General features: G+C 33.1%; 6 protein-coding genes across 7 annotated transcripts; 3 read left to right on the top strand and 3 right to left on the bottom strand.

Annotated features, from left to right (window-relative positions):
* The first annotated feature begins 695 nt into the window (after positions 1-695).
* On the top strand, positions 696-5198 carry LOC115721285 (probable LRR receptor-like serine/threonine-protein kinase At5g45780). The gene is made up of 10 exons (XM_030650553.2): positions 696-1207; positions 1277-1409; positions 1579-1650; positions 2697-2840; positions 2966-3037; positions 3119-3178; positions 3521-3594; positions 3670-3816; positions 3902-4632; positions 4725-5198. Exons 1-10 carry the CDS (start codon positions 1099-1101, stop codon positions 5046-5048), a joined length of 1866 nt encoding a protein of 621 aa, XP_030506413.1. The 5' UTR covers positions 696-1098; the 3' UTR covers positions 5049-5198.
* Positions 5199-9968: 4770 nt separating this feature from the next.
* On the bottom strand, positions 9969-13488 carry LOC115695444 (uncharacterized). The gene is made up of 3 exons (XM_030622509.2): positions 10970-13488; positions 10790-10880; positions 9969-10709 (listed from the first exon to the last, which is right to left on the bottom strand). Exons 1-3 carry the CDS (start codon positions 13486-13488, stop codon positions 9969-9971), a joined length of 3351 nt encoding a protein of 1116 aa, XP_030478369.2.
* A 3978-nt stretch (positions 13489-17466) lies between these two features.
* On the top strand, positions 17467-21020 carry LOC115718504 (uncharacterized). Its single transcript, XM_030647303.2, has 5 exons — positions 17467-17893; positions 17979-18043; positions 18140-18200; positions 19019-19165; positions 20772-21020. Exons 1-5 carry the CDS (start codon positions 17650-17652, stop codon positions 20903-20905), a joined length of 651 nt encoding a protein of 216 aa, XP_030503163.2. The 5' UTR covers positions 17467-17649; the 3' UTR covers positions 20906-21020.
* Positions 21021-44012: 22992 nt separating this feature from the next.
* Positions 44013-45079, top strand: LOC115720611 (NDR1/HIN1-like protein 13). The gene has a single exon (XM_030649772.2). The coding sequence runs from the start codon at positions 44126-44128 to the stop codon at positions 44927-44929; it is 804 nt and encodes a 267-aa protein (XP_030505632.2). The 5' UTR covers positions 44013-44125; the 3' UTR covers positions 44930-45079.
* A 4179-nt stretch (positions 45080-49258) lies between these two features.
* On the bottom strand, positions 49259-53225 carry LOC115721106 (inositol 1,3,4-trisphosphate 5/6-kinase 4). The gene is made up of 12 exons (XM_030650354.2): positions 52990-53225; positions 52845-52880; positions 52500-52704; positions 52171-52256; positions 51972-52040; positions 51360-51562; positions 50689-50842; positions 50450-50563; positions 50268-50330; positions 50035-50180; positions 49752-49905; positions 49259-49571 (listed from the first exon to the last, which is right to left on the bottom strand). Exons 1-12 carry the CDS (start codon positions 53116-53118, stop codon positions 49425-49427), a joined length of 1506 nt encoding a protein of 501 aa, XP_030506214.2. The 5' UTR covers positions 53119-53225; the 3' UTR covers positions 49259-49424.
* Positions 53226-64019: 10794 nt separating this feature from the next.
* On the bottom strand, positions 64020-71574 carry LOC115718591 (protein ROLLING AND ERECT LEAF 2). Of its 2 annotated transcripts, none has more exons than XM_030647403.2 (6): positions 71389-71574; positions 68737-69991; positions 68222-68296; positions 66393-66610; positions 65693-65916; positions 64020-65176 (listed from the first exon to the last, which is right to left on the bottom strand). In XM_030647403.2, the coding sequence occupies exons 2-6, from the start codon at positions 69914-69916 to the stop codon at positions 64492-64494; spliced, it is 2382 nt and encodes a 793-aa protein (XP_030503263.2). In that variant the 5' UTR covers positions 69917-69991; positions 71389-71574; the 3' UTR covers positions 64020-64491. The 2 variants fall into 2 exon arrangements, with proteins under 2 accessions (XP_030503263.2, XP_030503262.2); XM_030647402.2 differs by having other exon boundaries at positions 71393-71574.
* Positions 71575-72089: the final 515 nt, after the last annotated feature.

Below are 72089 nucleotides of genomic sequence, written 5' to 3'. Positions count from 1 at the left end.
AAAATTACTTATGATAATAAAAAATAAATAAAGAACTATCTAATTGTAAACGGCTCCCCACTTTTTTTTTTTGTTATATTTGTTTTAATAGTATCATTATTAATTTATATTTGAAAATTATAAAATATTATTAAAATAATTAAAGCATCTCTAATGGTAGAATTTTGGAAGATGTTGGGTGAGGTGGACATACTATGTGGCAAAATATTAAGATGCTATATCATTAGAAAGAAGAGAAAGTCATTCTAGAAATTCGCATGGATGTTATGTTGTAGCATTGATGCTATTCATTATTTTTTGATAAAAAATTGAAACTAAAAAGTTATTGTAGCTAAAATTTAGAATATATATTAAATAATAATGTGTCAAATCATAATTATAGGGTTTCTAAAGAATGTTATATATTAAAGTATTTTTAGAATTAAGAGTACTAAAAAAAATAATGTAAAAGAAAGATAATATAAAATATTATATTTTTAAATGATGTGTAAATTTTTAACATTCTTACAAAATACTAACATTTGAGATGCTATTAGATACTAAAAATAACTTTATATTTTAGTTAAAAAAGAAAATAGGGAGTAGCATGAAGACGCTCCAAATGTGTATTAGTTTGGATTTTGGATTTTGGATTTTGGATTTTGATTTTGGACTTTTGAGTTTGTTTTAATTTTTGTGCTGTGAGTGTGAGGACTTTATTCTAATGTTGATTGGTTGTGAAAATGACAGCCGCTAGTCCTTACCACATGTGATCTGTAGTGACTAAACTCCAAGCCGACAATCTCTGTCACTTCCCAAATCTCGATATGTTTTCCTAAGTTTTACGGCTTTTAAACTGGTTTTCTTATCTTTATTCATTTTTTTTTTCATGTTTTGTTTTTGGTTTTCCAATACAAACTGAGAAAAAGGGCAACCATGATATCTCAGTTTTCTCTCAAAAAACAAGAGACTATAACCTCAGCTTCAATCAAATCCTCACATGGCTAAGTGCTAAAGCTAATGTAAAAAGTTTCCCTTTTTCCTTTTACCTTTTTTCTTTTCTTTTCTGGGCTATTTGTTTTCCCTCACTTCACTTAGCTCAGCTGGTCCTTTTCCATAATGAAAGCACTAAAGATTTGCTTTTGGCTTTTCTACACTTTCCACTACACTCTGGTTTTGGTTAAAGCCTCTGATAGTCTTCTTTCTCCAAAGGGTGTCAACTATGAAGGTTTGTCTCTTTTGGGAAATTTTCTTTTTCGGTTTTTATGGAAGTTTGACTTTAGTTTGTTTGATGCAGTGGCTGCATTGATGTCCATGAAGAAAGATATGAAGGATGAGCTTAAAGTAATGGCTGGTTGGGATATAAACTCTGTTGACCCTTGTACATGGAACATGGTGGGTTGCTCTGTTGAGGGCTTTGTTATTTCACTGTAAGTAGTCTCATTTTCTAAGATTCATGATACTAATTTTATGGGGTTTAATTATGGAATGCAATTAATGCTTTCCTGTTTTATTTCTTTAAGAGCTATATAGGCTATGTGTAAATTGTAATAGGGGATGATTCATCTTTTTGGTTTTGGAAACATTTGAATCTGATAGTGAAATGACGACTATGGGTTTAGCTGGAACGCTTTCTCCAAGCATTGGAAATTTAACTCACCTTCGGACAATGTACGTTTTTGCCTCTTTGGACTTCTTTTTCTCATTACTATATATTGTTTATCGTGTGTAGCAGCAGTGTTCAATTCTGACTTTTCTTTACATAGTTAATTAACTATCAATTCTGAATTTGAAGACTTTGCATTTTAGGGTGCATTTGGAAATAGTTTTGTAGTTACTAGGTATTGTAATTATTAGTGTAGTAATTATACATCATAGTAATTACACTTTATTTATAAATGTTAATTAGTATTTTTACCTCCCGAATTTCGACATGTACTAAATTATGTCCCTGAACTTTTAAGGTCGTTAAAAATCTATCCTGAACTATTTAGATTATTTGATTTAAGGATTTTTTCCAATTTTAGTAAAAAGTCTAACATGGATGAAAGTTCAGGAAACATGATTTGGTACATGTTAAAGTTCGAGAGACATGATTTGGTCGATATCAAAGTCTGGAGAAGATGATGTAGTACGTAAACAATCACTGAATTAGTAAAATTGAATGAAATTAGACAAAATTTCTTAAATCCAACAATCTCAATAGTTTAGGAGGGATTTTTTGTTTGACAAAATAGTTAATATTTAAATTGGAAAGTTTTTAACAGTGTAATCCCATTTGTATGTGGTATGAGACCTCTCAATATAATTATGTGGTAAAACAAACTCACAAAATTGTGCAATTACCTTAAATTACACCCAATTTCAATTCTATACAAACACACCCTTAATGTTAAGGGTGGGTTCTTTCAATATTCAAAGTTGTGATTTGATCTAACAAAATGCTGAAAGAATCAAGTTGTTGGAGCAAGGGAAATGAAAATCATGTGTTGATGAAATGTTTTATATTCACCACATTTTAATAACATACATATCAAGTTATTCTCTTGACTAGAAAATTACAGGCATAAACTAAATGTGCTCTGGAGTGTGTTAGTATAGTATGGCTTCTTTAGTTGGTTATTCCAAGTTATGAAAGTGAAAGTTTTGTGTCCATTTCTGGATTAAGTGTGTACTTAAATGCATTCACCCTGGTGCAATATTCTCAACTATTACAGGCTGTTGCAGAACAATCACTTGACTGGTTCTATCCCAGCAGAAATTGGGAAACTTTCACAGCTTCACACTCTTGACCTTTCGGGTAATGAGCTCGAAGGAAAAATCCCTAGCTCTTTGGGGTCCCTGTTTCACCTAAGTTACTTGTGAGTATGGTATTGAATAAATTTAGTTACTGAAATTTCAATGTTTTCTGTAGAAGTTGGTTTTAATATCATGTTTTGGTCTAACCATTTACATTTTCAAATCATTTTCATGCCAAGTTTTTCAGGCGGCTTAGCAGAAACAAGTTAGTTGGACCAATTCCTAAACCCGTCGCAAGTTTGTCTGGTCTTTCTTTCTTGTATGTGTTTCATCACATTTTCGCTTTCTTCTCACGAGTATAGTTTATGAGGCTCTAATTTCAAATATAATTACCACACAGGGATTTATCATTCAATAATCTTAGTGGCCCAACTCCAAACATACTTGCTCAAGCCTACAGGTAAGATTTTTATGGAAATTAGAATCCATTTCATAATTTCACATTTTCTGTTGATATATGTCTTAGCCATTTTCTGTAATTTGACAACAATCCTTACTTGATGTGTTCCTTCACACTTTTTTCCTAGTTAGCTAGTTATCCAAGGTACAGAAAATTGTGTGAAGAATTATAAGGAGATAAAAAAATTGTGGAAAGAGGAAGTGATTCATAGAAAATTGATAAGAGAGAAGAAAAAAATGAGAACTATGAAGTATGAACTCAAAATTGACATTTTAATAATTTCTTTAGATGGTAGTTGTGTTTAGTTACTGATGTTTGATTTTTTGAAATATTGGGTTGTAGTATTACAGGAAACAACTTTTTGTGTAGTCCTTCATCGGCGCAAATTTGCATGGGCAATTCGAAACCTATAAATGGTAAAATGGATTAAACTTCTGACATCCAGTTGCTTTGTAGTTCATCAGATTTTTAAAATTCTTTTACAATTGCAGACACCAGTTCACCAGCAAAAGTCACTGGTCACCACCGATGGGTGCTTTCTGTCGCCATTGGCATTAGTTGCACATTCGTCATTTCTGTGATGCTGATTGTTTGCTGGGTGCATTGGTATCGATCTCGTCTTTTCTCCACATCTTATGGTACTTCCTAAACTATGTTTAAACATATACTTAATTCAGTACATGATAAGTTTCCTGAGAGATTGTGGTAATTCAAACTTTTCAGTGCAGCAAGATTATGAATTTGACATTAGTCAATTGAAAAGATTTGCATTTCGTGATCTGCAAATTGCTACAAGTAATTTCAGTCGCAAAAACATTCTAGGCCAAGGTGGGTTTGGTGTTGTTTATAGAGGATGTCTTCCAAATGGGACAATGGTGGCTGTTAAGAGACTAAAAGATCCAAACTACACTGGCGAAATGCAGTTTCAGACTGAAGTTGAAATGATTGGCTTGGCTTTGCATCGAAACCTCCTACGTCTGTACGGTTTCTGTATGACATCCAATGAGAGGTTGCTTGTTTATCCATACATGGTTAATGGTAGTGTTGCCGATCGCTTGAGAGAAACTTGTCGTGAAAAACCGTCACTTGACTGGAATAGAAGGCTGCACATTGGCCTTGGAACTGCTCGCGGGCTTCTTTACTTGCACGAGCAATGCAATCCCAAAATTATTCACAGGGATGTGAAAGCTGCTAACATTTTGCTTGATGAGAGTTTTGAAGCCGTGGTTGGGGATTTCGGTCTTGCTAAACTGTTAGATAGGAGGGATTCTCATGTTACAACTGCAGTGCGGGGCACAGTGGGACACATTGCACCCGAGTATCTGTCAACGGGACAGTCTTCTGAAAAGACCGACGTTTTTGGATTTGGCATTCTACTTTTGGAACTCATAACTGGGCAAAAGGCTTTAGATGCAGGGAATGGTCAAGTTCAAAAGGGAATGATTCTAGAATGGGTAAGTTTTGGTTAAGTTGTTTGAAATCAAATTTAAAGATCTTTCTTCAATTGAATGTCACTAAAAGATGGTTCAATTAATCAATTATGCAGGTAAAGACTTTGCATCAAGAGAAAAAGCTAGAAGTAATAGTGGACAAAGATCTTAAAGGGTGTTTTGACCCGGATGATCTTGAAATATCAGTGGAGTTGGCTCTACAATGCACTCAGTCTAATCCCAACCTTCGTCCAAAGATGTCGGAAATCTTGAAAATTTTAGAAGGTCTTGTTGAACCCTTGGCACCAGCTGAGGAATCACAAGGCGGAACCAACCTCGGCGAGGCAAGGGCTTGTAGTAGTTTCTCTAGAAACTATAGTGAAGTTCATGAGGAATCTTCTTTCAACATTGAGGCCATGGAACTTTCAGGGCCTCGGTAACGGCTAATAGTTCTCTGTATGAATTTTGAAGATTAAATTTTTGCATTTTTAGGATTAGTTTGGTACAGTTTTTTGAAAAACTAAAAGTTACTTTCTCAAACAGTGAAAATCAGTTTATTGAAGAATTTATAGAGAAATTATAGCTAAAAATGAAAGTTAGTGCAACTTAACTTTTATAATAATAAGAGTAATTTGCGGTATAAATATCTAAGTTTAACTCTCAATTGAAAATTAATACTTAAGTTTAATTTTTAGCGCTAATAATGCCTAAGTTATAATTTTAAAACTTATGTAAGTACTTGGCTGTTAAGTGTTAAGTAAATTGTTACGTGTTAATCCCTGATTGGTCCACATTATTAAACTTTTATTTTTTTTTAAAAAAAAATAGTTTAAATATACCAATAAGAAAATAACACGTGGACAATGACTTGACATTTAATGGCCAATTACCTACGGAGTTTTAGAAATATAACTTCGGTATGATTACCGCAAAAAATTAAACTTGAGTATTTATTTGCAATCAATAATTAAACTTATGTATTTATGTCGTAAATTATTCTAATAATAAATTATTTTTTTTATTAAAAACTCTAATAATTTTTTAAAAATATTTACTTATTTCTTATATATTACTAAAATATAAATATTTAAAATAAATTAATATGTTAATAAAATAAAGAGATAATTACATAAAACACAATTTTTTTTGTAAATTTTTTATATTCTTACGTTCGAATATTTTTTTTAATATATTTTTATGGCGTACAATGCACAAGACCATCTCCTGCACCGGGACTTGTAGGATTAGAACGTCATCTTATCCTTTGTGGACCACTAATGTATTTCAAGCCATTAGAGCTTGGTTAAAAGTTCTTTGTAACATAAGCTAATAAGTTGATAATACAAGACACATTTTTTACCATTGTTGCTCTATGAGTTCTTAAGTTACACACTAATGTCATCTATTTTTTGACATTCATACATTGAGTTTTTGACCATCATTAACGAGTTCACGTCAACATTGTTCATAAAAATATTGTTAATGTTCTTATTTCATTATTATGATTTTAACTCCTTTGTTTTTATTTTTATTATTGTTGATCTTTACATGAGTTCATACTCTATTAATATATTGTTAGAATTATAAAAATTCTCCGAAATTCCTAACAAAAAATATTCCATTTAAATTCTTTAACAAAAAAATAAATAAAAAGTTGTGTGTAAAAAGAAAGATAAGTTATAGTTTTAGATTATGTTTTTTTGTATATAAATATATATGTTTGATATATTAAGCTTTGAAAAAGATTAATAATATACCTATAATTTAAAATAAATATAAATAAGTACAGATTAGATTAGATCGTAACTTTTACATATCAAACAATATTCAATCCGCAAAAGTTCAAATTTTATATTTTTTATTTCAATTCAATACACACTTTGCAAATTAAATTAGATTGGATCATGCAAATTGAGACCAGTGGCTCATATCCTAGTCTCCCCCATAAGGGTGTACTATGGTATTTATAGTAGAATATTCAGATAATATTTTCCCTTGTTGGTTATTTCATGTGTAGATAACCTCATGGGTGGAGAACATTGGTTGCAAGTCTAATTCCTTCTATTTATCGTACTAAGATTTATAAGTATCACTAAGAGTAGTATTCGAGTCTTTTGTTTTAATTAAGTCTGAGTGTGAGCCTTGTGCACAAACATAAATAATTAATCTAAGTGTGCAACGAGTAATGTATCTTTATGTCAGCGATGATATAATTTGGTGCATGATGATGATTCACTTGTCGTGGGATGAGGGAGCAGTGGCTCTCAATCGTGAGGAGGTGGCATCGTCGTTGTTGACCGAGATTTTCGGCAACCAATAAAATATTAAAAGATTAGAGAACTGTAAGAAGTTAAGAGAAGAATTTTTACGTGGTTGTATTAAATACAGAGAATGTTCTTGGTGAGTATTTACTCTTCTTGCACTTATGCAATCCAAAATTCTCGACCCCATTTAATGAGCTTTGAGGGGGTATTTATAGTATTTTTGGTGGGGTGATTCCCAGGATTATAGTACATGTATTTCTGTAAGAATCCATAAAGTTGGGTATTCCCAATGAATATACCATGGGTAATGCATGGTCAAATCCCTAGGTGCTGTAGGGCTTTTATGTGGAATGTCCTTATTGCCTTTTGACTGACGTGACTCTTCGCAGTGTAGCCATCAATAGACTTAAGTGATCATAGCTTCGTAGGTGCAGATTGGGGGTTGTGTCGTCAGACTTTATTGCGTGTGGCAGTCCCAACACACTACAAGAAACACCATTAATAGGGGCGGAACAGTCCGCTGGTAATAATGCTGAAATCCGCCGGTAAAGCCCATTAGCGGCGGGCATCCACCGGTATTAATCCGCCGGTAATAGCCCGTCGCTATTAATCATTAATAGCGGCGGACTGACACATCCGCCGCTATTAATCATTAATACCGGCGGACAAATAGCGGCGGGGTCCGCCGGTGAATATGCGTGTAATTAATTGATCTGAGGCATTATTACCGGCGGGTGTCCGCCGGTAATAATGCTGTTTTTAAAAAAAATATAAAAATTAAATAATTTTATTAATAAATATTATAAATAATTATTTAATTAAAAAATAGTTATATTTAATTAAATATTATAAATAATATTAGAAATATTTATTTAATTAACTTTTTTCAAATTTATATTATTAATAAATATCAAAATTAAAATTAATAAACCCACAAATTATCATCCATACATTATTTAAAATTTAAAAATTAAAAGATTATTATCCATACATTAATTTAAACTTAAAGAAATCCAAACATAATAAAAATTAAGATACACTAATTAATATTGTCTTGATTAAACAAATCATCTTCAAAGTTTGAGCCAGTAGCATTTAAGTTAATATCAGGATTTGGTGCATTGTCCTGAGCTTGCGATACTGGCGGTGATGGGTAATATGGTTGCTGAGCAGATAAAATCTCCGGAAATTGTCGAGTTTGTCGTTGTTGTGCTAAATTCGGAGATTGTTGTTGTTGCGAAACATTTGGAGATTGTTGTGGCGAGAAGTTCGGGGGTTGTTGCTGAAACTGACCAGGAAAAAAATATGGATTTTGTGGACCGAAAAATTGACCCGGAGAAGTTTGCTGCATTGGACCCCCAAAAAACATTGGCTGTTGAGATGAACTCCCAAATTGGCCCAACATCGGTTGTTGGGACTGTGATCCTCCAAAAAAATCAGAGTAGAAAAATGGAGGAGACTGGGAGGAGCGTCCAAACATGTTCGGAATAAGAGGAGATTGGGAGGCGCTTCCTTGCACATTAGGAGATTGCTGAGTCTGCTATAATGGTTGTTGTTGCGGCCTTGGACATGTTGCACTACCCTGAGGTTGGGTAGGTAAATATTGCTGGAGGAATCTATCAAATCGCGGGTCATACAGATCAGAAGTGTCCTGTCCCGGAGGAAAGCGTTCACGCAATCTCTGAAACATCTCAGCCATAATACCAACATTTTGAGAAAGAGTAGACCCTGCCTGAGATTGAGTCTGGCTTTGGCTGGAAGAACTAGATGTTGTTGTTGATCTTTTCCCCTTCTTTGCTATGTTGTAACCGACTCCTCGAATATAGTCACTCCTGTCACCCATGACCTTGCCCATGACCTTGAATTCGATGTCAGACGGCACCTGCGAAGATCCAGAATCACTGCCAAATTGGCTTTGAAGCCTACTTCTCGCCATCTCTTCCTCCATTTCACGAGTGAGTTCCTCCTAAACATGCATAAATAAATATTGTTAAATAATTAATTATGTGATAGTTTTAAGAAAAAAATTGAACTATTAGTGTAACTCACAAATTTCTCTTTAGCAGCATCATTGACCCAAGTTTTGTCCTTCTTCAGATGGCTGTCTCTCCAAGTTGGTATAACATTTTTTCAGGCTCTTTCTGTAATAATATCAGTGTTAGATTCTGAAAAAAAAAATAATTTCAATAAATGAATTATTTGAAGTCTACTTACAAATTCATGACGCTGAGCTGCCATTGATTTTGTGCCTTGAGTTGAGGGGTACTTCATTAGTTTTCTGTTTTGCTTGTTTTGATTGGAACGCGCTATAAATTTTGGGCTAAAAAACAAATCAATAATCTCTTTCCAATGCTCTCTTGTTACATAGTGCTCAGGAGTAGCATTGAGTGTCGCCTCAAGATTATCTGGGTTTCCCTCATAATATTTTTGGAAGAAAGTATGCCTAATGTTTTTTCGTTCTGAGTATCTTTTGGCCATCTCATGGTAAAGAGTCCTCATCACTTTTTCGGGTTCAGCATGACCATCGATATCATAAAAATACTACATTTGAAGAATTAAATTATTACTTAATTTAATTATACATGAATAAAATTTATTATGTCCATCAATTTATTACCTTCATTCTCTGTACAACTTGTTCCTTGTGATGTTGAGGTACATCACAAAAGTCCAAGTAGTTCCCCGGCAATAATGTGCTCACTTCGAAACCCAACTGCCGGATGAAAGCTTGGTGCTCCAAGCCAACTACTTTTCCTGTTGCAGGATCAAGCGTAAGCGGCAATGGACCCTCGTTCTTACGTCTGCGATCCTCTAGCGGTATATTAGTAGCAGCACCATGACCTTTCCTTTTGGGCGGTGGTGCTGCCTCGCAGGATGAGGGCACCCTACTAGGATCAGGTGGATCAAAACCACCACCATCTCCCCCGTGAGAAGAAGCTACATCAGCTGCCATTATGACTCTTTAAAAGCAAAGTTGTATGACTAAATTAGTATAAATAAAGGTTGGAAGAAAAATATTTATAGTGTAAATACAATTAACGTCATCATATTCATCACTTATAATATTATTACAAACAAATTAATAAGTAGAGTAAACTAATAGTCACTATCACACTCATCATTTTCAGAATCAATATCGTCTTCACATCGATCAATTAGCAACTCGCCTACTTCGTCATCTATTACATCATCAACGTCACCATCCACAACATTTTCATCAGGTTGATTTACATTCAAATTTTGTGTAGGATCAATTATTGTTGCTACATCAGCAGGTTGCAAAATTAACTCTCCTATATCCACAGTCAACCGAAAATTTGAGGAGCTTAAATCATGTACAACATCTTCATCATCTTCATCCTCCTCAATGTCCCAAATTTGTCGGTGGTTTACATTCTCGACTATTTTCCAATGTCTACCTCTAAGCAAATCATCGAGGTAAAATACTTGCTTAGCTTGAGTAGCAAGTATAAATGGGTCATCTTTGTACCATTCACCACTAACATTGATACTAATGATGTTATTCTCAATGATTGTTTTCTTCCTCTGTGGATTGGTATTGAACCATTTACACCGAAATAATGTCACTGAATACACACCACAAAAAGTGAACATCATCACATCTTCTAGGGTTCCATAATAATTGAATCCTTCTGTTCCCGCCACAGAGACACCGCTATTTTGAGTAGTACGCTTCTTGTCACGTTCAGCTACCATGTAACGAACGCCATTCACTACAACACCTTCATAATATGTTACTAAGTGATCTGAACCACATGCTAAAGCTAGCAACTCTTCACCATTCTCCAATGATCCAAGCTTGTTTAAATCATAGATCTAAATGAACAAGATTATATTAGAATGACTCATAATTAATCATGATCATGGTGAAATCATAATTCACAGTCTCATATCACCTTCTTATGAAACCATCGTTGGAAAAACTTTTTGTGTAAGATGTTATGATCTCCATCTGGGTACTGAAGTTTTATCTCTTCTAAGTGTTCACTGTAAGTTATATAACATCATTACGTTAAATGTTAAATAAGACTATGTAGAATAAGACTAAATATAGATTAATAAAGGAAAAAACTTACTCTAAATATGGTCTTATTTCAGGTGAATTGTCAAAGATGAACCACTCAGCATTTTCACGAGTCTTTCTATCTAGAGGCATTATATTTGCTCTTGTTAAGGGATGACATTGTGATTGGAAGACGGTAAGAATTCTAGGAATCACTTCATCTTCATTGCGATCAAGTCGGTTAAATTTGGTTTCTACCCCCTTAAAATACATAGAGCAAAACGTCAATGCCTCATCTGCAACATAGCTTTCAGCTATTGACCCTTCGGGACGAGCTTTATTTCCAACATAATTCTTCAATTTTTTCATGTACCTCTCAAAAGGGTACATCCATCTCATAAACACAGGTCCACCCAAAATTGCTTCTTCAGGCAAATGTAAGACCAAATGAATCATGATATCAAAAAAAGCTGGAGGGAAAATCAACTCCAACTTACACAATATCAAAATTAGGTCTTTTTGTGCTTCCTCCATATCTTTAAAGTTTATGGTTCTAGCACATACTTGCCTAAAAAAGTTGCATAATTCAGCAATAGTTGTCGATACATTTTTAGGGAGAAACTTACGAACACCAATTGCCAATAATCTTTGTATAATTACATGACAATCGTGAGACTTCAATCCAAGAACATTTGATAAATCATTGCTCACTTTCTTCTTCAAATTTGAGCAAAATCCATCAGGAAACTTCACGTCCTTGATAAATTGACAGAATTTCAATTTTTCGTCAGCTTTGAGGACATACGGGGCGTGTGGCTTCATTAACTTGCCATTATCATCTTCATAAATCCACAACCATTCCCTTATTCCTAATTTCTTCAAATCATGTCTCGCGTTAGTTGTGTCTTTCGATTTATCGTTGTCCAAGATTGTGCCCAACAGACTGTCACACACATTCTTCTCAACGTGCATCACATCAATATTGTGTTTCAAAGTATTTGTACACCAATACTCAAGCTCATAGAAGATACTTTTTTTCCTCCAATTTTGATCTTCTGCAACACGTCTGCGTTTCACACCTCCAAATTGCTCATGTTTGCCTGGAATTTGTGGCACAAGTTTGTTTACTTGTTCCAGAATTTCCTCATAAGTAAAACGTCTCGGTGGATGTCTTCTTTCAATTTCTCCATCAAAGTTGGTGTCCCTTCTAAATCGATGATTACTGGGCAAGAATCTTCTGTGACCTACATAAGATGTCTTGCCAATTACTCGTATTGAAGTAGTGTCTTCGTTACATGTTGGACAAGCTTTGTATCCTTGACCACTCCAACCAGACAAACTACTTCGAGCAGGAAAATCATTAACAGTCCATAAAAGGGCTGCACGCAATTTGAACATAGTGTTTGTCGTACAATCTCTCGTATCAACTCCATCAACCCACAACTCTTTCAGCTCATCCACCAACGGTCTCAAAAATACATCCATGTCTTTACCTGGAGATTTTGGTCCAGGAATAAGTAGAGCCAACATGAAATTATTGTCTTTCATGCACATCCAAGGTGGAAGATTATAGTTCGCTAACACAACAGGCCACATACTGTAAGCTAGGCTCATGTTGCCAAATGGATTAAACCCATCAGCAGCTAAACCTAAGCGAACATTTCTAGGTTCACTGGCAAAATTAGGATGTTTAGCATCAAAGTCCTTCCAAGCTAATCCATCAACCGGATGACGCATCAGTCGTTCATCCTTAGATTTTCCAGTATGATGCCATACCATATATTTTGCTGTATGTCTTGAACCATATAATCTTTTCAACCTTGGTGTCAACGGAAAATAGCGCAACACTTTACGAGGCACTTTTTTTCCATTAGTTTTTGTTGAAGTAATCCATCGACTACTTCCACAAATTGGACAAGCATCTTTGGTTGCATGCTCTTTATAGAATAAGCAGCAATCATGCTCACACACATGAATTGACTCATACCCCAACCCTAGTTTTTTCAGTCTCTTTTTAGCCTCGTAGTATGTTGATGGAACTTTATTTCCTTTTGGAAAAGCAAGGTTCAACAATTTCAATAATTCATCAAATACGCTAATAGGTATTTTTCCACGAACTTTCAGATGCAATAACTTTGCCAGAAAGTTAAGTGAAGAAATCCAATGGCATCCAGGGTACAATTCAGCTTCAATCTCTTCAAATAAGTCATCATAATACTGAAAAGAGTCGGGGTTGGTTTGCACTTCTTCAGTTGTTGGTCGAATAAAATCTTCAATGATGGGAATCATCTCGTCATCTTCATCATCTAAAATTGACTCAAGAACTTCATTTCGTGAAACTTCATTTCGTGGCACTTCTACTTCTGGCTCCCCGTGATAAATCCACTTTTGATAACCATTATCAAAACCCCAATCAAATATATGAGCTTCTACAATATTTAAAGGCTCAAATCGAGTATTTAAGCATCTAACACACGGACACCTAATTTTTCCATCGGAATTTTTATATGCTGAAGCCATTGCCAAAAATGCTTGTAGACACTCCCAATATTCTTTACCACGTTTTCTCCAAGAAGTCCAAGATTTATCCATAGTTATCTAAAAGTGTTTTAAAACTTTATGAGTTAAAGCAATGGCAATAAAATAATTATGAAAATTTTATGCTATTTTATGAAAATTTTATGCCATTTTATGAATATTTTATGCTATTTTATGAATATTTTATGCTATTTCAATTTACTTTGTCTTTTATGATTTTATATTTAATTTGTATTTTTATGATTTCAAGTTTCATACATTACCATATTATTTATTATGTTTTCATATATAATTTTTATTGTATTTTTTTTAATTAAATAAATAGTTGAAGTTATATATAAGTATATTAAAATTACTTTACTAAGTACACTAAAAAAATATTTTAGTTGAAAAGTTTTTTTCTTTTAACCATTTAGTATATTTTAGTAAACTTAGTAAGTTATTTTAAATACATTAAATTAACTTTAAAAGATTAAATTATTTTTTTTAGAAAATTAAATAAAAAAATCTTCCTAATTTAACAAATATATAAAAATTGATTTATGAATTAATTAAAAAAAATTAATTACTAAAATTATTTTTATTATTTTTTATGATAATATAAAAATATATTAATTCATTATTAAACTTCATTATTAATATTTAAAATTCTAAAATATTTATATGAATCTAAATTAAATTTCATACTAAAAATTTATATTAAATTCTTTTTTTTTTGTCACATTTTTATTCTTCTAAACTTCTAAAATTTTAATTTTAAATAAATTTCATAACATAATATCATATTGTAACTTACAATCAAAAGTAAACAACAAACCAATTATATAATTATACATTTCACACATACACATAAATAAAATACCAATTTAAGAAAATTAAATAAAATTCCTAATAATACTAAATAAAATAAATTTAAATACACCATATTTAAATAAATATTTATATATATAATATTAAATATATAAATATTATATATAAAATATTTTATATAATAAAAGTTTTATTTATTTCATTTATAAAATATAAAAATATATATAACATAAAAATAATTTTTGAACATTTTAATTATATACAATAAATATATATTTATATATTTATATATAAATATAATATATACAAATTTATATATAAAAAAATAATATATACAATAAATTTATATTTATATATATAAAAAATGATATATATACTTATATATTAAAAAATATATAATATATAAAACATATATTTATATATAAAAACTATAATATATACAATATAAAATTATTCACAAATTAAAAAATACAATATATATAATACATATACTTTTACACAAACAAAATATAATGTATATAATACACCTATTTATTTTATATATTAACAAAAAAAATATATACATATACTAAGAAAAAATATATTAAAGTGTAATATATACATTTTATATATCACAGCAAATAAAAAAACCCTAAAACTAATATATAACACAAATTTATATTACATACCAAAATAAAAAACCCTAAAAAATCACAAATCACACATTTATATATAAAACTAATATATAACAGAAATTTATATAACATAACACAAAATTTCACAGAAAATTAATTTTATTTACAAATTTCAAACTAATTACAAACCTATACATATATTACACAGAAAATCTATCAAAAATAAATACAAAACACATACTTGAAAATAAGATCCGACGGTGACGGTGATGCGACGGTGATGGTTCGAGGAGGTCCACTGCCACAGTACAACCGAGAGAGGAACCAAAAAAAAAAATATGCAACCAGAAAAAAAAAATAAGTTTGTAGAAATGTAGAAAGTGGAAATGTAAAGGGAAAATTAATTACCTGAAGCAGTGGTGGAGCAGAGTCGGTGGTGGAACAGCCGGTGGTGGAGCAAAAATGCTGCTGCAAACCGAGAGAGAAAGGGGGAAAATGGCTGATGTAAATTGAGAGAAGTGGGAAAATGGGGTATCTGGGTTGGGGTTTTTTTTTATAGACATATTATTACCGGCGGGGCCCGCCGGTATTAATTAACCCGCCGGTAATAATACAACTAGCGGCGGACCCCCGCCGGTATTGGTCCGCCGCAAATAATAATAGCGGCGGACCCCGCCGGTATTAATCCGCCGCTAATAAATTTTGAATTGCCCCATTATGTTTTCCCGCACTTATCAGATAACTTCAAATTAGCGGCGGGCTGTCCGCCGGTATTACCAAATGCCCGCCGCTAATTCTTATTTTATTTATTTTAAAAAAAAAATCTGAAAAATTGGATTAATACCGGCGGGCCCCCACATCCGCCGGTAATAACCTTATTATTAGGGGCGGACCTTCCCCGCCGGTAATAGGTCCGCCCCTAATAACCAAAATTGTTGTAGTGACACGTTTCTTCCCATGCGGCATTAAATGCGAGGTGATTGCTCAGGGGAAGCCTGGCATCTCGCGGAGATGCTTTGATGTTACTTAGGCCTCCGGGAGCGTAGAGGACTCCGGACGCCTTCTCCGGGAGGCAGGTCCCGGAAGACGCCTTTCTTCATTAAGACTTAGCAATTAATTTAAATGTTAAGATCTTCTGGTCCACGTGTCCCTATCCGGTTGGTCCACGTATATTGGGCAAAATCAGGGGCAACAATCGTTATTTAAGTGTGGCCTCCTTTCTTGGAGAAGGTATAAGGACTCGTAACTTTAAGACATAAAATAATGTAAAAATACAAAACTTTTCATAAATAAAGTCTCCAAAAATTCATTTTAAAAAAACTTTTAAAAAGAAGTGTGCGCCTACACTAAAAATAACTAGTTACAACAATTTATTGTTTAAAGATTTATCGAATTGCTTAAAAGTTATTAATCAAAATATGAAGTTGGCATCAATTTCTTTCTCCTTTTTCAAGTTTTTCTGGTCAAAAGTTGCATGGTTTTTTCCAAGTTGGTGACCTTCTTCATAATTTTTTTTATTTTTCTCCTAATCGGTAAATATCTTTAAGATCTTAAGCTCGAACGACAAAAAGCACTTGAGACTGCCAAAACGTTAGTTGCTTCGATCTAATCTTAGTAGAGGAAGAAACATGGTATAGAACCATAATTGAGCTTGTAGAAAAAATACTAGAAGCTGTTATGGACACATTACTCTGATACCAACTTGACTAGAAGACAAAGTGAGTAACAAAAAAATAAAAAATATGAAGAGAAATAATTATGATAATTCTCATTACTTTTAACAATGAATACAATGAAAGTATTTATAAACATAACTAATCTAATAGAACTAAGAAATAGTAACAACTTTGATAATTAAAAAAAGATTAACAATCATAACAAAAATAACCACTCAACTAACTAGTAGTTAGTCACAACTCTCACTAAATATCCTTAGCAACCTTTTGAGCTCATTCTTTTGGTAAGTGAGTAGTACTTTGTAATCAACCGAATGATGTTGAGCATAGCAAACTATTGCAAATTCTTGAAAATTTTAAAGCTTTAATAAAGTGGTAAATTAAGGTAAAAATCTTTTAAGTTGTGATATGTGTCTTGTGGTTGGCTCTGTTCTTATAAGGATATGTCTTGATTCTAATTTAAACTCTTAAATGTTTTTTGTGTTTATTGTTTTGTGATTTAATAACTTAATTGTGGATTTCAATGGAACTGTGATTCTAATGTGTAGTTGCAATATTGAATATTTTTTTAATATTACTATTAGGCACCACTACGATGTAATGTCTAATAATATTTTATAAAAGTTAATATATTATGAATAAAAAAAATTATTGTATTAAATTATGTTAAATTTGATACTTAATTATACTTATTTATTATTTATATATATTTACTGAATAAATAAAAATTGTTATATATTAAATTTAATAAATAATTGTACATACCAATTTAGGTAGTGTTAGCATTTTTCATATATTTTTGCCACCTCTTTAAGAAGTACAGATACTTAGAGAGATAGAGAGTGATCAGCATCAAGATTTTTGTTATCCAAATATTAATAAGAATAAAAAGAAAACTTTATTTTTAGCTTTTTTTTTTTATTATTATTATTATTTTATAACTTTGTTTTCAGCATTAAATGGTTGCCATATACTCAAAAAAAAAAGGCCCTATTATCCACTGACATCCAATACTCTCATCATTCTTACCCTTACTCCCAAGTCCCAATATATCATTTTACATATTTATTTTTCAACAAAAAGGAAAGGAAAGATTACATCCATAGAAAACATTAATGGAAATAGCAGCCAAGCTTCCAAAGGCTTCTTCTTCTCCTCTTAATAAATTATTCCATCCCAGAGCCTCTGTTTTAGTTTCTAATTTTGTTCCCATTTCTTCTAATACCACTATTTTAAAGCAGATTCATGGCTTTAAAATCAAACAACAACAGTTGAAGAATTTAGGGGTAGTTTTTGCAAGTTCTGAGCCTCAAACTTCTCCTACCATTGTTTCTGAAAGATGGCTTCTTCAACCTATTGGTTAGTCTATTTTACATTTCACATAATTTGTTTTTTAATTATTAGAATATAAGTTAATAAAGAGAAGTGTTATCTGTGTTGATAGGTGATGGAGACTCAAGACATATAGGATTTAAGGTTGATTTGCCAAATGCATATGAAATTGCTTCGGTGAGTATTATTAATTTGAAGTTATAATTTGGAGCATTAAAGTGAAATGAAGTAAACATTAAAAAGTAATCTGTTCTAATTTATATTTTTGTTAAGGATGAGGTGACTGTTGGTCGTGTTCCGGATAAAGCTGACTTGGTGATTCCAGTTGCCACAGGTACTAGTGAAAAATTCTAATATAAAATTGGTAAATTTTCACCTGAGGAAGGACTGGTTATGTGCGACATTTGAGATCCAATATAAAATGTGATACTTTTCTAGTTATTATATATAAGATGATAATAGGTGAAATTTGATTTTCCTTAACAAAAAGATAATAGGTGAAATTTCTAACTTTTATAATGTGGGCGAATTTTTTTTCTAAAATACTATATTTTTTTACAAAAATAAAATACTGTGTATATTTTATACTGCGTACTGTGTGAAGTTTTTACAATTATTCCATTTTTAATTATTTTACTATTGTTTTAATTGTTCTGTTTTGTTGTTTTACGGTTATTTTATAAAAAATTTCACATGACAGTAAAATTGTAAATTTTTATCTAAAATTCAGTATCTTTGTAAAACCTCTTTTCTCAGTGCTCCTTTCGGTTGGGGCTTTAGGCATAGGCCCACTTATATTTATGGCCCTTTTTGTTCGTTTTTTTTTTTTTTTGAAATTAAACTCTTATTAACAAGAATCAGAATTTAATACAAATCATTATAAAAAGATAAAAATTCCTCAATTTAAGCTAATAAAACAATGATCAATGATCATAAAACAATGTTTGTTTTTCTCATAAAAAATAAATAAAATAAAACAATTTTTTTTTTCATTCTTCCTTGATGGTTATTGTGTTTTTTTCCTTTTTCCTCTTTACAAGATAAAGGAATATGGCAATGAAATGAATGTGTATTTTATATGTATACAATTTTTTTATTAAGGGAAGTAAAAAGTAATTGTGTGTTAAATAATTGTGATATAACAATATGCAGTGTCAGCTCGTCACGCTCGGATTGAAAAGAAGAAAGAGAATCTATTGGTGACGGACTTGGAGAGCACCAATGGCACTTTTATTGGGGATAAACGCCTTACTCCTGGTGTTGTCGCCACTCTTTACCCTGGAAATTCCATTACATTTGGTAACTCATCCATTTAATAACTCTTTCATTCTCATCAAACATGCATTTATATAAGTTTAGAGTTTGCAATTTGTATTCTCATGTTATATTTGTGTTACTGTTATATGTTATATTCATTTATAAAAGATTAGGGAAATTCTATAATGCACCCCCTTAAAAGGGATACACTGATACATCTCTATCTATTTTAGTATCCGAAATAATTTTTTAGTCAAATTTTTTCTCATGGTCATGTAAATTATACTTATTTAAGACATCCTGCAAAATTTTAAGAAATTCGGAAAAGTTTAACACGCCAAAAATTGCGTTCAAGTAGTGTGTTGCACGCGTGACTATTTTATTTTATGCGCGTGTAAAATAGACTGTTTGAACATTGTTTTCTATATTGTAAATTATTCTGAATTTCTTAAAATTTTGTAGGTTATCTCAAATAGCTATAACGTACATGAATATGAAAAAAATAAGACTAAAAAATTTTTCTGGATGCCGAAACAAGTAGAGGGTGCATCAATGTATCCATTTTAAAGGGGTGCTTTGTAGAATCACCCAAAAGATTATTTCACAAATACATAAAAACAACAAAAAAATTACAAAAGTACAGTTTTATTGGATTTTAAATATTTTCACAATTTTCTTTTTTATTTTATTTACAAAAAATACAGTCTTTTTATGTTTATTCTTGTTAATTTGTTGTTGATTTTTTTTATGTTATTTAAATGTTATTTTTACATTACTTTTATGTAATTTTTTTATTGTTTTCGTATTGTTTTTATAAAAAACCGTAAAAATATAAAAAAAAAATTGTAAATATAAAAATGTAATTTTTTTTTACAAAAAATGATGTCTTATATAATTATTCTTTTATTTTATTTGCGGGTAGATATATTTTATTTATGTCTCAACTATATTTATCTTACACTATATGTCGATCATCACATTTTAATTTGCATATATATTTAGTTCTAATTAATTTGTTTCTTGCATTTAAATAATTACATTAAATGAAAATATATAGTTTTAAATAAATAAAATTAATTAATCAAATACATATCGTGTTACAAGGATTGACCCTTGATCCTAACCCAATCCAAATAATTTTTTTTGTTATTCGGATTCGAACTAATTTTAACCAGCATTTTTTTTTTGTTATTATTTTTCATGATCCTGAATTGTAATAATTTGGAACGAGTTTGTGTCCTAATAATTTCATCACCATATATATTATATATATTAATTAGAATATAACTTTGAATCATTCTAATGTCTCCTTATCGATCCCCATTTTACAATTATCTATAATCCATAAATGCCAATGACTTAAACCATAACAAAGTTTTATTTATTAATTTTGAGTGGTTGAAATCAGTTTCTAGATGTTGCAGTTGTTGACAGTTGACTTGATTAATGGCATAATTGTTTGTTTGTATGTGATTCATATATTTATAATCCATAGTTAAGCTCTTTGTTTTAGTGGGTGGACTGCATGTAGCCTATAATATATAATTTAATTAATTCTATTAATTAAACTTATATATTTATATAATCATTTGAAGTTGTATATATGTGCATTAAAATTAAAAGGAGTAATGCATATTTTAATTTACAGGAGATACCAACCTGGCCATATTTCGTGTGACAAAACTAGAAGCAACAACAGTGGTATCAGCCAGCAATGTGGAAGAATCTGATCAAGTAGAAGAGACTCCTTCTAGTACCACTGTCTCTGAGACTACTACCTAAAATATATACTAGTACAATACAATGTTGTTAAATCACATTAATCGGTGAAACAAATTGTGTATTTTCTTTTCTTTCCCTAATATTGGCAATAAAATTAAAATATTTGATTAATAAAGCTAACGTATACTTAGAGTATATAGATTATATGTTTTAGGTTAAATACTATTTTAAATCTTATATTTTGAAAAAGTTACATATTAGACTCTCTGTTTTGTTAAATGATAAAATAGATTGTATTTTCTAAAATTGTACAAATAAGACCTTGAGTTTAATTTTTGACATTTTTTTTAATATAACCAACTTGAAGACAATTCCTAACACGAACATATGTAGAAAATTTAACCAGTTTTGTATAATACTTCTAGGTTGGATTATTATTAAGTTTTATTTTGACAAACTATTTATATTTTTTGAAAAATATAAGATCTATTTTGTCATTTAACAAAATAAAGAATCTAATTTATAATTTTTACAAAATACAGAATTTAAGATAGGATTTACTCTATGTTTTAACTATTCTGCCGCTCAAATGCTAAGAGAAATAATCAACAAAGAAACTTTTGTTACCAACCGATCATAATAAAATTTAAGCATTGTACATGGGTTTTCTTTCTATATTAATATTTTGTTATTTGTTTTTAAGAAAAGGGTGTACTTGTATTTGTTTTCTCTTTTTAATTCTGTTCCCACGTGAAAGGAATTTAATCTAGAGGGACCTGTCTGTCTTTTTGTCAAACAAATTTGAGGAATGATTCTTCTTCAAAAGACTTGTTCAATAAGGATGATAAATTAGGAATATTGTCCCTTTCATTTATATGATAGAATAAGTTTCCTACACATAATATATATACAAATTAAACACATACAAAAAGAGAAGAGAGTATTTAATGGAGTAGAAATTAATCTGAACAATTACATATTCTAAGGCAATATACTCTTTAGGTGAAAGTATTGTAAACAAACAAAATCATTGTCAGTACTGTTAAGTAACATTAAAGACGTTTAGTAATAGATGTAATTGATTTAGCCTACAACGTAACGTACGCCCCTTTCACATTTGGGTGTTTATATAGAGAGGGTTGGACTGGTTAGTTAGTATAACTTAGTAAGCAATCCAACTCAAAAACTACTCGCATCAGGGTCGGTCTAGACTAAAGTGGACTAAGTTTACTCTTAGAAATTTTATTGCAGCGTAGAGAGGTGTTCGTAAAATAGCCGATCCAATCCAATCCGCACGATCTAATCCAATCCAATTCAATCCGCAAAGTGCAGATATCTACACTGGTGCGGATGGATTGGAAAATTTAAAATCCGCACTTGTGCAGATTAGATGTTGATTGACATGTAAAAGTAACCGATTCAATCCAATTCACACATATTTATAAAAAAATTTAGAAAACTATATATACAAATAATATTTTAATGTAAAGAAAATAATAATTTAAAAGTTTAATACATATAATACAATTATATTTCAAAACTTAATACATCAAATGTATATTCTAATCTTATTTTTTTTTCTACATACAATTTAAAACTAAATTAAACATTTCTTTATACATACAATTTTTTTTTTCTTTTTTCTTTTTTTGAATTTGTTATTTGTTGTTTTATTTATTTTAATTTGTTGTTAAACACATAAAATAACTATTATTTATTTTATTTTATTGCTAGTTATGTGGAAAAAAAAATATTTTTTTCATAAATATTAAATAATTTAATATTAAAAGTAATTAATCCAAAATAACCGATCTAATCCGCATTTTTGCGGATTGAATTGGATTTGAGTTATTGTGCGGATTGGATTGGATCCAAAAAATGAAATCTGCACTTAGTGCGAATCAGATGCACTATGAACAAAATAGTACGGATTGGATTGAATGAGCACCCCTAGCGTAGAGAGCCATTCTGAACAAAGCTAAAAAAGATTATAAAGGTGATTAAAGGATCACCTTACCTAATGTGCCTAGAGGGGGAGTCACTGAACCTAAAACTTGACTATTTATTGAACAGAAATAATAGTAGAAACACATTTCATAACCAAGTCAATAAAAAGATATAAAACCTCATATATAAATTTTAAAAAGATCATTCAATTGATCTATTAAAAACTTTAGTCATATCTAACTTTAGTAGACTAATTTAACTTTTTTTATCCATTCTTTTTTTATTAATTGCATGTAAAAATTCATGAGCAATTAAATTATTATTGAAAAAAATACGTTCGAATAAATAAAAGTACTTTGAAAGTTAGATATTGAAGAACTAAGCACAGGTTTTAATTTATTTACAATGATTCGAGACACCGCTTTATATATAAGATATAAAATAAATTAATAGGCGTAAAATCTTTTAATTGAGAAGCATTTCCCATTTTAGAGATTAAAACAATGAAAGTTTTATTGATAATAGATATATCAATTTAATTATTTATGTTGTGTTAGACAACAACCTCAACCAGCAAACAAACAATAATCAACACACCAGAAATGAATTAATGAATTGCAGAAAATATAATAACAGAATTTAAAGAACACAATCAAAATTATAGAGGTTCGAACTTCCTTCACAAAGTGAAGAGCCTAGTCCTCTTTGAACTCCCTTAGGATTAGTCTTTATCATGAATCAAATGGCAAGATTACACTATGTTTAGTTGTACAAATTACATAACACAGAAATGATGAGATATTCCCTTTGTCTTAGCTTTAATCCTGAAGCTTGAACTCCTTGAAACCACCTGAAGCTTGAACTTGCTTCCCTTGGTTTCTAACCCTTTAGTTCTTCAATGCTCCATAAGTTTCCCTCTCTAAGAACAAGTAATCTTCCTCACCATACATAATTCTCTCTCTCTCTCTCTCTCTCTCTATCTATCTTATCTGCTACTTAACTTAAAACAGAAAAAGAATAGAACTATATATAGGCAGCACCACACCAGGTTTTGCCATTACAAGAATAACAGAAAAACTAACTAAACTAACACATGTTGATGTGTCAAGTTCTCACTTGCCATGTCATCATTCCTTTTAGTTAATTGGTTTTATTAAGGGCTGAAATAAACAACAAATTCCACCTCAGTACTTAATAAACCAATCTAAAGAAAACTTCTCCTAAGATCATTATTCAGTTCACCTACTGACTTAACCCTCTTCTATGCCTAGCAATTCGAAACAGTGTTGGAATTTGCTAAGTGTAACTAGTTTAGTACCCATGTCAGCAGGATTTTCTTCACTTGGTACCTTTTCAATGTTGATCTGTTCTTGAGTAACTTTCTCCCTTACGAAATGGTACCTTACTTCAATATATTTTGTTCTATCATGAAATACTGGGTTCTTACACAAGTATAATGCACTTTGGCTATCCGTATAGACAGTAGCTTTTCCTTTGAATAAATTCATCTCTTCTAGCAAGCCTTGTATCCATAACCCTTCCTTAATTGCCTCTGTTGCAGCTATTTACTCAGATTCAGTGGAAGATAAGGCTACCACAGGTTGAATCTGAGATTTCCAACTTACACAATTGCCAGAAATGAGAAATGTGTAAGCTGTAGTAGACTTCCTTGAGTCTTTATCCCCTGCAAAATCTGCATCCACAAAGCCTTCCACCTGAATTTTGTCTTGGTTTTTCTTGAAGCATAATCCAACCTTGGTAGTGATGTTGATGTACCTAAGCATCCATTTCATTGCAGCCCAATGGAGTTTCCTAGGATTTCCCATGTATTTGCTCAACACACTTGCTGCATATGCTAGGTCTGGTCTTGTACAGACCATAGCATACATCACAGATCCCATAGCATTTGAGTATGGTATTTCCTCCATCTCTTGCCTTTCTTTATCAGTATTAGGACACTGTTTATTAGATAATTGAAACTGACTTGACAGTGGCATTATTGCCTTCTTAGAACCATTCATTTGGAATTTTTTAATTACCTTTTCCAAATAATCCTTTTGACTGAGAAATAACTGATTTTTGCTCCTATCTCTCTTGATGTTAATTCCCAGAATTTTACTTGCACCCCCTAAATCTTTCATGTCAAACTCAGATTTCAGAATTTCCTTCATTCCTTCAACCTTTTTCTTTTCTTTGCTAATCAGTAGCATATCATCTACATAGAGTAGAAGATATCCAGCTTGTAATATTTCAGTGCCTTTGTAGTACAAGCATGTATCATGCATGCTCCTTGTGAATCCATGTTGTGTAATGAAGCTATTGAATCTTTTATTCCATTGTCTTAGAGCTTGTTTTAACCCATACAAGGATTTCTTCAGGAGACATACATGATCATTTTTGCCTTTTTCTTTGTAACCTTCGGGTTGATCCATGTAGATAGTCTCTTCTAAGTCTCCATGCAAGAATGCAGTGGTTACATCCATTTGCTCCAATTCTAAATCAAACTAAGTAACCAAGGCCAACATTATCCTTATTGTCTTGTATATCACAACTGGTGCAAAGATTTCATTAAAATCAATTCCTTCTTTTTGACTAAAACCTTTTGCCACGAGTCTAGCCTTAAACCTTGGCATTTCATCATCTCTAAAACCCGGTTTGTGCTTGAAAATCCACTTGCAACTGATCACCCTTTTTTCTTTTGGTCTTGGAACCACTATCCAAGTCTTGTTCTTTTTCAATGACCCCATCTCATTATCCATAGCCTTGTTCCAATGCTTTGCTTCTTTACTTGAAATAGCTTCTAAATACGTCTTTGGCTTAGTTTTTACAAGTTCTGTAGCTGTGACAAAAGCATATGCCAGCATATCTGTGAAAGCAGAAAATCCATATTTTTGAGTAGGTTTTGAAACCCTCCTATCTCTATCTCTAACCAATTGGTAGTCTTGAGGATCTGTTACATCTTCCTGATTAGGTTCCACCTGATCTATATTTCTAATTTGTCCCTCAGTGTTTGTAACTTCCACCTGATCAGTGCCTTGATCATTTCCAGTTTCTCTCATTTCTTCTTCATTGATTTGTATCTGATTTTCAATGCTACCTGCAGGGTTAGTTTTATTTCCTGCATTGTCATGGTTAGTAGTTTTCAAGCAAGGAAATACATCTTCTTTAAATATAACATCCCTACTATTTATAGTTTTGAAACCTCTTTCATTGTTGAGCCAAACTTTATAACCTTTAACACCTTGAGGATAACCTAGGAATACAGTTTTTATTGATCTAGGTTCTAACTTACCCTCACTTTGGTGCACATAAGCCATGCATCCAAATACTCTCAAATTAGATAAATCAGGCCTGTCCATTTATGCTCAGGTGTCATGAGGTTGATAGCTGTTGAAGGACTTCTATTAATCAAATAGGCTGCTGTCATCAAGGCTTCTCCCCAAAATGTTTTTGGAAGACCTGAGCTGAACATCATGCATCTCACCTTGTTCAGCAATGTTCTATTCATTCTCTCAGCTACCCCATTTTGTTGAGGAGTGATCCTTACAGTTCCGTGTCTTTGTATACCATGGTTCCTACAAAAATCATCAAACTCTCCACTACAAAACTCAAGACCATTGTCAGTTCTTAAGGTCTTAATTTTTCTTTCTATTAGGTTTTCAATTAACAGTTTCCATTGTTTAAACTTTTCTAAAGCTTGATTTTTGGTTTTCAATAAAAACACCCAAACTTTTCTAGAGAAATCATCAACAATAGAGAGAAAGTAAGAGTTACCCCCATGTGTAGACACTTTTTCTGGCCCCCACAAATCGGCATGGATGTAATCCAAAATTCCTTTGGAACAATGCTTGCCAACACTAAAACTCAACCTGTGTTGTTTTCCCAAAATGCAGTTTTCACATAAATCAACCTTGCTGATTTTGTCCTTCCCAAGCAGGCCTTGATCATGGATTACTTTGAGTCCCTTCTCACTAATATATCCAAGCCTTCTATGCCATAATATGGCATTAGAATCTTCATTGCGTCATGTACTAGCGTATGCATCTCCAACACATCGTATTACCAATTAGGTAGTAGAGTCCATGTCTCTTTTCTCCTTTTATAACCACCATTGAACCTTTGCTTATCTTCATTATGCCAGATTCAATCTTGTTTGTATAACCTGCATCATCAAGGGTTCCAACAGAGATTAGATTTTTAGTTAGATTAGGCACATACCTCACATCTTTGAGAATTCGAATTGCTCCATCAAACATCTTGAAATGAGCATTTCCTATGCCTTCCACACTACATGTATTGTTGTCTCCAAGAACTACTTTTCCACCACTTGTTTCCTTGAAATTTCTAAGTAGTTGCTTGTTGTATGTCATGTGGAATGTGCATCCAGAATCTAAGATCCAATTTTCATTTTGGATGTGAGAAGCAGCTAGCAATACTTCTCCAGAATCATATCCATCACCATAGTTTGCTGAATCTTGGGATTCAAATTTGTTGTTGGAGTTATGATGATAGTTCTTCTTATTCTTATGATTCAGACTTCTGTTCTTGTTAAAGTAACAGTCTCTTTTGTAATGTCCCAACTTTCCACATGTATAGCACCCCTTTACATCCTTGTTTGAGTCTTTGCTAGAATCCCTTGAGTTTGATCTTCCATGGTTTCTTGAATGGTTGTCGTTCTTATTCTGATTGTAAGATCTTTGTGGTTGTCTTCCTCTTGTGAAATTCACTTCACCATTCAATCTTGATAGTTTCCCATTGTTCTTCAAAGATAGTTCCTTTGAATATATGGCACCAACGATTTCATCCATCACCAATGTGTCCTTTGCATATAAAATTGTATCTCTGAATTGTTCATATTGCTGAGGTAGTGAATTGAGAAGATAAATTGCTTGATCCTCCTCCTCAATTTCCACATTTAAACTGCAAAGATCAGAAAGAAGTTTAGTGAATTCATTAAGATTATCATCAATAGATTTACCTTCATCCATTTTAAAACCATAGAATTTTTGTTTCAAATAAACCCTGCTGGGTAGAGTCTTTGTCATGTAGGTTTGTTCAAGCTTTTCCCATATTGCAGCAGTTGTCTTCTCTCTAACCACTTTTCTCAAAATCTCATCTTCAAGGCTCAACACTATAGTGTTTCTTGCCTTTTTCAGGATCTCTTCCTTCTTGGATTTCTCCAATGTTTCAGACATTTTTTCTTCTCCCTTGAGAGCTTCATCTAATCCCATGTTTCCAAGATGAGCTTTCATCTTTTCTCTCCATAGATAGAAGTCATTCTTGCCATTGAACTTCTCAATGTCTATCTTTGTTGTAGACATCTTTCTTAGTCACTTTTAATCTGAATCTTGAGGTAAGCTCTGATACCATTTGTTGTATTAGACAACAATCTCAGCCAGCAAACAAACAATAATCAACACACCAGAAATGAATTAATGAATTGCAGAAAATATAATAACAGAATTTAAAGAACACAATCAAGATTATAGAGGTTCGAACTTCCTTCACAAAATGAAGAGACTAGTCCTCTTTGAACTCCCTTAGGATTAGTCTTTATCATGAATCAAATGGAAAGATTACACTATGTTTAGTTGTACAAATTACATAACACAGAAATGATGAGATATTCCCTTTGTCTTAGCTTTAATCCTGAAGCTTGAACTCCTTGAAACCACCTGAAGCTTGAACTTGCTTCCCTTGGTTTCTAACCCTTTAGTTCTTCAATGCTCCATAAGTTTCCCTCTCTAAGAACAAGTAATCTTCCTCACCATACATAATTCTCTCTCTCTATCTATCTTATCTGCTACTTAACTTAAAACAGAAAAGAATAGAACTATATATAGGCAGCACCACACCCAGTTTTGCCATTACAAGAATAACAGAAAAACTAACTAAACTAACACATGTTGATGTGTCAAGTTCTCACTTGCCATGTCATCATTCCTTTTAGTTATTTGGTTTTATTAAGGGCTGAAATAAACAACAATTTAGATAGCTCAGAGTTTAAAACTGTCTAAGTTAGATCAGCACTAACAATAAATTATATATATAAATATATTTTTTGATAAAATAAATATTAATACCATTTAAACTAGGTGCTTTATTCTTAGAAACTCGAAAAAAACTTTTTTTAACTTTTTTTTCTTTTTAAATTTACAGTTTGAGTTTCTAAAGTGGTTGCAGCACTAGTTGCAATAAGGATTTCTATGTAAAATTCCGTAAAAATGCAAAAAAAAAAAAAAAAAAAAAAAAAAACTGTTTTAAAATGTAAAAATGAAAAAGCCCCCAAAAAATTTATTCTTCATCACCTGAAAATTAGTCCTTAGATTAAAATTGGTACTGAGCATAAAAGATTGTACTTTTAATTCAACTTAATAGATTAGATATACTACTCTTTTCAATACCTTAAGATGTAAATAATTCGGCAAAAGAATTAGAAATTGTAAGAGTAATACTGTCAAAAGAAGACACAACACTTCCATCATCTAATTTTATTTCTCTAATAGTATTAACTTTATTCCTATAAGTAGCATTCTTATGAATTTTTTTTTGTAAGTATTGGAATGGAATGAAGATGATGAAATAGAATTGAATGGTAATAAAACAATGTTTAATATTTTGTTTGGTTGTATTGTAAAATATTGAAATGTCATTTTAATAGGATAAGCTGCAACCAAGAGCATTGAAGTGTATGTTTCTTGGTTATCCTGATGGAGTCAAAAGCTATAAATTATGGTGTTTGGAACTTGGTTTCAAGAAGTGCATCATAAGTAGAGATGTTGTCTTCAAAGAGGATGAAATGGCAATGAAAACCAAAGCTCTCAATGATATACAACCTGCTATACCAGTTCAAAGTCTACAACTGGAGGTGGACCAACCTGACACTCAAATTGTAGAAGAGAATTCTAAAACCAGTGCATACACTGATACACATGAACGTGCAACTGATGTGAGCACCTACCAACTTGCTAGAGACAGGGTGAGAAAAACCAGACCACCAAGCAAGTTTGGATATGCTGATTTCATAGCATATGCATTGCTCACTAGAGAGGAGTTAGAATCTTCAGAACCAACTAGCTTCCTTAAGGCTACTACAGGCAGAAACAGGTTGAAATGGCTGAAAGCTATTGATGAAGAGATGACTTCACTTAAGAAGAATAAGACATGGATAGTGGTCAAGAAACCTGAAGGAAAGAAATTGGTAGGCTACAAATGGATTTTTAAAGAGTAGGAAGGCATTCTTGGTGTTGAACCAGTCAAGTTCAAGGCAAGACTAGTAGCAAAAGGGTTCACTCAGCAGGAAGGAGTGGATTTCAAGAGATTTTTTCTCCAGTTGTGAAGCAAACTTCAATTAGGGTAATGATAGAAAAAGATGCTAAAGAAGAACTGCATATTGAGCAAATGGATGTAAGGACGTTTGCTTTCTTACATGGGAATCTTGATGAGAAAATATACATGCAACTTCCAGAAGGGTATGAAAGCAAGGACCCTAATCAGGTTTGTTTACTTAAGAAATCTCTCTATGGTTTAAAGCAAGCACCTAGGCAATGGAATTTAAGATTTGACGAATACATGAAGAAAATAGGGTATGTGAAAAGCAACTATGATCCATGCATCTATCACAATGATTTAATTTACCTATTGCTATATGTTGATGATATTTAGATATTTGGTAAAGAAAAATTAGAGAAAACAAGCTTAAATTACAGCTCAGTCAAGAGTTTGAAATGAAAGATCTAGAAAATGCTAAGAAAATACTTAAAATTAACATTCAAAGACCCTTATCAAATGTTATAATTCTGTCTCAAAAGAGCTACCTGCAGAAAGTGTTAAATAAGTTTGGAATGGACAGCTCCAAAATAGTTTCAACTCCTCCTGCTCAACATTTTAAATTATCTAGTTCCCAAGCACCAACTACAGATGCAGAGCAAGAGAAAATGAGTAAAATTCCCTATGCTAGCTGTGTAGGGAGTTTGATGTACTCAATGGTTTGTACAAGGCCTGATTTGGCTCATGCCATGAGCATGGCAAGCTGGTTTGTTGCTAATCCAAAAAATGCTCACTGGACTACTTTGAAATGGGTGATGAGGTATATAAAATGAACATTGAACACTGGTTTAACCTATGATGGCACTAGCAAATTCAAGTAGTTGGTGACTGGTTATATTGATTCGGATTATGCAGGGTGTTTAGACACTAGAAAGTCATTAACATGGTTTGTTTTCACTGTCTATGGGGGTTGTGTTAGTTGAAAATCTAACCTACAAAAGGTTGTTGCACTGTCTCTACAGAAGCTGAATATTTGGCTACAACAGAGGCCATTAAAGAAGCAATTTGGCTCAAGGGATTGACATGTGAGCTCAAAATTAACTCAGAAGATGTAACAGTGCACTGTGAAAATCAAAGTGCACTACATCTCATGAAAAATCCCATGTTTCATGAGAGAACTAAACACATTGACATCAATATTCATTTTATTAGAGATGTGATTCAATCCAAAATTGTCTTTGTAAGGAATATTAATACTCATGAAAACCTTGCTGATGCTTTTACAAAGAGTTTGACTAGAGACAAGTTTAGACTTGTCTTGACTTGCTCAACATCAACTCAAACTAGAGTCTCAAATTGAGATTCACATTCATTGGACACTGGATTCAGTTCTATTGGTTACTTTTATGGCTTGGATTACCATGTTGTTAAAATGTACTAAACCTGGTGGAAATTATGGGGTTTAGAACACTTAAACAACTAACTAAATGCCTTGACAGTTGGCAGTTATTTTAGTTAGTGTGACAGGAACAATCTAACTCAGGGATTTCAATACAAAAACTACCTGAGTCACATCTAGCTATCAAAGAAGAAGCTTACAGGCCTTATCCCAATAAAAGTTAGGGAAGGAAGGACGATAATCCAACCATTTTTGCTCAAGCGAGAACTTATGAAAAAAAGCGCCATTTATTGGTGTCATACGCCTTCCGAATGTTCAATTTCAACCCTCTAGCTTTCAGCTACAACAAATTAACAAGCTCTGATGCCAATCCTATGTTATTTTGTATGGCGCTAAAGCCCTTAACTTAATAAAGGCGCCCTGATACTCAGAAACAAGTTTAGATAGAAGGCTCAGCGGGGCTAATTTCTCGTACTTGCTCAGTGCGCTCTCCTTTTGTCGAGTGCTCCACCCGGTTCACTGGGCTGTTGGCCTATTAAGTACTTGCCCGCAGCTCTTGCTGCCCGAAAAGCGGGCTCTGCGCTCGTTATCCTTATTGTTCTCTCTGTTGGGGTCCCCTCCCATTGCTCTAGCCATAAGCTATGGTTGCTCCAGCTCCCAACCACAGGGGCCCACCCTGCGAGGCCAGAGTGGGCTCCGCAGTCAAGTTAGCCCCCATTTGAATTACGTTAGGGGGTCTTTCACTTTCTTTTGCCAGATCTAGAGAGATACTACGAGTCATCCGTCCCAGATTCCATCATCGCTGTCCTAACTAACCTACTACTATAAATAGAAATTCTACAACTAACAGAAAAAAGAGAGAGAGAGATCAAGTTGGGGTGAGAGTGATACACAAAGAAGAATGAGAGCTTAATAGAGATGAATCTCTTCAAGATTGAGGTGTTACAAGGCTATTCATGTTCGAGATTTTGAATGCCTTTAGTGAGCTCATTTCAGTTACTGGTGTGAAGCACCATTTGTGTAGTTTGTGTTTTTGATTCTCCATTGGTGTAAGTTGTAATGTTTGCCATTCATTAATAAAATCAATACAACCAATAGAGTTGTTTCTACCCGAGGATTAGGTCCAAGTTTTATCCAAAACTTGTGACTGAACCTCGTTATTTCTTGCTGTCAATTTACTATTCTGGTTTATAGTTTTTGGTTTAATATTTTAAGCCTATTTCTTTCTTGCCTTGTGTTCTTGTTTGTGCTTGAGTACACAATAAGATTTCTTCTTGGCAAAGCAGTGTAGATGTTATTGTTTACTTAACTTGTTCGCTATTTTCTTGTTGTGTTTTTTTTTTTGTCAGTTTGACTTGATCTTTACTCGAGGGTGACAAAAGTGATCAGTTTGTTTCGAGTCTAGTTTTAAGTTTATTTTTAATATTTTTTTATTTTTTATTGTTCGGGTTTACGCTTGTTTTTTCTTTTATATTAATTTCAGGTTTGAGATGAAGAGAGCTTCATTTTTTGGTAAAAATATGGTTTTTTTCTAGTTTCTTGGTGATAAAATGATCTTTCTGCAAAAAGGATCTTCGAGATTAAATTTCTTGACTTGGTGCATTCTGAAAGATTTAAAAAGTCGGGTTTTCAAAAGTCGACATCGAAGGTTGCAACCTTTCACTGAAGATCACGACTCTCCAAAAGTTACAAAAAGTAATTTTTGGAAAAATCCAAGAGCCACAACCTTCGGAAGGTCGAGGCCCTTGGAAAATTTGAAAAATCACGTCTCTATAAAAAAAATCCAAGAGCCAGAACTCTCTATCAAAAGTTGTAACTCTTGGCTATTTTTGGCAACTTTGTTGATTCGACCTAAAAACGAGTGGAGGCTAGGTTTTTATCATATATTCAATTATTTTGAACATTGGAGGCTAGAGGAGGACGACTATAAGCATAGGACACCGTTGTAGGATTCCAATTAGTGCTCTTTCTCATCTATCTTTATTTTTTATATAAATATTTTCAATTGAATCTTTAGATGCTTAAGATGATTTTTATGAGCTAATTTACTTTTGGGATTATTATGTGAACCACTTGAATTTCTTTTATGGATTAAAGTAGATATTTATCTTCTTCTACTATTTTAATTACATGCAATCTGATTTAATTGTGCAATTATTAATTGATCACCTTTAATTGTTATCCATGATTTCGAATCAAAATTTTAAAAAGTGAGATTTGAATATGTTTTGACTGTTATGGATGCAAATTGATTTAGAAGAAAAGTACATACTGTATGATTTTTATGAGTTGATTTGTTTAATGCTTTCTTTGTGATTAAATTTATCATAGGAATATAAGAAGTTTTTACATAGATTGAGTTTGTAAGTCTTCACCAGATTATAAACTATTGAATTCAACTTGTCAACTGAATATGAAGAAAATAAATTGGATAATTACTTTAAGAAAAAAGCTAGTTGAGGATTATAATAATTCATATTTTTCTCATTGATATGTCTCATAATTTTAATTGTTTATTTTATTTTCTTCACATATCTCCAATATTTTTATTTAATCAAATAGAAACATTGATTATTTGGTAAATTGATGATAATCAATCCTTGTAGGACCATATTTGGTCTTCTAATTAAGATTATTACAAATTGTGACTGTATACACTTGCATAGCATTATGTTTTGCAACAATTCCTATTCTCATTTTTATGTACATTCTAACTAAACGCTAATAAAATTTATTATTTTACATCTTTGCCGTTAATAAAATTCTTTATAAAGCAAAGCATTAAGTTGAGATTTATTAGGGACACTGTTCTGGGTTGTTATTAGGTTGTTACTGTCTGTTTCAGGGTAGTTAGAAAGTTGTTATAAGTTGTTATCAGCTCCTTCTCTTTTCTTTCTTTTCTACTACTCTGATGTGTATAAATATAGCAGCTCTTGTACTCAGAACAGTTGATGAATACAACAAACACTTTCAATCTCTTTCTCTGCCTTTCAGTCTCTTTTTCTCTCTTCTCTGTTTCTTCTTCTTTCTCTATCTTTCTCCATTGTTTTCTCTCTGGTGTTAAGCTATGAGCAGAAGAACTAACAATCATAATATGGTATCAGAGCTCGAATTCTCCCCCTCAACGCAAACATGGCGACTGTTGGAGCTTCGAATCACTCCAATCCACCGAATCTGGGAAATACAGCCAACTCCTACCCTGCTTCTCGAGGAAATCGCACTCGTGCGACAGATGAGTTCTCTCCTGTATATTTTTCTCATAATCTCTCTGTTAAACTCAACGATCACAACTTCTTGCTCTAGAAACAGCAGGTTCTTGCGGCCATCCGTGGCAATCGGCTGCTTAAATTCATTCAAGATGTAGCTCCTCCTCCACAATTTCTGTCGGATGAAGATCGGGCATCAAAGACCTATAATCCGGAGTTTCTTGATTGGGATGTCCAGGACCAGCTGCTGGTTTCATGGATTCTCTCTTCAATGTCCGAAAGCCTATTAACAAGAATGGTTGGTTGTCATACAGCTCGCCAGATCTGGTCCACTCTTGAGAAACATTTCACACTTCAAGTTTCTTCCAAAATTCTTGAATTCCGAACTAAGTTGCAAAATCTCAAGAAAGGCACTCAACTGTTGAACGATTACTTACTCAAAGTTAAGCAACATGTCGACTTACTCGCCTCAGTTGGTGAAGTTTTAAGTGACCGTGATCACATCGCAGCCATCTTCAAAGGTCTTCCGAGTGCCTATGACACCTTTGTCATATCTACCAATACAAGAATCTAAGGGTATACTGTTGGAGAGATTGAAGCATTGCTTCTTGCTTCGGAATCGAGAATAGAAAAGACAGATCAAGAATCGGAATTACATGTCAATGTGGCTGTTTCTGATACTGACCAACAATCTGAAGCCAATGTTGTGTATCAAAATCGATTCAAAGCTGGTTTTCCACCTGGTTTCCCTCCCAGACCTCCGCTGCAATTTGGTACTTTTTCCCCAAATTTTTCACATTCCAGAGGCAACTCTCGAGGAGCTTCACTTTACCATCCAACTGGCTTTGTTCCACGGGGATATCAGTATCCGTTCACTCAGTATAACCACTCTCTAAATCCCCAGGCTCATCGTAGCAGCAACAATAGAGGAGGCCGTGTTGTCACAAGTTCTGGCCGCCCCCAATGCCAGCTATGTCACAAAATAGGTCATATTGTGGTCGATTGCTTCTATAGATTCGACAAGAGTTTTACTGGTGTGCAAACCAACAATGCTTCCCCTACTCCTCAAGCAAATTTAATGCACACCAATACTCAAAGTGACAGCAACTGGTACCCCGATTCCGGAGCTACCAATCACTGTACGCCCGATGCTCAAAACTTGGCTGCCAGTTCCAACTATGAAGGGTCTGAACAACTTTTTGTTGGCGATGGTACAGGTTTGCCTATCAAACACATTGGTTATTCTTTTCTTTCAAATGCTTCAATTCCTTCTCCTCTTATTTTGAGTAATTTACTTCATGTTCCTGCACTAACCAAAAATCTCTTAAGTGTTTCCAAGTTCACTAGAGATAACAATGTATATTTTGAGTTTCACCCCGATGTTTGTTTTGTCAAAGATCAGGTTTCTCGCAATGTACTGCTGACTGGGACATACCGGAATGGCCTGTATTCCTTTGATTCTTCTCAGTTACACCTGCTGAATTCAGTCTCCTCACCACCTGTTCCAAGCAGCCCCGTCCCTCTTCAATCTATACAGCCACAAACACTCACTGCTACAGCCAGTATTCCCACTTTAAACATAGATTCCACTCATGTACACTCCATGCATACTATGTCTCCTTTTGATATTTGGCACAATAGACTTGGACATCCTTCTGAAAAGGTTGTCAAGTCTGTGCTTCATGCTTGTAATGTTCAAAATGCAAATAAAGTGTCAAATTCTGTTTGTGCAGCCAGTTGCTTGGTTAAAATTCATAAATTACCTTTTCCAAAGGCTTCTCACACTACTTACACTACCCCTCTTGAGTTGGTTGTCTCGGATTTATGGGGACCCTCCTATATTCCTTCAACTAATGGCTATAAATACTATATCCACTTTGTTGATGCATATTCGAGGTTTACATGGATTTATATGCTTAAAACCAAAGATGAGGCACTCAAAACCTTTCACCATTTCAAAGCCGAATCTGAATTGCAACTTGGCACCAAAATAAAAGTTCTTCAAACAGATTGGGGAGGGGAGTATAGGTCCTTTACTAGTACTCTACAAGTGGCTGGTATAGTTCATAGACATCCATGTCCCACCACCCATGAGCAAAATGGCTTAGCTGAACGAAAACATAGACATATAGTTGAGAATGGCCTCACCTTACTTACCCAAGCTTCCATGCCTTTGCAATATTGGGATGAAGCTTTTCGAACAGCTGTGTACATTCATAATAGGCTGCCTACACCTGTTCTTAATTACAAATCACCTATAGAAACTCTCTTTCACATCCCACCTGATTATACTCAACTCAAAACCTTTGGTTGCTCTTGCTATCCCAATATAAGACCTTACAATAGGCACAAACTACAATTTAGATCCTCTCCTTGTACTTTTATTGGGTATAGTCTCAATCACAAAGGGTATAAATGTCTAGACCAATCGGGTAGGGTGTACATTTCAAGGGATGTTATTTTTGATGAGTGTCATTTTCCTCATGCTTTACACAAACATCCTCCAATTACTACTGAGGTTATGGCTTCATTTTATCCCTCTGCAATAATTCCCACTGCTCATACACAACATCACAACTCACTTATTTCTAACTCTCACAACTTGTGTAGTTCATTTCCCACTGTGCAGGAACCAACTCCAATGTCTGATACTCAATCTTTACCATCCACCACAGCTGCTACAGACCCTGCACCTCAAACAACACACTCAACACCAGGTTCCAGTGATCGGGCTACTGCTACTAATCAACCTACTGCTGTGCCTAGTATTGCGGATGTCTCTAATACTGCTGGTGTGAGGAATACCACCACAAGTGCCATGCCTACAGATCCTACTGCACCTACAGAGTCTACATCAACCATTCCAGTGAACTCACACCAGATGCAGACTCGTGCCAAGTCTGGCATCAGAAAATTAAAAGCATACTTAGTTTCTCAAGAGCCTTCAAGTGTCAAGCAAGCTCTCCAAAGTGCTCACTGGAACCGTGCCATGTCTACTGAAATGGTTGCCCTCAAGAAAAATAAAACATGGACTTATGTGGTCTTACCCGAAGGAAGAGAGGCTATTGGGTGCAAGTGGGTTTATCGAAAGAAGGAAAATCCTGATGGCACTACATCCAAGTTCAAGGCTCGCCTTGTTGCTAAAGGGTTCCATCAACAACCCGGTTTCGACTTCACCGAAACGTTTAGTCCTGTTGTGAAACCGGTTACCATAAGAGTTGTTCTCTCTATGGCTATTTCAAGGGGTTGGGATATCAAACAATTAGATGTGAACAATGCGTTTCTTAATGGTGATTTGCAAGAGGAAGTTTACATGCAACAACCCCCCGGGTTCGTTCTCCCCAATGCTCCTCATCTAGTGTGCAAATTACACAAAGCCTTGTATGGCCTCAAACAAGCCCCTCGGGCTTGGTTTGACAAATTGCACACTAGCCTCCTTACTCTTGGGTTCTCCTCTTCAAAGTCTGACAGGTCCTTGTTCACTCTTCACACATCTACTTCTACTACTCTCATCCTAGTATATGTAGATGACATTATCATCACTGGAAGTGACTCTAATCTCATTACCACCATTGTGCAATCCTTAAACTCTCAGTTCTCTCTAAAAGACCTCGGGGATTTGAGTTATTTTCTTGGTATTGAAGTACAATCTACTCCCCAAGGGCTGCACTTATCACAATCCAAATACATTAGAGATCTTCTACTCAAGGCTCAAATGCAGGATGCAAAACCTCTTCCCACTCCTATGGTGAGTGGTTTAAAGCTCTCGGCACATGGTCATGAACCGTTTGATAATCCCCAACTCTACAGGTCAATTGTAGGTGCTTTACAATATCTTCTAATCACTCGCCCCGAGCTTGCATTTAGTGTTAACAAAGTTTGTCAATTCATGAAAACTCCTCTACAACCACATTGGCAAGCTGTGAAACGGATTCTCCGTTATCTTAGTGGCACAATTGACCATGGCCTGCATCTACATAAATCACCCTCGACTGATCTCACTGCTTTCTGTGATGCCGATTGGGCTTCCGATCCCGATGATCGGCGATCTACCTCTGGTTTTGCAATTTTTCTAGGTGGCAATCTCATCACTTGGCAGTGTAAGAAGCAACAGACAATAAGCCGCTCCAGTACAGAAGCTGAATACCGGAGCTTGGCTAATTGTGTTTCTGAACTCACATGGCTGCACTCACTCTTTACTGAGCTTCAGATACCTCAAACAACACCTCCCACTGTTTGGTGCGACAATCTTAGCACTGTTCTGCTTGCTGCCAATCCGGTTCTTCACGCGCGCACCAAACACATCGAACTTGACCTTTACTTTGTTCGTGAGAAGGTTCTTCGTAAACAAGTTCAAGTCAAACATGTCCCTGCTACAGATCAACTTGCTGATGGTCTTACAAAGTCCATTTCCAGTCATAGTTTTCCAGCATTTTGTACCAAACTCACAATTGCAAGCCCTTCCAATTGTGAGTTTGCGGGGAGGTATTAGGGACACTGTTCTGGGTTGTTATTAGGTTGTTACTGTCTGTTTCAGGGTAGTTAGAAAGTTGTTATAAGTTGTTATCAGCTCCTTCTCTTTTCTTTCTTTTCTACTACTCTGATGTGTATAAATATAGCAGCTCTTGTACTCAGAACAGTTGATGAATACAACAAACACTTTCAATCTCTTTCTCTGCCTTTCAGTCTCATTTTCTCTCTTCTCTGTTTCTTCTTCTTTCTCTATCTTTCTCCATTGTTTTCTCTCTGGTGTTAAGCTATGAGTAGAAGAACTAACAATCCTAATAAGATTGAACTCTTCTAATATTAAGGAAGTTTTATTATGAATAGCATGATCAAGTTCATTCTGAATAGTGTTGAGACTTATGAATTCCATATCAAAATTAATTAGTGATGAGTGTAGTAGTCGATGTTCTTATATATGACTCAATACTTTTACAATATTTAATCCATGTAAGACAATGTTATCCAATAAATACTATATCTCAAATTTATAAAGAGATAGTGAATTGTTATATTCCAATTATTTAAATTATTAATAACAGTATTTTTAATATTAAAAAATTTATTAAGTCTATCCTGAACATTTTCATTAGATGTATATATGTTTTCTATTTGTAGAGAGAGAAATATTATAAATTATTCTTGCATGTCATTCCAAAAGTGATAATAATAAAAGCAGATAAGTTGAACGGTCCTTCCAATCAGATTCTTACACGCCTATCAAACTTTAAGAAATTAGAAGAAAACAACATTTTTATAAATAGAATTAATAAAAAAATATATATTATGTAAATAGGTAACAGAATATGAAAAATGAGGTAACACAAAATAATAAGGCAAGTTATTTCAATGTTAGTAAGCTGGCTTGATCTTATTACTTATGACACAATTAATCTCGTGTGCAAAAGCTGGCATAAGCTACCCATTCAAATCAAATCTACATAATTAAATATTCCTTAAACTTCCCATTTACCACACCTGAAAAACGCCACTTTTTTAATTATTATTATTATTATTATTTTGAAAAGGTTTTTTTAATTATTATTAGTACAGAAGGAAAAAAAAAAAAACGCAGCTGGTATAATTACTAATTACACGTAAACACACGAAACTTCCTTTTCTGAAACTTTTTTTTACGTAAGGTCCTTTTCTTAACACGAAATTTCCTTTTCTGAAACTTTGACACCAATGAATGAACTGTACTCTTCTTATTACTTTTTCCATTATAGCTAGTCCACTCTCTAGAGCTCCCTTATAATTTTTATTAATCACCACCATTATAAAACAACTCATTTTAATTCCTAGCTACTTTATCTCACTCATCATCCAAAACACGTATATATAAATAAAAAATATTTATACATACATAACCAGGGGCTGTAAAGCTTTGTTCTTTGCTTGGTTTCAAGGTACTTTTACTGTTATCTTTGGGGTCTGTGTTGTTATAAAATGTGTATTGTGCTACTGCTATACTTTCTAACCGTTTGGTTATTAGCAGAGGAATTAGATTCAATAATCCAACTATTGATTACTTGGCTTATTAACTGTGTTAAATTTAAGGAATTCAATAAAATAGAATGGGAAAAATATCTTTTTTATTCATTAATTTGATTGCATTCAACGTAGATAAATATATATATACTAGGTGAATGTACGTGCCGAGCCACGTATTGCTAATTTCATTTAAGATTTTAGTCTTTTTAAGATTTTAAATATATTTTATTTTTAAAGATTACAAATTTTTTTCTTGAAAAAATTAAATATTTATATTTGAAATATCTTTATATATTTGAAATATCTTTATATTTGAAAAAATTAAAGATAGAAATGATATTTTTACTAAACCATGACACTTGAATCATCGGGGCGAATTAACACCAACCAATAAGAAAGAAAAAAAACAGAGAACGGTTTCAAGGTGGAGTATTGTATTGTGTTTAATATATGAGTTTGCACGATAAGATTTAGAACAATTACAAATAATGAGAAAGTAGATACAGAATTAAATCTAATCAAATTTAAATTTAAATGGTATATGATTTAGATATTTTTAATTAATCTATTTAATATTTAATAATTATTTAGTCAAAAAAATATCTACAAACATCATAGTGAAAAAAATAATAACAATAAAAAAAATAGTTATCCTTATATGATGGAAAAATAGAAAAATTAAATTTTATCATCAATTAAAATTAATAATTATACCTGTATAATTAATAGGTTAAAAAAAAAGAGTAATGACCTATATTATAGATAGATATATAGATTATGGAGTGCAAACATTGGACTAATTTGATGACTCTCTATTGCCAAAAATTTATTCACATTAGAATAGAAAAAAAAATTAATAAAGCAATTAAAAAGAATAACATCACATTATGCATCGGAATCAAAAAAATAAAGATTTTTTTAAAAAATAAATAAAAAAAATTATTAATATTCTCCCTATATAGGTTTGTTAGAGAGATATGTGGCTAAGATGATTTTTTTAATTTAAAAATAGATTATTAATATTTAAAAGATTGTTTAATTTTTTGGGTTTAATTATTGGGTTTATTTGTTAACGGGAGATCAAACCTAATCGTTAAATTTAACAAAAATATTTTTTTATTTTTAAGTATATTCTGTTAAACCAAGAAATGTCGTTAAATAGGCACTTTTAATATATAAAGATATATATTAGATTACAATAATAAAGTAGAATAGAAATGGAAGATAATCTATTTTATTCATTAATTGCTGCAATCAAATACATATATTAGATTAAAATATTTATTTTTAATCAAACGACTATTTCCTTTCAATAATAAACTCATTGCATATATCCAAAAAAAAAATATGTTTCAATTATTACTTTTTACCCAATCCACACATTTAAAAAAATATTTTTCTATTAATTTTTTTTAAACAATAAGATAAAAAAAATGTAAATATTTCTTAAAGAATTACTATTGTGAAGCTGTTGCCTAAAAAAAATATTTCTACTAAAAAAGTGTAGATACTTCTAAAAAAATATTAAAAGTATTACTATTAAACTAAAATTATAATTAAGAATAAATTTTGAAAATTATTATATTTTTTTTTGTTAATGTTATAAACACTTAAATTAAAATGATATTGTTTATTGAATAACATCTAAAAAAAATATTATATAATTAAAAATATACATAATCAAAATAAAAATTAAAAATTTAATTAAACAGGCCGACTCAAAGGTGGTGCAGCAAGACCCATGCCCAAGGCACCCCACCCAAACCTAAAAAATCTTTTAACAAAAAAGGCTTCAAACTTATTTTTTTTTAAAAAAAACATAGCATATTTTATATTTTTACTATTATTTATTAAAAAAATACCTACTTATTTATATTTTAAGATACTATATTTGATATTTTATTAAGAAAAAAAAAACACTATATATACATTTTAAATACCACTATATATACAAATATATATAATTTTTTTTATGTAAAAAAGCTTTAAATTATATTTTTTGGCCTAAGACCCCTAATTTGAGACGGCCTGTAACAAAATATACATTTATTGCCAGTGACAGACCTAAGATTTTTACTTTGTGGGGGCTTATTTATCATAAAAAAATATTTATAGCTACATTATAATCACTCTTACTAAATTTATCTAATTTAGTGAGGACTTTTCTATTATTTTGGCCTATAATTATTAAATTAAAAAATTTACGTTTAATTTTTTAAAAGGCAATATTTTTGTTCGTGGGACTATAGCCCCCACATCACTCTTAATGGGTCCGTCCCTGTTTATTGCCCCCTAATATTAACCATATATATATAAAACAATTTAACTTAAACTTTAATCTTTAGAATCTGTGGTAGACTTCTTCAACTCTTGTTTCTGTAAGAAACATTATAAAAATTTGAGTTGTTGGGGATACAAATTCAATGTTTGTTAATTAGTGTAGACTTCTCCCGTATATGTACATTGTAAAATGATAATTAAAAAAAAAAAAAACTGAATATCAAACTATGAATTTATAGTATGACATTAAATTAAATTTTTTCATAAAAAAAAATTAAATTTTTTATCAAATGACAGCAGAAATTAAAATACATATTATAAGCTGTTAAAAACTTTTTCTTATTGTGTTTTTATTATAATTACAACATATACACAATAAATTTCATTTTTCTTTCTTAATTAATACCTAAAACTCATCAATAGTTTGTGATTTATGCTATTTTAAATATGTACACCCCAGTCATTATTAATGGAAAGTTTAAATAAGATATTGTATTAATTAGATATTATTTTTTGTGTGTCAAAACTGGCACTTTTTACTCCAAAAAAAAAATCTTCCATCAATTATTATGCATTTATTATTTGATAAAACATTTATTTTACTATTTAAAAAATATATATAAGATGTGCATGCTATTAGCAGCAGATTAGTTTGACGTGCGTTCCACTAAATTGTTTATTTAATTACAACTTTATTCTATATTTGTTAAAAATTCAAAACAAATAAACCTAAAATAAAAATTTGTTAAGATAAATTATAAAAGTATCAAAAAAAAAATTGTTGTTGTTGTTTGATTACATATATGGCCTCATTTTACATGTTTACCTCAACAACAATAAACGTATAAGGGGTATATTAGTAAATTCATAAAAGAGCTACTTTCTCTTAGCTGTCAGTGACTATCCTTTGAACATTTCGCGTAACAATAGCCAATTGACACTCATAACCCTAGTCTTAGAAGCAAAGACTTAAGTGATAAGAAGGGTATTTTAGTACTTTCACGTTCTTAACTTTTTCCATTACGCGGTCTTCCTTTATCTTACTTACGCGGTCTGTCTCTGTTCTTAACAAGAAAAAAGTCTTCACTCTTTTCCTCTCTTCCATTAACACTCGCTCATTTTTCTTGTAGAGAGAAAAACCAAAGAAAAAGCTTCAATTCACTGAGTTTCGATTAAGAATCAATGGCCGATCGAATCCATCCTCGTGACTCGCCTCTTACGATGTCTCCAAACGACTCATCGGAAATGCCTCTGAAACCACTTCCTCCTTTTTCTCCCGAAAAGCCAGTACCACCGCCTGGAACTTACGTCATTCAGATTCCGAAAGATCAAGTCTACCGCGTTCCTCCTCCAGAAAACTCCCGCCGATTTCAGCAATACGCTCGCCGAAAAGCTGGCCGAGGCTGGTGCCGAAGCTGCTTCTGCTGGTTTCTCCTCCTCCTCGCTGTTTTCGTCGTTCTTATCGGCATTACAGGTGCCGTACTCTACCTTGTTTTCAAACCTGAATCGCCTAAATACAACGTCACAAGCTTCGCCATTAAAGGAATCAATGTCTCGTCGCCGACTCCTACGATTTCTCCAGTCATCGATGTTTCCGTTAGAGCTGAAAACCCTAACGATAAGGTTGGAATATACTACGGGAAAGATAGCTCTGCCTCTGTGTACTACTCCGATATCCTGCTCGGTAACGGAGCTATCCCAGCGTTTTATCAGCCGTCGAACAACGTAACGGTGTTAAAGGCAGCGTTAAAGGGGCCAGCGATTGATTTGACGAGTTCCGTTCTGAAGGCGTTAAGAAACGGAGAGAAGAAAGGGAAAGTACCGTTGAAATTGACGGTGGAGGTTCCCGTTAAGCTAAAGCTGGGCTCCGTTAAGACTTGGACACTTTCCGTTAAAGTCCGGTGCGTTGTAACGGTGGATAAGTTAACGACGAAGGCAAAGATTGTTTCTAAGGACTGTGATTACAGTTGGAAACCATGGTGGTGAAAATAGTCCATTTTTTTTTTTACTTTCAAATTCTTTTTTTAATGAATGTGTTATAATAGAGTTTTTTCTTTTTCTTTTATTAGAGATGAAAGTAATTTGATTGTATACTAAAGGACAAAGATTAATTTATTTTGATTCAGTTTTGAATAATTTCATTATGTAATTTGTTATACTTGGCCGTGATGCTTTTAAATATTTATTCATTTTTAAAAATGAGAGACTTGTGTATATTATGAAGTCACCAACCACCCCTAGTACTAGTCTACTGCTACTATTTCAAACTCATAAATCAGCGTGAGGACGGAAAAATGGTCACACACTAATTTAGATTTGGCTTAAATGATTTTTGGATCATTTTTTAAGATTAATCCGTCTAACTTAATTAATAATTAGGTTCACACAACTATCTCGTTAATAATCTATTTAAAATTTTAAAAATTCATAAATATATTAAATATATTGTCTAAAATAAAATTTTAAATTAATGTATTTAAACAATATTTATTTATAGAAAAAATTACAAGATCGAATTATGTAAATCTGTTTATAAACAGTATCAAGAGAGTAGACAACTTAGAAGGTTAGGAATTAACTGTTAGAAGTCGTTAAACTTGTAATTAATTATTTTCAGTTAGTTTTATATTATTGCTTTTACTTTTACACTTACTTGTATATAAAGTTGTGTAACAACTCATTCATTCAATAACATAAATGCATTCTCTTTCCTTTTCACTCTCTCTCAAAAATTTAACATGGTATCAGAGCTATAACAGTTCACAGTTATGGAGCACCAATCGACCTTCAATGGGGGAGCCTCAAGATTGAACTAGGCTCAAGGACAAACTCTTCTCCCAAAATCGTATCATGTGTCGTTTACACATTCTTTATCGATCAAACTAGATAAACATAACTTTCTACCATCGAAACACCAAGTTCTTGCTTCGATCAAAGGAAGTCGACTTCAAAAATTTCTAGATCCAACTCAAACTCTCGCGCGCTTCCTCACTACTGCAGATGAAGAACATAACATATTCAATCTAGAGTTCGAAGATTGGAAACAACAAGACAATCTTCTTGTTTCTTGGCTCTTATCGTCTATGTCCGAGAAAATAACTAATTGCATGATAGGATGTGATACCACATCTCAAATCTAGACAACTCTGAATGAATAATACATAGCGCTTAATGCAGCCAACATTGGAATGTACAAGACTTAGCTCGGAAACACTAAAATAATAGGTTCATTGAATGATTACTTATTGAAGATAAAAAGTATTGTCGATCTTCTTGCCAAAATTGATCACAAGCAGTCGCATCAAGATCATATAGAAGCAATCTTTAATGGATTGCTTGCATATATGATGTGTTTGTGACTTTTGTTACAACCAGAAATGATGCCTATACTGTAGCTAAGGTTAAAGCTCTGATCGTGGCTCAGTCAGTTCGTATTGACAAGAATGCTAAAGTATTGGATATTAGCAAGAGTGAGGTTAATTTTGCTTCCAACAAACCATCTCAGTCCAATTTTCCCTCTCGATCTCAGCACTTTGGCTCTCAAATGCCTTATAGGCCCAATCAAGACCCTCAATATCGTACATATGATAATCCAATGAACACAATGGCGGTCAAGGAAATTTTAACTCAGGGCGTGGCAACAATAATGTCAATGGTCAATTGACGATGAGGCAATCCCAACTACTCTCGACTTGGACAGAAACAATCTTGGAATCAAAAGCCTCAGTGTTAACTCTGCCATAAATTGGGTCATACTGTCATGCAATACTTCTACAGGTTCGATAAAACCTTCAAAGGACATGAATGTTTTAATCAGTTTCCTGTCATAGCCAATCTTGCTGAGATGCAAGCTTGTCTTGCCACACCAGATGCGGTTATGACGACAAGTGGTATCTAGACACTGGAGCTACTCATCAGCTTACACCAAATGGGTCTAATCTTGCTTCAAGCAGTTCCTACATTGGCCAAGAACAAATCTATAAGGAAAATGGCACTGGACTTAACATAGACAACATTGTAACTCCTCTCTAATCTCTCCACTTATCTCTCAAACTCTATCTATCAACAATTTGCTTCATGTTCCTTTGATTACCAAAAACTTGTTAAGTGTCTCTCAATTTGCCTTAAATAATAATGTCTTCTTTGAGTTTCACTCTTTTAATTATTTGGTCAAAGCACCTGATACCAAGAAGATCTTATTGGCTGAGAAGCTTGACAATGGACTATATAAATTCTCTCCCACATAACTCACTCATCTCTCTACCAGTGCTACCTCTAAGCTAAACAATTAATCTGGTTCTTACTGCCCGAGTCATCAATTATCTTCATCAAATTCTAATTTTCATTTATGGAACAGTAGGCTTGGCCAACCTACTAATAAAAATATAAAACTAACTCTCAGTTCTTGCAATATACCAGTTTCAAATAAAACAGATTCTAATTTTCGCCCAACTTGTTGTTTTAGTAAACATCACAAGTTACCTTTCCAATTTTCCACAACTACTTTTCATGAGCCATTACAACATTTGCTTTTTTATTTATGGGGCTTTGCACCCATCAAATCTACAAATAGATATAGATATTATATAAGTCTTGTGAATGCCTATTCTAGGTACACTTGAATTTACATGCTAAGAACTAAGGATGAAGTATTGCCTACTTTCACAAAATTTAAAACTCAAATAGAGTTACAGTTAGGGTTCAAAATTAAAAGCTTGAAATCTAATTGGAGAATTAGAGCCTTTACCAATTTACTGGAACAGTGTGGTATAGTTCACAAATTGGCTTGTCCACATACACATGAGTAAAATGGGTTGGTTGAAAGAAGACATAGGCACATAGTTGAGATAGGTCTCACTCTTTTACCCAAGCATATCTACCTTTGTCCTTTTGGGATGAAGCTTTCAAAACTACAGTGTACCTAATCAATAGAGTGCCCACTGTAACCATACACAATGTGTCTCCTATTGAGAAGCTTTTTCACACTACACTTGATTACACTACGCCAAAAGTTTTTAGTTGCTTATGCTATCCTAATCTAAGACCTTATAAAAAAAAATAAACTCCAATACAGGTCCACCCCATGTGTATTTTTTGGGTACAACATGTCTCATAAGGGCTTCAAATGCATGTCTAAGGAAAACACGCTCCATATTTCTAGGGATGTAGTGTTTAATAAACTTAGTTTTCCATATGTTGAGTCTCTTCATCACAAAATCTCTACTACTTTTCCTTCCCCCTCTTTCGGTGTACCACCTCTGTCATCATTGCTTCAAGTACATAATATTCCACGTGTGCCTCAACCACATGTTCCCAGCGTTTCTCATACTGAACATACTGCACATAAGTCACAGTCCTTGTCAAACAACTTCGATACTTGAAAGGGACTATCAGTGATGGTCTGTTACTGAGACCAACAACTTCAATGGAAATATGTGCTTACTCTAATACAGAGTGGGCCAATTGTGTTGATGATAGAAGATCAACGAGTGGTTATATTGTTTTTCTTAGTGAAAATCTTGTCTCTTGGTCTGCCAAAAAGCAACAAGTTCTTGCTCGATCAAGTACTGAAAGTGAATTTCGAGCTTTAGCTAACACTACATCATAAATAAAATGGCTTGTTCATCTCTTGTCTAAACTTCACATCACTCTTGTTCAATCACCAATCATTTGGGTTGACAACCAAGGTGCTGCAACTCTTGCTACCAATCCAATCTTTCATGCCAGGTCCAAGCATATTGAAATCGATCTCCACTTTGTTAAGGATTAGATTTTAGCCAAAAAAAAAAAACTCTATTCAATATGTTCCAACAGTAGATCAAGTTGCCAATGCACAAAAACACTCTCCACTAATCGATTTCTGTATCTAAAAGGCAAATTAAAAATGGCTTCTACCTTTTTCATTTGAGGGGGTATATTAACCAATAAGTGTAGTTAATTATTGGTTTTAATTGGTTGCGAATTCTATTAATCCTGTTGTAACTAACTTCTTGTTAGTTCTACCTTTTAATTCTTGCTTATAAATAAATGAAGAGGTTCACAATTGTGAACTAAGCTTTTCAGTAATATCTTTCCTCTGTTTTCTCTCTGAGTTTCTCTTCTTCTTTCTGGTTTTGACCATTTACAAAGTGAGCTAGTTAAGCTTGTACAGCCTGTGATGCACATGCATCTAACAATTTCAACTCATCAAGGCAAGTTAAACTTAAATCCTTCTTTGATTATATGATTTACTATCTCTATTCGAATTAAAAACTATGAATTACTTCAAAATCATTATGTAATCTCTTGAAATGAAATAAAACTAAGCATGAAACATGTCCAGCAAAACATAAAAGCCATTCTATTGCGGACTTTGCATGCCTTTATTTTCCCTTGTATTAATATCTCTTTATTACATGTAAAATTACTCGAATCAATCTCCATTATGATTGAGCTAATTATAACAAGAAAATTTTGTCACAAGTATGGAGCCTGATAAGGATTATTGAGCCATCAAAGCGGGTTTTGATTCCCACTTGTTCTTGATGGCATTCCAAAACGCGGGTATGGCAACTTCATCGGGAACTTCTTTGAATGATGGTAAGTAATTCACATCCACAATCACATGATCACCACTGCCTTCATCAATCTGATATTTCAACGTAACCAACAACGCTTAATCCATCAATCCTACCAATTAGTTCGATAATAATAGTTCTAAAATTAAATTTATAAAATGTAAAATATAATGAAACAAAAACTAGTTGCAGAACTTTAGTTTGTCATGCTTGATTCACTCAATTAGGAAAATTGAAAATTTTCAACTTACAACAACATCAAAGCCAAAGATGGTCAGACCAAGATTTTTCATGAGCCACTTTGCAGCTTCTGTAACCAAGTCTTCATCAATGTGCTCATTATTGCCCTTCGAGCTATTACTATCAGAATGAGGGTTCCCAGTTGCAGTGGGAAGAGATTTTAAGCTGTAACAGAAATCATCACAGTTCTGGTATGTAAAATTAATACATACACTCTAGGGCGTACGTAAGGAAAGCCAAAACCAAAAACTAAAACAAATAAAGGAATAAAAGCAAGAGAATGATTAATGTTACCTGTCGAACACTAGAGGTTTGAGATCATGACTACCGAATAATTTTATTAAGATATCTGTGTTTGGCGTAGACTTCTTGACTGCATAAAATACTTTCTCACCCAAGACATAGAATTTATAGAGAATGGATGAATGGTTCACATATTCCTGCAATTCAAAGTATAATTAATTTCTCCAACATGATCGACAATGAAAATAGGACAAATGCTTCAGCATTCTGCAGTTATTGCTCACCTGAATCACTGCTGGAAGAGGAACTTTCAGGTCTTTAAAGTCTTGGTCTTTAAAAACAATTGCCTAATATGTAAAAGCAAAAGTTTCATATTAATGGAAATATATAAAATAGCTATGAATATGGGATTAAATATCTCAAGAAATTCAAGGTTTGTAGAACCAAAAGAATAAGAAAACAGTACCATACTATGAGCAACAGCTACACCACAAGCAACTTGAGGTTTAACTATACATGGAAGAGATAGTTTAGCTTCAGATAGCCTTTGAATGAGAGAAAGTTCCTTATAATCATCAACCTGAATATTTTTTAGCTCCAGCAGTGATTACAGTTGAAAAGAAGTTTCGATAGAGCATTTGTGACTTGGCATAACTTTGTTTCACAGATTTGTAGGATTTACTATTACAGTAATTGAATAACAACCTTAAGAAAATGAGGACCCCTGATTAAATGACCACTTGCACCTTTGAGATTTTCCAGTCCAAGTAAAATATGTTGAATTTTTAGCCGATCCAATACAGGGTAAATATTACTAAGCGGGTCAATCACACAACAGTCTACGTGATGATCCATGTATCTGTTAAAAATAATCAGAAAGAACCACATGACTGAGTAGATTATTAATTTCCCTTTTATATCCCCTTTATACTTGGAATCATTCTTTTCTAGTACTTATGGAAAAATCACCTTTTATCTTGGCAAAACAGCATAGATTAAGCAAAAAGAGATTAAAATGAAAGCAAAGAGTCACATAAACAAGAAGCTAAAAACCCTTCCACCCATGACTAAACCTTTGACCACATAATAGTACAATAGAAATATAATATATTCGGAAGAGCCCTTAAAAGTAATATAAATCCAGTTCTTAATACCCCCAATTACATAATTTCTAGTCATAGATATGTAAAATCATTCAGAGATACGTGTGTCCATTAGCCAATGAAAATGTAAATTAAACTCTTTGGTTTTAGCATGTTGATCTTCTTTGAACGCAAAATGTTTAGAGAGAACTAAGTCAAGAGAAATATTATGAACTTCTAAGTTGTTGCTTCTGTTTTTATTGCATCAACTGTATTATATGATTCTAAACTTACCTTTTCAGTTCCTCCATGCCAGTGGTGTAAGTTATTTTGTTTAGAAATTCTGCAGAGTCGCTCAATTCAACAGATACGATTTCATCCGTTGCTTTATGAAGAATCAAATCAGCTTCTTGCAGTTGAGGTGTAAGAGGAAGGTCAAATGTTAGGGGAAAGAACATTAACCCATTATGAGTAGGATACATAGGGAATGCACCCCTCTGCAAAAATTAAGATACAAAAGCTTCAGAACGCAATGAAACAATAATTTCAAATATTTATAAAACTTTAAGTAAGACCACTGAAGAAGTATCAGGTCAAAACAAGGCGTCTAGGAACCCCGAAACAGAAAAGGAGATCTAGAAATCCCTCTGTATGATATATTTTTCACATAGAAACAATCTGCAAATCTACAACATCCCAAAAAAGTTCGAAACAAGAAAAAAAAAAGGAATAAGACAAAAAAAAAATGTTGAAATAATTTCAACATCAACTAGGCGCATCCTTTATTCTAGTCTAGAGCATCACAAATCACAATACTATCATTGAAAATTATAATTCTCTTTCTTTGAACCCTTAACATGAACTTCATGTGGTACCATTAAGCTTCATTGCTGTTCAAAATCTTACCTTAGCAAAATCTTCTTCGCGTGAAGGCTTCATAATATAACCTACTGTCACAACATTGTCTCCAACTGCCTGCTTGCCAATCAAAACACATATTCATAATAACACACATTTTGAAGGTGATAATTTTGTTGCCCAAGTAAGAAATTCATTTTATAATTACATTACCAAAACAAGAGGTTTGCATCAAAACCCTTCTAACCTTTTTATTAAGGCGGCAAATAGTCAAAGGCAATTCCTCCAATTTGTTGATATTATAAATGCTTGAAGCATCACATGGGCTGGCACCTACAGCAGGTGAAAGAAAAACAATGTGATGTATTACTACTAATTCAAATCATTGAGAGTAAAAGCTATTAAGTAGTTAACTGATAAGGAAAAACATACTTCCCAATTCAAACAGATAGGAATTAGATTTCATGGAATCAGCATTCATTTTTGTGAATTTTCAACATTTAAACAGGAGTCGCCAAAATGGATAAGTTTCCTAATTCAAATCTGAACAATTCAAAACATGTCTATAAAACTTACTTAAAGCAACGATCTGCCAATTACAGTTAGGGGGTTTATTGAAGAGTTCCTTGTCATCATCAGAGAGCAGGAGCAAAATAGTTCCTCTAACATGATTCCAAGCAAGCATAATATCGTTGATAGCATCTTCTAGTGAAGATGAAGATGGGTCCAATGAAAAGCAATCCATGGAGTAGAGTGCTGCCATCTTTTTAAGCAGATTGATCTAAGCAAGCCACACAACATGAATTTTTAATATCATCACAATTGTATCAATGCATGTTCAATCACTGTGAGATGAAATACAAGAGGAGAAAGAAACCACTTCGAAGAAGCACAGAAAAGAGCCAATTAGACAAGTAGTACCTTGTGAGATGAAATACCCGGTCCATGAGAAATTGCCTGGAAATTAAATAACAATAGGGCATTAAGGAAGAAGAAGAAGAAGAAGAAGAAGAAGAAGAAGAAGAAGAAAATAAGAGAATCAATAGAGAGAAAGAAGAAGAAGCACCGTAGGGATGGCAGAATGGCGGAGCTTACGGAGGAGGGAGTCAGCGGCTGGGTTGGCAATGTCATCATGGAAAAGCAGAGAGTGATGGAATATGACTCCGCCTATTACACCACCATTTGCACCCTCCATCTCTCTCTCTCTCTCTCTCTGAAACTGAAGTAAAGTAGTGACAGACACAGAAGAAGAAATGAAATGGAAAAGAAAGAAGCCAAAGCCTTCCCACACTACTACTACCCTTTTCATTATTTATTTTTCTTTTTTTTTTGCTGAAACATTATTTATTTTTCTTGCAATGAACACTTATTATTTTATGGGGTAAATACTATTTTGGACGGTGTGTTTTACAAAAATTATCAATTGAAATCTCTAAATAAATTTTCTGTTTTGTTAAATGGTAAAAATAGGACTCTCAATTTTCAATAATTTTATTTTTTTTAATATAATCAATTTTAAGACAATTTTTAACACGAACAGATACAGAAAATGTAATTAGTTTTGTCATAACATCTTTAAATCGAATTATTATTAAGTTTTATTTTGACAAAAAATCAATTCATGATCCTATTTGTACAATTTTAGAAAGAATAATTAGCAAATTTGCTCCCTGAACTTATGTCACTACCGAGTTGTGGCCCCTATAAGGGCTGTTGAAAAATTTCCCTAATATATAACCAGTATATTATTATACCCCTTCTGTTGGGTTTTTTAACAGACCCCCGTTTGTTTGCTGATGTGGCACAAGAAAATCTGAGGTGGCATAGTAATTTGATGGTAGTTGAAAGTTTATTAATACCCTTACCTAACAAAAAGGATTTAATTAGAAAATAATAATAATAAAAAATAACAGAAAATAGGAACCCTAATATCCTCACGATCTTCTTCTTCTTCTCTCGCCACTTTCGGTTTTTTTTTTTTTTTTGCCTTCAAAATTTTTTTTCTCTGTTCATATTTGCTTAATCCCACAACAAATCATCTTTAGTTTAGGTAATGTCTTCTTCCAGTAACTTATACAAAAGTAGAAGGAGATTCGTAGAAGGGGGTGAATGGATTCCACCCGAATGTAAGTGTAGAATGAAATGTGTTGAACGTACATCGTGGGCTGAAGGAAATCATGGTAGAAGATTTTGTGGGTGTCCTAGATACAAGGTGTGTACTAAATTATGTGATAATCAATTTTTTTTTCTGGTATCATGATTTGCTTATGCACTTATTTTACCAGCTAGCTCACTTGATGTTTGTTTTATTTTTTTATAGAATAATGATGAAGTTGGGTGTCGTTTTTTAAAATAGATAGACCCTCCACCACCAAAAAGTGAATTTTATTTAATAAGAAGGATGGAGGAGCTTGAAGAGAAAGTGAAGATTTTATCTAAAATTATTCAGAGAAGGGATGATGAAATTGACAGCTTGATGAAGTTTAGAAAAGTGTTCAATGTGGCTCTATTTGTTTTTGTTTTAATGGTGGCAGTATTATTGTTCTATTATGTGTAAGTTTAGTTATATATGTGTAAGTTTAGTTGTATATGTTTGGAGCCACATTTGGTTTTTTGAGCTTCATTTTATGTGTAAATTCAATATTGAATATGAATGAAAATGTTGTTATGAATTTGAGAATGTAAAAACTCAGTGATAGACACATTTGATTCATGATTTTGGGTATGTGAGAATTACTTAATTTTATTAATCAATATAATTTGGGGTATCTAATTTTCAGGTCTTAGTGGAAATAAAATATTAATTTTCAAACTCAGTGAAAATTTATTTTGTTTTGAAGGAATAAACCTTATTATTTTGAGATGGTGAATAGTGTTTTACATTATTCAACACACCAAAATCAAGACAATATATAAAGCTAATACTGAAAATAGTTTCCAAATACATGACAAATATCATGTTGAATTCATTACAACTTTAGTTTCTAACTTCAAAAATCCAGAAGCTATCACTTGAAAACACCAGAAGTTATCACTTCCAAACACATTACAACTCTTGATAGCTATACCCAAAAAATAAAAAATAAAAACACTCCCAACTACCACTGGGTATCAGTACATATTCTCCAAAATTAGTTTCTACCTTCAAAATACCAAAAGCCATTACCAGCAAAATACATGACAACTCTTCATATCTATATCCAAAAAAGAAAAAGCATTCCCAACTACCACCAGCAGCAGCTATCAGTAAATATTTGGGATTAACTTAACACTAAAACAATCTGGTTTGTCAATAGCAGCTGTTAGATATCAACAACTATCCAAAATGTAGCTATTGAAAGTCAAAATACTGCCAAAAATATCTAACAACAACAAAATGATGGTCCTTCTATTCCATTACTGAGGGGGTAGCATGAATTCTGAAGATGGTGTAAATGTTGTTTGCTACCATGATAAGTAATCAATATTAGTGCTCAGTAAGAATTGTAGGCATCAGAGTAGTTGCTGCCATGATTAATTTGACAAGTTACAGGTTTTTAAAATGTACCTCAGCTTGTGTAGTTGCTGGCTGCAATGAACTATCCCTATTTGTAGAGCTCACATATTGGTTTATTTCTGGGTTAACATTCCTAGAGTACTCCCCAGGGTCTGCTGGTGCTTCATTTTCCTACAAGCAAAATGATACATTACATGATACATTGAATAACAGCCACAACAGAATTTATAACACAAAACAACCATAACAGAATTTATAACACACAATAATCATAAATATACATTGTTCTTGTTGTTTTTGCTGCAAGTCCTAAAATTATGGCCCTGTAAACCACAACCAGAACACCTCATTCTATGGAATCTCCTTCTCAGCCTCTTTGCTCCTGGTGGAGCAATTTCATCTAATTCAAGCCTCCTATTTTTCTTTGGTCATCCAGGTTGTATTTTGCCTTCAGGTTTCACCATTACCAACTTCCCACTCCTTGGCCACTCTTCTTGACTCCTAATAGGGTAAATTTGTTGTGAGTATGCTTTCATGTCTGCTAGACCAGATTGCAGCAACAACATGGCTACAAGGTATTCCATTCAGTTCCCATTTTCTGCAAGAACAGACCCATCGTGCCAAATCAACAGAAAACATGCCCCCATACATATTCTCCACTTGGTACAACCCATTACTAGAACTAACAGGCAAGTGACCCCCTGCATCTACTTTGTTTTTTTCCAATTGTTCTGATATTTTTGGTGCAATATTGGACTGTCACATCACCACTAAATTTCTATTTTTGTTCATTCTTTCCATCAAGTACATTCTAATCTTCTCAAGCATAATGAGAATAGGTCGATCCCTAGCAGTCAATATAGATTTGGTACCATTGAATCCTTCACACATATTATTACAAAGTATGTCACACTTAGGAGTAACCCTAAAGTGTGCTCGACTCCAATGGTGTGGCCCTGCTACCATTAACCATTTGAAGGCTTCCTCATCCAACACTTTAATCTCCTCCATCACTGCTTCAAATTTTCTCACAGTATCACTTTTGGCAGCTTTCCATAGCAGATTCTTCAAGGTTTTATCTTTGAACACCTTGATGAAATTCTTCTCAAGATGTCTAACACAATGTCTGTGCTCTGCCTCTGGTATTCCATCTCCCCACAAACCCTTCAATGCTTGCTCTAACCCTTTCTGTTTATCTGTGATAAAGCTCCAATGCAGTGAGTTTTCAATTTTCAAATCATCCCTGAAAAGGTTGACAAACCATGACCAAGTGTCCTTGTTTTCTATCTCTACTACAGCAAAAGCAACATGGTACATTTGGTTATTTCCATCAATACCAACTGTTGTCAATAATTGTCCTGGATGTACCCCTTTTATATGGCAACCATCCAACCCAACTACTGGCCTGCATCCTTCATTGAACCCCTGTTTCAATCCACCATAGCATATGTACATCTTCTTGAACCGAGGCTTGCCATCTTCTGTTGTGTCAGTTAGGATTTCAACTGTTGAACCCTTATTAGTCCACTTGATCTCCTCGGCATAATCCCAGAGAGCATTATATTGTTCTTCATAACTCCCTTCTATAGTCTTACTTGCAAACGTCCTAGCTCAGTATGCTTTATCTCTTGATATTTTCAATGTGTGATCTTTACCCACTTTTAGTTGGAATGAAGAAATGCCCCACTTGTCATGCATTTTGAACTCATCTAAGTACTTCTTACCAAGCCATTTTCCTGTGGCAAATCTATTGGTGTTGATTCTTGGGCATTGGTGTGTTTCATTAAAGGTTTTCACTACAAATGTTGGTGTATCATCTATTTTAAACGCATACAGCTCCCATGAACAATTGACACCACCACATTTAGCCCTAACCCGAGTTGGCTCATTCTTCTTGAAGAAGATGTCCTTCCCATTTTGAATAGCATACTCTCTCACAACATCTTTGAATTGTGACCCTAATTGAAATACCAATCTTTTCTCAAACTTCACTTTCACCATGTCAACATCAGGTCTGAACTCAGGTAAATGGGGCATTCGAGCTCTTTTGGACTTCCTTTTCCTTGTATGAAACTCATTAGTCTCCTCAATTTCTGATTCAATGTCAGATGAACTTGATTCAAAAACAATTTTTTCACCATCAGATTCAACAACCACCTCATCTACATCAAAGTCTACATGCCTTTTCCCTTCTCTTTGTCTATTGGCATCATTAGTCTCCTCCTCCTCCTCCTCCTCATCCATTATGTAATCTGGATCACCATCATCTTCACTCTCTTCATTTTTTGGCCCATTGTTTGCCTCAAAAGTTCCTGCATTCTCAGCATCAACATCATTATTTTCATTCAATTCTTCATCATAATCACTCTCTTCACCATTCCCCATCCCAAAAGTGTCAAATACTTCCATTGCAGCAGCAACAAAGTCATCATCCCGAGCAATTTTTTCAGCTTCATGTTCACCATTAATCTCCTTATTTTCAAGCCTAACTGCTTCAGTTGTAACATCCCCTATTTCAGCTTCAAAACAAGGTAAAAATTCTTCCAAACTAGTACCAATCTCATCAGTTTTAGGCCCAACTAGTTCACCACCAACAACCCCCATTTCAGCTTCCAAACCCGTACCAATCTCCTCAGCTGTAGGCCCAACTGGTTCACCACTAACAACCCCATTTTCAGCTTCCAAAGCAGAACCAATCTCCACAGTTGTAGGCCCAACTGGTTCACCACTAACAGCCCCTTTTTCAGCTTCCAAAGCAGAACCAATCTCCTCAGTTGTAGGCCCAACTGGTTCACCACTAACAACCCCTTTTTCAGCTTCCAAAGCAGAACTAATATCCTCAGTTGTAGGCCTAACTGGTTCACCACTAGCAGCCCATTTTTTAGCTTCCAAATCAGAACCAATATCCTCATTTGTAGCACCTAAGTCATCATCCATAACAGGCCCATCTTGTGTGACCTTCCCCTCACCCAAATCAGGCCCACCATTATCAATTTGACCATCCAAAACAGGGCCTTGTGTGACAGCTCCATTTCCCAAATCAACCCCATCTTGTGTAAGATTCCCTGTTTCATTAGTAGGTGACACAACTTCCTCAACCGTATAACATTCAACCATATGAGACTTTTTAATTGATGCCCCAAACTTCTTCCATAATTCACCATTACTAGTTACACACTCAACAACATCACTATCTGCCCACTTAAAGAAAAACTTCAATGCCATCCAATTTTTGTGACCCACATCCCTAGCTATGGCAAACAGTTCATTCATACTAATAGTTTCTAATAAATAAAAATGTATATAGTGAGTTTTCCCACCTAGGTAAGAGGGGTTGTTACCTATATCCACTAATTTTCCTTTGACATGATACTTTAGGGTGAAAGCATTTGATGTTGGACCTGCGCAGTAAACAAATTGATATACAAATATTAGTTTAATGTACCCAATACTATTTAAAGCATTGAACAACAACAAAGTAAAAAAAACAAAACCCCATAACCCGATACAAGTATACCCCACAAACCCTTTGGACCCAATTCAAGATTCCAAAACACTTTAACACAATAACTCACATGTGTTCTCTGACCATAACCAAACAAACAAAATAAAATGACTAAAAACCCCATTTCTTACATGTATAAAAACTAGTACAAACGGGGTTTTATAAAAAGCATATATTTTCTTGAATTTTTAGCATTGTTTCAGACATTCAATATCAAAAGTGTTTCAGAAAGAAGAACAAAAAAGAAGAAAAAGAAAACACGAAGCTTACCGTAAAAGGGGACAGCGATCCCTAACCGCTCTGGTGCCGGCCTCGGGTACCCTCTCTTCTTCCTCGAGGAAGAAACCCTTTTCTTTCCCATTCAAATTTATTGCACAATCGTCACTTGTATCAGATTTTGCCCTAAATTGTGAGTGTTTGTTCGTTTTTTTTTTTTTTTGAAACAGGTCAGTGAGTGTTTGTTTCTTTACAGGGGAGACTTAATGGGGTTTATTAGAATTTTAGGCTTTTATTCAACAACGGTTATTTTTTTTAATTTCTTCCCTTTTCATAGTTTGTTATTTAAAAAAATAATAATTATACAAAAAGAAAGGGATCCCGTTATTTTTCCCTCCAACCTGAGTCAATTACAATTTTAACCTTTAATCTTATGCCACATCAGCAAATAAACGGGGGTCTGTTAAAAAATCCAACAGAAGGGGTACAATAATATACTGGTTGTATATTAGGGAGATTTTTTAACAACCCTTATATTTTAGGGGCCACAACTCGGTAGTGACATAAGTTCAGGGAGCAAATTTGCTAATTATTCTTTTAGAAAATATAAGGTCTATTTTATCGTTTAATAGCACAGAGGGTCTAATTGGTAACTTTTATAAAATACAGGGTCTAAAATAGTATTTACCCTATTTTATAAAATTTAATACTAAAAAATAATAAAAATAATTAAATATTTAATTTTATATAATTTAATTTAATATAATTATTATAAAATATTACTAATCATTTACAATGCACTACTTCATGAACAAGTGAGAGAGCCAACAACATTTTTTAGTGGAGCAAAAAAAGATTATTAAAAAAGTATTGATAAAAAAAATAATTTTTATAGACATTAAAATAAAAATATGTGAATATAAAAATAAAAATTGTAAACTTAATTGGGATAAAAATATAATTATTTAAGATAAAAAATAGAATTATATTGGATTCCTTCCTACCAAATGCAATCTTACTAATAGGTATGTCTCCTTTTTCAATTAAAAACAACTCATTCATCATACTTTATGGGGTTGTTCTTCGCTTTCTTTTTGCTGGAAGCTATGTGATAACTGATGATCAATTGGGTAATCATCCTTTGATGATATGTGTTGTTTTCTTTGAGTCCATTAATATGCTTTCAGTGCATCAAATTGAATTGATCATCGATTCAGGCGAAATAAACTAGTGCATAACAATATTCTATTTCCTCTTAATTTGGTTGTTACTGTTGGAATTTTATGCCCTAAATAAAATTCAATTTCATTATAATTTTATTTATTTTTAATAAAGATCAAAAATCATATTTTGATATTGTTAGATGCTTTGTTCACATATTTTATACGTGATTGTATGCTTAATATATAAGTTCTATCACATCTTGAACATAGAGTTATTCACAATTATAGTGATTTTGTCACAGTGAAAAGTAATTGTAATTATATGTTTCAATATAAACTCTGACAATTTATTAGTGCATTGAATTTATATTGATGTGATAATCATCGATAAGGTTTACTTACACTTAGATAAGTAGAATGTCTTTTTGAAGACATTAGTAAAGTAAACTAGCATCAGATGTATCGGTTATATAGTGGACTGGATAGATATTGACAGTAGAAATTACATTATAACTTATCATTATATCTTTTCTAAGTTAATATCACTTAGTTGATCATAGATCATTTGATCTAATATTGAAATGGTTAAGCTCTAACTTAAATGTATTGTGCAAGTTCTTTAACTTGTTCGTTACAGCTTACATGTAGGCTAATACTTACATCTTGAAAACTCATTAGTGCAATTAAGTGAGAGTTTTAATCATAGATATGGACATCTATAGCTTCTATAACTACTTAGAAGTGAAACGATAGTACCTTAGAGCTTGACTTAAAGCGATAAATGATAAAGCACTCATTTCGATAATTATATTAGTTTCTTGAAATATCATTTAGAAGTATCTAAGTGTTTTAAGGATAAAATACATTAAAAGATAAAACGGTAATTTTGTCCCTACTCAACGCAAACCGTCTATAGAATATCAATGATTGTTGTGATTGAAATAATAGATAATTTATAGTGTATCTATATTTGGTATATAGAGCGTCTATGTAATTAGGAGTGCAGTTTTGAATTTATAGTTGAATTAGGAAGAGTTAATAAATTAAGAAATTTACTCGATAAATGCTTATTAGGAGCTTGGTCACATAGGTCCATGGTCCCCGCATTGTCTGAAATAATACCATCTTGTAGACTCAATTAATTGATTTAATAAGCAAATTGACTATGTCTTATTTGAAAATTTTTACTAAGTTTGGACAATTTTGAGAAAAAAAAATATGTGTTTATTTATTAATTAGTACACTTTGTGGGTCTAATTAATAAATATATTTAAATTGTATTTTATTTAATAATTATTAAAATAAAATTGGTATTTAAATAATTAGATTAGACAAGTGGTAAAATAGAGAAAGACACATTCTTTTATTTAAATGAAATAAAGTGGCAAACATCTAACTCTAAACCACATTAGTGATCTCGGGTAGAGGATTGATTTGAGCCCAAGTCTTCTATTTCAACTCATCTCATTGTAAACCTAGCCCTATGTGAATGCCTATATAAAGAAAGTGATGAGAAGAAAAATCCAACCTAAGTTTTCAATGTGAGACAACTATTTCTCTTCTTTCTTTATTATTTTTGAAAGTCATTAAATTCTCTAAATATTTGTTCCAAATGTGTTTTGAGTATCAACCCATACTATTCAAGTTGATACTCAAGCCTTTGTGAAAGATTGTGATGAACACAATCGAAGGAGGAGAATATCCATGTTCAAATTTTGATAATATTTTGCTATAAACAGAAATCAAGGGTTAGAGATCTGAACAGAATGAGACATAATATTTTGATGTACCCAATGTAAGAATTTCTTAATATTTTCTATATTAGGGTGTTAGATTAGTTATAATCCAACATACATGAGTAGTAAATTAAGACATTGGTAAAAGATTTTCCAACAGTTACATGGGCTCGTGATTTTTTTTTTTTTTTTTTTGAGTTTCAACAGGATGATTCTCGCACTGGTGGTGAGGTGATTCCTAGGATGAATGGCGTGGCTCGGAATGGTTACCACCACATTAAGGTATAACCAAAGATATTTGTTGATGCAATTCTTTATTTCGAGTCTGGTCTTTGTGGTTTAGGGATGGTGGCTCGTAATGACAGAGGAGATGTGGTAGCGTCGGCAATTTGGCACTTGTTGGGTGGTTTTTTGCCTGAACTGACTAAGATTTTGGCGTTACAAAATGCAGCAATTTAGTATCGATTATTGGGTTTTGCTAGCATTCACTTTGAGCCCGATTGTTTAAGTGCGATCGCTAAGTTTAATAATCATGTTTTGTTAGTTTCTTCATTGGGTTTAATTGAATGATTTTAGGCATATGTTTTTCCCTTTTGATTTTCCTTGTCTTTCTTATTGTTTTAGATCTTCTAATGACGTTGTCCACACTCTTGCCAAGTATGCCTTGTCATCTGTTAGCAAGATTTGGTGGCTTGAGTACCCAAATTGTATTCATAAACTCTTTTTGAGTGATTTAATTGATCAATGAATCCTTGTCCCTCTCACCTTTTGCTAGGCTTATCGCTTAAAAGGTAGTTTAGGACTTTTCTTCTAAAAAAAAAATCTATAGGCGTATAGATATAAAATTATGGCTAATTAGCAATTTTTCTTTTCGAATTTTGACATATACCAAATCATATTCTCTGAATTTTTTTGGCGGTTAAAAATTCCCCCTAAACTATTGAGATTGTTAGATTTAAGGACTTTTGTCTAATTTCATTCAATTTTACTGTTTCAGTGATTGTTTATGTACTAAATCATGCTCCCCATTCTTTGATATCTACCAAATCATACCCCTCAAACTTTGATATGTATTAAATCATGCCCCTTGAACTTTCATCTATGTTAGAATTTTTTTACTAAAATTAGATAAAAGTCCTTAAATCTAACAATCTTAATAGTTCAGGGAGAATTTTTAACGGCCAAAAAAGTTCAGGGGTATGATTTAGTACATGTCAAAGTTCGGAGGAAAAAATTGCTAATTAACCAAAAATTATAAATTTTATGAGGGTAAAAAATAAAATATTTTAAAATGTGTATACAAAAATTAACTTATAAAAATAACCCGTAAGACCCCGCTCCCTCCGCCCATGTTCATAATGGTGCGTTAAAATTTGGGATAAGGTGAATGGAGTTCTATCTCAAAACCAATTGGCAATAGGATGAGTAATCTATTTATTACCTTTCCACACATTAGCAATGTGAGACTCTCTAACATCCCCTCAAGTCAACATAGTAGCTATTTTATTTGCTCACCATCTTGGATAACTTGATCATAAACGGTTTTTTTTTTGGCGCATTATTCTCGAATTACAAGTGGCTTTTTGACTTTAGCTCTACCTTTTTTTGATCGGTTTTTGGATTTGGTGGCTCTTTTTTTTTTTTGGCTTTTTTGATCAGATTTTTTTTTTTTTTTTTTGAGTTGGATAGTCGTCAGAAGTTTTTTTTTTAATTATTTTTGTTTTGATACTATATTAGAATTTGGGATAAGGATGTTAGAATTTGGAATAAGAAAAGAGTGTGGTGTGGGGATGAAACTGAGAAAGAACAATTGTAGTCCCAAAACAATCTATTATTGACTTAGTCGAATATAACATAGTGCTCTTAAATTTTTTTATAAATAATGAGGGATTGGAGTATGGACAAACTAAAAAGATTGATCATCTTTGAAGTTGATAAGAACAGTTCTTGGAACAAACAAAATTTAACATCCCAAACCCATTTTTGGACAAAACAGACACTTTCATTCTATAGTCTACAATACATTTATAAATCAATAATAATTACAGTAGAGCGAGGGGTGGACTTTTGTTTTTTTATCTCAGTTCCTATGGAATACAGAAAAAAGAAAAGAAAAACACTATACAAGTACTGTTTCTTGCTTTGCATAGAATCTTCATCCTCACCTGTAATTACAGCCTTGTAACTATAAATACCACCCCTCCTATTATACCTATTATATATATATAAAAGACCAAGTTAGACAGTTTTACCATCTCCTTTATTCTATAGTTGAATTCTTCCAATTTCCTCTTATTCCTCTCCCAATAGCAATATACAAAATGCAGCCCTCAATAGACCTGGTATTGTATTCTGAGGTTGTTTGTGTATCCAAGACAACAGTTTTTATGGAACTTGACACCATGTTGCCGGGCATATCTATTCTTCTTTGCTTGTGATGATCTCTCTTGAATCAAGCAACTTGAAATTGGAATTGAAATTGAGAATGATTTTGAGACAGAGATCTTTCGTAAATATGCTTAGCATTTTCGATGGCTTTATCGAGTTTAACATACATTTGAACAGAAGAATCTGCAAAATTATTCAACTGTCCAAAAAATGCCACCAAGCTTGACCGGAAGCTATTCAAACCTGAAATGACGTCCTCCAAACCATCGTCTCTTAATCCATTAACTGCAGATGCGCTCCTGTTGTCGGCCTTACCATCTTTTTTCTCGTGGCGTGGTAAAAGGTGGCTGGTTTCAGCAGCTAAACTTTTTATAGAATCGACCACATCTTTATATTGTAATTTATTCATCTCTTCCAACCATAAATCACAGACGACATATATAGGGGGACCGTAGTTTCTTACGTTTTGCCAGCTATATGACTTTCTTTTTCTCTTGGTGGAGTTCTCTGCTATGGAGACGCATTTGAAGAGCCATTTATTTAGAGAATCAATATAGGACTTCTGAGCACCGATCCACTTACTAAAGCTTGATGACAGAGAATGAAGCTCATTTTCAAGACGGAGAGTAATCTGCCTATGTGATTCTTGGTGCACTGAGAGTTTGGCATTGCCATGGTTAAGCGCAACTGAGATAATGTCAAACTGAAGCTTGTGGCAATCCAACATAACCTCCCACATTCGACTTAACCTGCCGTAGGCAATGAAATGCAAAAGCAAGATAATTAGGTGAAAATAAAATATTGATAAATATTATTGACATTTAAACTCTCAACTTCATCAAAGACACTGTATATAGATAAATAGTTATTTAAATGAACTGGGTATTATGCAAATTGTGGATTAGCATTCCAGTCAACACAGAAAAACAACTAGATCTGAACTTATAACCAACATAAAAATATGATATCACTCAACACCTTAATGAACGAAAAATCAAGTGTGACAAGTGGGGAAAAAGAATAACTATTCATCAGTGTCATATATTGATTAAGCATAAATACTTATGAGAAAGTTAAACCATAGTTACAATCATTCGCCCTTCCTAATTTATGGCAAGGGTTAACATTTTTTCACCCAACATGCATTAAACAATTGAATATGAAGACTTTTTTACAGAAGTATAAGTTGTATTTATGCTTGTCCATAAAAGTTCATATAAATAAAAAATATAAAACCAGAACCGATTAGAAACCAAAACACATACCCGCCAATCAATTCCTCAAGCTGTGGCTGGAGCTCTTTGTCTCTTATTTCTTCAATCCTTTTCGATATAGAATAAATCCTATGAATAGCCACTCTGATTCTCGAATGAAGATCTTTGATATCAGAACGAGTTTTATCAATTTTTTGAGAACTCTCAGCATTTGATTCCTGCTGCCTCAGAAACCTACACTTAATATCGTACTCCCTCCTAACACTCTCACTGGCCTGAAACAAGGAATTTAATAAAGTAATTTAAAATTGATTTAATGAGAAGCAAAATCCTTGCTATACAGCCTAATGACTACACATAAAAGATCTTTGCATGACTTATTTGCTTCAGATGTTCTACATTCCTCAACCATATACCAAACAAGGATCCAAAACTAGGAAGTTGTTCAAAGAATCTCCAACACATTATGTAAAGGGGTCAGTGAATAATTCTTGAAAAGGAAAATGCATCAAAAATCTTTGAGGCTAGTAAGCATAAAAAGTATGTAAAATGAAACATATACATAAAAGGTAATGATATGTGCACACACTTTTATATCAAAGCTCTATAAACACTTGTATATAATATATATACACATATTTAATTAAGGAGTTACTAATTTGTTGTTGTTAAAAATAGTCACTGTAGTTCTATAAATTTTTATTGTCTACCAAAATAAATACAGAAACTAAAGCTTGTGTATTGGCCGTACCTTGACTTCATCATATAGTTTTCTCTCCCAAGCATATAACCTATCCAAGGTTGAGGCATGGCTTCCCGAGATCATGCCAATATTCTCAAATGCATTACCAGTCAGGTCCTCCATGTCATCTTTTAAGTTTCCTGCTCCTACAGGATTCCTAGATGAAGATGATCGAGAAGATGTTGTTCTGTGCCAAGTTATATACTTAACATCTGTTTGAACAGGTTCTGCAAAAAATAAAAAAGAATGAACATAATTTATAAAATTATAATCAAATTAATGGAACAATGTCATACAGCCCAGTCAATTGGAATCTAGCACTGGAAACCAAAACTATGACAACAGTGGCTTTTAATTGTATAGAGCATTTTCCTATTCCTCTACTCAAATTGAATTGTTTTCCCTAAACCAAAATGGGCCTTAAAGAAAATGGACTCCAACAACTACAACAATATTTAAGAACAGGGCTATGATAATTACTTTGTAGGCACCCTAGATGGAATCACTATTAACTTTAACTTCAACCTTAAAAACAAGAAAAATTGCTCTAAGTATCAAAACAAATTAGTCCATCCTGGCGCTAAGGCCTTGGTGCGGCAAGAAAGAAATTGGTATCCTTAGATGGTAAATTAAAAAGGCCAGGGAGTGCAAAATAGGTGCAGCAACTCATTCTGGTATCATTGAGCTAGATTGTCATTCAATACAAAATTATGGTTCGTAGTTAGTATCTCATTTGATTGTAGCTTAGATGATAACCAATCGTCCTGTTAGTAATATAATCTCTGTTTTGACTTTTAATGAAGGAAAAAAATCTTTATTTTCATTTCTAATAAAAAGAAGAATTAATTTTTTTAATTATTTCTAAAGAGGGGACAGTAGATATCAGGCAACTCTGGTTTCAATAAACTGAGATAAAGGAAACTCGATGATTATTGTATAAGTAATCAATTCAATAGAGTCAGATCTTGGGGCTTTGTCTCCATTGCAAAATAAAATTAGAGTGGCTCTGCTGCAGCTTCCCGAATTTCTTTCAAATTGGAAAGCTAAATATAAGCCCTCCCAATATCTGGATGAATCAAATTGATGAACCATGACAAAACCAAGACCAGGTTTCTTCATTACCTTGGTTGAATGAGGAAACAGCCCTCTAAGGTGTCCCATTTCCCCTTGCCTTGAGAAATGGTCTCAAAAACTGAAACCATTCTACCTAATTATGAGGTCCAAGTTTGATGGTGGTGATACAAATGTAAGGGTGATCGTTATGAGTAGCAAAAGGATTTTGAATGAGAGGAGTAGCCAGATGTTCTGAGCCTTTGAGTCTTGATACAGGAATAGGCATAGTTTAAAAAGCAACAAAAGGTTTACAATAATCCCTACCGAAGACAAGCAAAGAAGACCTTCTTCTAATACTAAATAAAAGTAATAGAAAAATATTGACTTGAATTCCTCATTTCATTAAATCTAAGAGACACATGCAATCTAATTTGTGAGAACCCCCTAAAGGCATGATTTAGCAAGAGGACAAATCGGAAAAAATTTTAATAGGAAAATGATCCTCCAAGTTCAGGTAGGTTTACAGAAAATAATCTTATGAAACCAGGAGATTAACTACTACATGTCAAGGGACTTGATTTTTCCAACACATTCCACATGATTTGATTTTTCCAAATGATAAAACTTGATCTCTTGAATATGGTTGAATAAGTCAATGAAATATTCATAGTAATTGCAATAACAAGTTCTTCTTCCTTTTACATAAATAAAATATATATTTAAAAAGATTCTAAAATCTAAAACACACACAAGATCACCAGCAACAGCAAGTATAGATAACTTACCTTCTTGAACCTGACTAGGATCTTCTTCTCCACAAGAGAAACAGGATTTCAGTAACTTTGATGCTGTTGAGCCACCTGATACAGTAAAAAGTCTTTTGTTTTAATCTCTCACCAATATGCAAAAGAAGAATACTTCTAGCTGTGCAGAGAAGGAGAAACTTATGAAAGATGGACCTTCTTCTAAAATTGTACGGATCAAGCATATTCTATAGTAAGAAGAATACAGATACCAAAATTTGAAGTCATGAGCCCCACCCAAGCAAAAGAATCGGCTAGATTATGCATTACTTTTTACATTTGACTGGTATGGAATATTAATCAAACCCATCTTCAAATTGACACTGGCATATTAATAATGCAAATTGTAGATAGAGTATATCAAATAGCACTATATATTAACATAACTTCCATGTAAAAAATATATATTAATAAAAATTAGAACCGATAACCTTTGACAAATATATAATGAAACTAGAAGGGGGTAGGGGCTGAGTGAGAGAAAAAGAGAATCTTACTTTGTTTCCCTGGCAACATTGGTCGAAAGTGCAATTTATTTGCTTCAAGCATTCTTGGAACTTCTTTACCAGAGTCGGAGGCTCTTAAAAACAGAAGTTCAATATCTTTTATGCTTGAAAATAAGTCCTTAGGGACAACCTTGTTTTCCATGCAACCTTCTTTTACTTGAGTTTTATTTGTCTCAACCGGGACTACTACGACTGATTTTTTGGCTCTCAATGGTGATAAATCAGGAGACTTGCTTTTTTCCCCATTCAGTACCTCAGAACTTGATGCTGCAGTTTCTGTGGAAGGCAAGAAAGGAGAATTTTCCTTTGCCCCATTCAATGACTTTGTTTCTGAAGATGCAGTTTCAACAGGAGGCACTGAAGTTGAAGCATTAACATCACCAGCATCATGCACTCTATTGAAATTTTCAAAACTTCGAACCAGAGAAACTGTGGCTGGCTCATCAAATTCATCTTCAGAATCTTGAGAATCTTCCTTTCCACGTAAAGATGTCTTTTCTTCATCGTCTTCCAGCTCAGGAATTCCCTCTTCTTCCCTAAGATGATTTATATCATCAGAGTGCACGAACCCATGGCTCATAGCCTTGTCTTCTTGAAAAGAAGTTTGATGATCAACTGGATGGAAAAGACCAAAGAAATCCCATGGAGGAGTTCCAGAAGGAAGGGAAGCATCTTCAAATGGTGAGCCTTCAGGCACTTCAGTGGAACGTGGAGTGGTATTTTGTGGTGTACTTGATGTAGTCACTGTCCCAACAAATGGTACTGGGGGTTTTTCTTCAACCTTATTGGAAATGCTACCATTGAATTTCATATGATTTATGTGAATTCGACTAGAGCTAGGAGGGGAAGGAGTTGGGGAAAATATTTCAGTAGCATCAATATGTCGCGACACAGATGGAGAAGAAAATGAAAAATGAGAATGTGTCTTCTGAGTCAGAGCAAGAGGTTCAGGTGTTGCAGTGGTGGACGTATACAAGGAAGATTCAACTGGACCATCAGGCTCAACAAATTTTCTAAGAGCCACTCCGGTGCTCCTTAGTGACTGAATATATGCAACATGAGCTGCTGCTAGTGCGCACCTCCCATCAAGTGCTTGCCTAACAAACTTCTTCCTGTCACGACATAGCTGCAGGGCTTTATCTTCTTCTATTCTTGAGCTAGAAACGCCCATTTTGTGATACCTATCCGCTATATATTCCTCTTAGGATGGGATGAGGACATAATCTCCTTCCTGATGTTTAGTAGTCTGTAGAAACATTAAAAGATGGAAAGACGGAAGGAATTATATCTTATGTGGGAGAACAGAAGCCTTATTCTAAGTGCTTGAATTAATGTTAACATTTTTCTTCTTATTATCTCCAAATAGTTTCAGCATATTCATATGAACTTTAATAGGACACTCAAATGGAGGCCACGGTGAAGGAAGAGAAAAATAACTGCTACAGTTCTCATGTATACTGTCATATCATATACTGTAGAAGACATCTACGTCACTAAACTTCTCTGTAAAGGACTTTAAATAATAAATTTATACCAAGAAAAGAAAAACTAAGAAAGCAGTATGAGCTGACAACAGTTTCAAATTCATAGAAAAATGAAAAGAAGCATGTACCATATTGCAAACTAAAAAAACAACGTGATTTAAAAACACCAGCTTCCACTTATTGGAACAATGAAGCAATAACATTTGCTGAATAATAATAAAATTTACAAGTAACTTTGAATGTACTTAAAATCCAATGTAACAACCATGTACAGCAGTTGAAACAAGTTGAAAGGCATGATGAAATTAATACATACGCATATCAATTTAATAATTTATGAAAATAATACATGAAAAAAAAACCAATCAGCCCCTTATTACTTATGTGTGTCTACAAAAATAACCACCAACAACAGTATAAGAAAAATGAAGTAAACATATGTAAGAAATGAAAGCCAATTTAAACCAAACAGCTAAAAGCAAAAGACTTTCAAGCTTTCCTTTTCTTTTTTCTATTTTCTTATTATTTTCTCCCTTTATATCATCTTTTTTATTTTTTTTATAGGATCGTCTTTTTAAAATCTAGATCAAAATTATCAGAACCCACATAGAGGATAAACAATAAAAAGAAAATCTTTGAATGAATCAGAGAGTAATCAAATACAAAAGAAAAAGCTATGAAACTATCAACTTTCATAAACCCAATGCAAAAGATATTTTTCCAGCATCTAAGTTCTTCTCTCTCCTTGTTCAATCCCAAACAAACAAATAATTCCATAAAGGGGAGAGGCAGAGAACTGACATAGAAGAAACCCAGTTCAGATTAACTCAAAAGTCAAAATTTATCAACTCAAATTCTAAAACTCGCTGCAAACTATCAAAATTCAACCAAAGAAACAAACTAATAAGAACATAAAACTGTCAGAACATTCATCACCATCAATCAAAACCGAGAACAATACCTAAAAATATAAAGAGAAAAGAAGAAAACCCATTTAAACTATCAATCAATAAAGGAAGAAACGAATCCAAAACAGAACAACAGCTGGAAACAATCTAAGTTCTCCATAAACAAGCGATTATAAATTCAGCATAATATTACTAAAATGGTAAACCAAAAGAAAGAAGATAATATGAAAAAGTGAAATTGAGTGGTGTACCTACCCCGCGAAGTGAAGAGAGGAGAATGGTGTGAATAAAAGGTAGCTTGGATTTCAGAGAAGTTCCATGGATGCAAATCATTGAATTGAGAGCGGTGTATGAATTTCAGAGAAGAGAGAGAGAAGCACAGAACTTTCCAACTTTTATTATTTTAATTTATTAATTTAAAGAAGAAAGAGAATAAGAATTGGCCACTCTTCCATGCAAAAGAGGCATATATCAGTATCACTGAGTCTGCGTGGACTGTGGACCCCACTTTTTACTTCTACATGTTAATTTCCGTACGCGTGTGTGGTACGCGCTTCATCTCTTTGTTTAAGAAAAGATTCTTACGTATCAGTCTGAGGAGTTCTCAAATGGTTACTGGTGTTAGCAAGAGAAACTGTTATTTGACGGCTGAGCTGATCTATCACTTCAACGTATTGTTTATTTATTTCCAATCTTTTAATTTTATGACAAGTGTTAGTAATCGATTATCGTGGTATATGATCCATTTCAATATCATGTTTTATACTTTTTAATATTTAATAAATAATAGGATAATTAGTTATAATTATAAGGATACCATTTTGTCTCCTGATATACTTTTACGGAATGTATTCCGTAGTACACTAGATGAGTCTCAGGGTACATTAGATGGGTCCAATAGTACATTAGATGGGTCTCACGGTACGTTACTATTTTTTAATCCTAATTATCC

This window comes from Cannabis sativa, chromosome 2 (genome assembly GCF_029168945.1).
Source record: "Cannabis sativa cultivar Pink pepper isolate KNU-18-1 chromosome 2, ASM2916894v1, whole genome shotgun sequence".
Taxonomy (NCBI): Eukaryota; Viridiplantae; Streptophyta; class Magnoliopsida; order Rosales; family Cannabaceae; genus Cannabis; species Cannabis sativa.
The sequence above is the reverse complement of the archived record's forward strand: the minus strand, read 5'-3'. Positions and strand labels throughout refer to the sequence as shown.

Excerpts from the sequence above, each read along its gene's own strand:
- LOC115721285 (XM_030650553.2), top strand. The coding sequence starts at position 1,099 with ATGAAAGCACTAAAGATTTGCTTTTGGCTTTTCTACACTTTCCACTAC. Across the intron at positions 1,410-1,578 it reads GAGGGCTTTGTTATTTCACT|TGAAATGACGACTATGGGTT; the intron begins GTAAGTAGTCTC and ends TGAATCTGATAG. Across the intron at positions 3,817-3,901 it reads TCTTTTCTCCACATCTTATG|TGCAGCAAGATTATGAATTT; the intron begins GTACTTCCTAAA and ends CAAACTTTTCAG.
- LOC115695444 (XM_030622509.2), bottom strand. The coding sequence starts at position 13,488 with ATGGATAAATCTTGGACTTCTTGGAGAAAACGTGGTAAAGAATATTGG. Across the intron at positions 10,881-10,969 it reads GAAATAAGACCATATTTAGA|TGAACACTTAGAAGAGATAA; the intron begins GTAAGTTTTTTC and ends TATAACTTACAG. Across the intron at positions 10,710-10,789 it reads AACGATGGTTTCATAAGAAG|ATCTATGATTTAAACAAGCT; the intron begins GTGATATGAGAC and ends TTGTTCATTTAG.
- LOC115718504 (XM_030647303.2), top strand. The coding sequence starts at position 17,650 with ATGGAAATAGCAGCCAAGCTTCCAAAGGCTTCTTCTTCTCCTCTTAAT. Across the intron at positions 17,894-17,978 it reads ATGGCTTCTTCAACCTATTG|GTGATGGAGACTCAAGACAT; the intron begins GTTAGTCTATTT and ends CTGTGTTGATAG. Across the intron at positions 18,044-18,139 it reads ATGCATATGAAATTGCTTCG|GATGAGGTGACTGTTGGTCG; the intron begins GTGAGTATTATT and ends ATTTTTGTTAAG.
- LOC115720611 (XM_030649772.2), top strand. The coding sequence starts at position 44,126 with ATGGCCGATCGAATCCATCCTCGTGACTCGCCTCTTACGATGTCTCCA.
- LOC115721106 (XM_030650354.2), bottom strand. The coding sequence starts at position 53,118 with ATGGAGGGTGCAAATGGTGGTGTAATAGGCGGAGTCATATTCCATCAC. Across the intron at positions 52,041-52,170 it reads TTTGCCGCCTTAATAAAAAG|GCAGTTGGAGACAATGTTGT; the intron begins GTTAGAAGGGTT and ends ATTGGCAAGCAG. Across the intron at positions 49,572-49,751 it reads TCTTTGGCTTTGATGTTGTT|ATTGATGAAGGCAGTGGTGA; the intron begins GTAAGTTGAAAA and ends TTGAAATATCAG.
- LOC115718591 (XM_030647403.2), bottom strand. The coding sequence starts at position 69,916 with ATGGGCGTTTCTAGCTCAAGAATAGAAGAAGATAAAGCCCTGCAGCTA. Across the intron at positions 65,917-66,392 it reads AACTATATGATGAAGTCAAG|GCCAGTGAGAGTGTTAGGAG; the intron begins GTACGGCCAATA and ends TCCTTGTTTCAG. Across the intron at positions 65,177-65,692 it reads CTTGAGGAATTGATTGGCGG|GTTAAGTCGAATGTGGGAGG; the intron begins GTATGTGTTTTG and ends TGCCTACGGCAG.